The following is a 71,689-nucleotide window of genomic DNA, read 5'->3' on the forward strand; positions in this document are numbered from 1 at the left end:
GGGAATTGGGACACTTGTCCTGCCAACTTGGTTCCTCCCTCTCCATCTCTTTTTCTCATAAGTCCTTGGTTCAGAAACAAGGAGTATTTTCCTATATGAATATGTCTTCTCCAGGTATCAGCCTCGCAGTAAGCCTTAGGCTAGCTGGGGCATTTTCTCTTCACATAGAGGAAATTCCGGGATAGGAATCCTTCAGGGCTTGATATGCTAAACATGAGCTAAAACAATTGAAGAAAGCCAGGCGCGGTGGCTCACGCCTGTAATCCCAGCACTTTGGGAGGCCGAGGTGGGTGGATCATGAGGTCAGGAGATCGAGACCATCCTGGCTAACATGGTGAAACCCTGTCTCTACTAAAAATACAAAAATTAGCTGGGCGTGGTAGCGGATGCCTATAGTCCCAGCTGCTATAGAGGCTGAAACAGGAGAATGGTGTGAACCCGGGAGGCAGAGCTGGCAGTGAGCCGGATCGCACCACTGTACTCTAGCCTGCTCGACAGAGAGAGACTTTATCTCAAACAAACAAAAAAAAAAGAATTGATTTTGTTTATCAGAAGCTGATTATAACCTCTATTCTACTTATGCAATCTTTATAAAATAAATTCTAGCTGTAAGTAGATGAATGTCTTGGGAACAAATTAGGCAAAAGAGGAAAAATAGAAGATAGATACGCACACACACACACACACATATATATATATTTTTTTCTCATTGTATTTTTGTTTGTTTGTTTGTTTGTTTTTGTTTTTGGAGATGGAGTCTTGCTCTCTTGCCCAAGACTTGAGTGCAATAGCGCAACCTCGGCTCACTGCAACCTCTGCCTCCTGGGTTCAAGCAATTCTCCTGCTTCAGCCTCCAGAGTAGCTAGAATTATAGGCGCCCGCCACCATGTCCAACTAATTTTTGCATTTTTAGTAGAGACGGGGTTTCACCATGTTGGTCAGGCTGATCTTGAACTCTTAACCTCAGGTGATCCACCTGCCTCAGCCTCCCAAAGTGCTGGGATTACAGGTGTGAGCCACTGCACCCAGCTCACTGTATGATTTTTATAGTACTGTGTTGTTTAACAGTGAAGTTGGTGACTTACTGTTGTGAATAATGAAATGCATTGTTAATCTTTGCTGCTGAGACACTGTTAAAATCCCCGTTTACCATCAGAACAGAACTGGCTTTGGAATATTTGAATGACAATAACATGTAGGAAATATGGTACACAATTAAAAGAAAGGGCATCCTCATTCATCATTTGTTTGTTTTCACTAGAACAAGTGCTTCCCCTGTCCAAGTGGAGGCTGCCCACAGATGGGTCACTATGCTGATAGATATTCTGGGAAAACAAATGATGTGGGCCAGAAATTTTATCTAGACACTGGTGATGCCAGTAATTTTGCACGTAAGTTTCTATTTTCTGTATCTTATATTTGTATTGCTATATATTTTATTATTATGTCCACTGAAAATGTGCATACTTGCTTTTCTATACAAAAGCTTTAAACACCCCCTCTGCAATGTGGAAAAATGCTCAATGCTATGTTCAAGGTAATTATAGCTAATTAGGGTGGCAGAACAGAGTTTGGGTCCTGGACTCTTAGAGCTGCAAAAATAAGTTTCTTCACATTTGGTTCTGGTGCTATATTCAGAAGGCTTTCTCTGCTCCAGCCTCTTTTTATTCACTCAAAAGTTTCACTGAACAAAATTCTGAGATTTTCGTAAAAGCACAAAGGTAATCTAGGAGAGAGAGATGGCAGAGGTTGTGAGAATGGAAAGACATTATCAGATTTAAGAGATGTTTAGGATTGTAGGTTCCATGCGTGATGGGAATTAGAGGATGGAGGAGTAGTAGGAATGGGAACAGGTTCTGGGTTTCTTTTCTTAATAATAGAGGAAGGAAACTATTTGGATGAGAGTCAATTGGGTTACCGTTTTTTGTTTTAATACTGATGACAAATTTTATCTCCTCCGCAATTTGCTCAGGCTATCTCTAAATGGCAAACTATTGGCTAGTACCAAGAAAACGTTCTTTTGGTTTTCATAAATTAATATATTCCCAAAGGCAATGAAAAGTTGAATTATGGAATTTTGAAAATAAATGTAGATATTTAGACAAAAAGATGGCAGTACTCTAAAATTTGGTGATCTATGAAAATAAATTAAACTGAAAAAATGTCACAGTTCACAATTTTACAACTACCTTTTAACATAACGTTCTTATAACTTTCAAGGATAAATTGTCAGGTTGGAAACTGAAAACTAAATGTATTCTTTAGTCCCTTGGCTTGAAAAAAAATCTGTCTTAACTTTGAAAAAATTCTGCAAAGCCCCTGCTACCTAATGCCTATCCCCTAAACACATATAAAGGAATATCTATGACTATTTGATTAGAAAATTACACACACACACACACACACACACATACACAAAAATTATAAATAAATTATTCAAAACTCAGCAGTAGTGGGATCCGAATTAACTTGTTTTTAATGTCTTTTATCTCTAAACTGACATTTTGCAATTTTTCTCCCTTGCAAGGTTGGAGATATAAGGTATCTGTCACACTGTCTGGAAAAAAGGTCACAGGACATGTACTAGTTTCTTTGTTTGGAAATAAAGGAAACTCTAAGCAGTATGAAATTTTCAAGTGAGTAAAATAATATTGCTCTATGGTTTGTTTGTTTGTTTGTTTGTTTTTTTGAGTTGAAGTCTTGCTCTGTTGCCCAGGCTGGAGTCTCGCTCTGTCACCCAGGCTGGAGTGTAGTGGTGCAGTCTTGGCTCACTACAACCTCTGCCTCTAGGGTTCAAGCAATTCTCCTACCTTAGCCTCCCGAGTAGCTGGGATTACAGGCACCCACCACCACGCCTGGCTAATTTTTGTATTTTTAATAGAGACGGGGTTTCACTATGTTGGCCAGGCTGGTCTCAAACTGCTGACCTCAGGTGACCTGCCCACCTAGGCCTCCCAAAGTGCTGGGATTATGGGCATGAGCCATGGTGGCCAGCCAATACTTCTTAATGTTGGAATACTGCACATGTATAATGTATGGCATCAACCTAAGAGTTTGTCTATTCATTACTATATGGAAGTAGAGTACTGACATGTACAAGGAAAAAGGAAGAAATTGTGTCATCCTTATGCCTTAATACTATTCAGAATTCGGTTTCTAAATATTTTCATGCTATTTCCTGATAAAACCATTCATGTTTGCTTTGATGACTGGCATCTGATTTATAATCAGTAATTAATTAGTCTGTCTACAAAACACATGCAAAAAGATGATGGAATACTCTCATCATTTATTAAATTGTGGAGGAATTGTGACTAATACATGTTTGAAGTTTTATTAAAGCAAAGGTGACTAATATGAGATATTCACGGCAAATGGACTACCAGTGAGTTAGCATGCATGTCTGAATTTGTTTAATACATTAGAATGAAAAATGTACTACCAATGACCTTAGTCAGAAATGCACTGTAAGCTGGTCTTAGAAACATAAATGTGTATGTATATGTATATATACACACACACACACACACACAAATATATATGTATATATTTATATGTATGTTCATGTATGTTTTTATTCACTTCTTAAATCCTCAGGGGCACTCTCAGACCAGATAATACTCATTCCAATGAATTTGACTCAGATGTGGATGTTGGGGACTTGCAGAAGGTTAAATTTATTTGGTATAACAACGTGATCGACCTAAGTTTACCCAGAGTGGGAGCATCCAAGATTATAGTGGAGAGAAATGATGGAAAACAGTAAGTAATGAAAATCCCAGGAGATGTGAAATATCAAATCTGTGTTTATAGTTCTATTCCTTCTAAAATTCTAATTTAAGTGAAACCTCCTACAGGGGATCACCTACATCCTAGTTACAGTTGCTTCCTAATGCCTTCTGTTTCTTTAGGAAAAAGGGTAGAACTTTAGGAAACAGCTTTGATCAATTCATAGACAAATATGTGATAGCTGATACAAATTAAATGTTAGAATGAGAATCTGGCTTCATGATTCTTAGGTGAGAGGAATGCTTCCTTTGGCAGCTGTGTTTTGTGCTATGTGAGTGCTTCTTGTGTGCATCTTCCAAACTTCCCGGGCTCACCTAATTGCTGTTTAAGTTGCTAGGAACACAGTGAATGTATCAAGGAATAGAAATAGGCTTTTCCGAATCACTGGTCTTCTTAGTGAAGATGAAGGTCCAGGAGATAATCCTTGGTTTCAACCAGGACTGGAGGGTGTGGGAGCCAAAGGAAGGTGAACTACCAGGAAAGGTGATCTGATGATAATCATGACAATACCAACACTAGATCAAGTATTTCTGAGTATTAGGCCGAATGCTGAGGCAAGCCCTGTGCTTCTGTCATTCTATCCTTCCATCCTCATAAAAACCAAATGAGGGGACTTTGCTTCTGGCAAAGATGGAGTAACAGAACCCAGATTTACTGTCCTGACTGAAATAACCAAAAATTCAAACTAAGTATGTGAAAAAAACAGTTTTCCAGACACTGAACATTAAGGAATAAGGGATAGTGATCCCTGAGAGACAAAAACGGACAAGATGGAGCCTTGCAGTTGCCCCAGCTTACTGCTCCGAGAGATTTCCAGGATGTGTCACAGGGAGGAGAAACCCAGGCAGAGTTCAGTGGACTCCTTAAGTTAAAGAATCAGAGTTAAGAATCAGAAGACCCAGGGAAGTAGATTTCACAGGACAGCATACCAGACAGGAGTGAGTTGCCGAGGGAGAATCCCAGAGGTTATGAAAAGTCCCCCTGAATATTCATCAAGGTACTGATTGGCCCATGTATGAGAACAAACCAGCTGGAGGTCATGGAAATATCCATTTGATGGATTAGAGAAAATGGTTCCCATACTCTTGCAGGACTGGGAATGGTGCTTACTTCCACCAAGCAGTCTAGAAAAGTTTATAATTCAAAGGACACAGGGTAGAGTATTTTAGAAAGTCTTGCTTTATAGTGGAAAATAATTTACCTATATTGACCAAGATCTGTAAAGAAACTGTTTCCAAATAACTTAACTGCGTTGCAGAACAAAAAGGTCAAGAATATTTATAAAGATCCAGAATTATCAAGCACCTAAAAATCTAAAATCCACAGTATCTGACTTTGACTCAAGGATTCCCAGGTATATAAAGACGCAGAAAAATCCAACCTATAATGAGGAGAATAATCAATCGACACCAAACCAAAACTGACACAGATGTTACATTAGCAGAGGAGAAAATTAAAACAATTCTTAAACCTATATTCCATTTGCTTAAAAGGTCAGTAAAGGCGTGGCATATACAGGTTGAGTGTTTCTCATCCAAAATGCTTGAGATCAGAAGTGATTCAATTTTGAATTTCTTGGGACTTTAGGAATAGTTCCATTATATGTACCAGTTGAGCATCAAAAATTAAAAAGCAAAATCCAAAATCTGAAATGTTCCAATAAGCATTTCCTTCAAGCATCATGTTGGCAATCAAACATTTCAAATTTCAGAGCATTTTGGATTTTTAATTCATTTTTATTTTATTTTTCCATAAGTTATTGCGGTACAGGTGGTATTTGGTTACATGAGTAAGTTCTTTAGTGGTGATTTCTGAGATCCTGGTGCACCCATCACCTGAGCAGTATAGCCTGCACCATATATGTTGTCTTTTATCCCTCGCCCCCCTCCCACTCTTCTCCCCAAGTCCCCAAAGTCCATTGTATCATTCTTATGCCTTTGCGTCCTCATAGCTTAGCTCCCACATATCAGTGAGAACATACAATGTTTGGTTTTCCATTCCTGAGCTACTTCCCTCAGGAATGGATTTTTTATTTTTAGATTTAGATGCTCAACCTATATAGAAGAAGACCCACACAGAGTTTCTAGAGATGAAAAATACAATGTCACAAACAAAACATGCACAGAATGTAACTAACAGTAGATTAGACATTATAGAAGACAAGGTTAATGACGTTGAATACATAATAGAAACTTTCTGAAATGAAATACACAGAGAAAAAATCTTTAAAATAATTTTAAAAGAATATCAGTGATCTGTAGGACAATAACAATAAGGCTTATTTATTGGAAATAAGACCCTAACAAAGAAGGGACAGAAAAATATATGTGAAGAAATAATACCTTGAAAATTTTCAAACATGGTGAAAACTATAAACCAACAGATCAAAGAAAATCACAAGAAACATGAAGAAAGCAGCACAGCACCAACACACATAAAAATCAAAACGCTCAAAACCAGGTAGAATGTACATTATTCAGGTGATTACACTAAAAACCTAGATTTTACCACTATACGATATATCCGTCTAACAAAACTTAACTTGTTCCCTTACATTTCCACAAATAAAAAAATGTTGAAACCCAATTATAAAGACAAAATATTGAAAGCAGTCAGAGAAAAATGACACATTAGAACAGTGAAGAAACAAAATTACAGCAAATTTCCAATCAAGAACAATGCAAGCTAGAAGACAATGAAACAACATCTTTGAATACGGAAAGGAAAAACTGTTAACCTGGAATTTATACCCATAAATATCTTTCAAAGACAAAGATGAAATAAAGACTTTTAAAACTGAAATAATTCCTCACCGGCAGGTTAACACTAAAAGAAATGTCAAAGGAAGGACTTCAGGCACAGGAAAATGATACCAGGTAGAAAAGAATTCACTAGAAGAAATTAAGAACACAGGAAATAGGAAATACATGATAAATACATAATATGTTTAATTCTTATTACTAAATTCTCTTTGAAAAAATTGACTACTTAAAAAATAATGACAGTATTTTGGGGAGTATTTAATAGATGTATAAGTAAAATTTAACAATGACATAAAGAGCGGGGGGGAGAACTGAAAATATACTATTGGAAGGTTCTTATACCATTTATGAATTGGTATACTCTCTTTTGAAAGTAAGATGTGATGAATTAAAAATGTGTGCTATAAATTCTAAAATAATGAAACAAAGCATGAGAGCAAATAACCCAAACAAGGAGATAAAATGGAATAAAATATAATCCAAAATAGAGTATAAAAATAACTAAAAGGGGCCGGGCGCGGTGGCTCACGCCTGTAATCCCTGCACTTTGGGAGGCCGAGGCAGGCGGATCATGAGGTCGGGAGATTGAGACCATCCTGGCTAACACGGTGAAACCTATCTCTACTAAAAACACAAAAAATTAGCCAGGCGTCGTGAAGGGTGCCTGTAGTCCCAGCTACTCGGGAGGCTGGAGGCAGGAGAATGGCATGAACCCGGGAGGTGGAGATCGCACCACTGCACTCCAGCCTGGGCGACAGAGCAAGACTCCTCTGTCTCAAAAAAAAAAAAAAAGACAATAGCCTCATACCTAGCCATATAAATAATCATATAAAGTAAAAATGGTCTAAATACCACAATTAGAAGACAAAACTTACTCCACTGTATTTTTAAAAACTCAATATCCAATTGTATTCTGGCTATATAAAATGTACTTTTTTATGTTTATTTTTTTGAAATGGAGTCTTACTCTGTTACCCAGGCTGGAGTGCAGTGGCACGATCTCAGTTCACTGCAACCTTTGCCTCCTAGGTTCAAGTGATTCTCCTGCCTCAGCCTCCTGTGTAACTGGGATTACAGGCAGCAGCACCACTCCCAGCTAATTTTTGTATTTTTAGTATAGGGAGGATTTCACGTTGTTGGTCAGGCTAGTCTCAAACTGACCTCAAGTGATTCACCCACCTCGACCTTCCAAAGTGCTGAGATTACAGGCGTGAGCCACTGTGCCCAGCCTGAAATGCACTTTAAACATAAAAACACAAATAGATTTCTCAATGTGAAAGAACCTAAAATGATACACTGTTAATCATTAGAAAAATGCAAATTAAGAACAGAATGAGATACCACCTATTTAAATGGCCAAAATTAAGATTGATAATACCAACTCTTGTGAAGGACCATCATACAGTGCTGATGGGAATATAAAAAGGATACAACTACTTTGGAAAGCACCTTAACAGTTTCTTAAAAAGCCAAACATGCATCTAGCTGAGTCAGCAATTTCGGTCTTCGCTCTTTACCCATGAGGCAAGAACACATATGATTATACAAAAGATTTGTGCATGAATATTTACAGCATTTTTTTTTTTAAGACAGAGTCTTGCTCTGTCACCCGGGCTGGAGTGCCATGGCACAATCTTGGCTCACCGCAACCTCCATCTCCTGGGTTCAAGCGATTCTCCTGCATCGGCCTCCCCAGTAGCTGGGATTACAGGCATGTGCCACCATGCCCAGCTAATTTTTGTATTTTTAGTTGAGACGGGTTTTCGTCATGTTGGCCAGGCTGGTCTTGAACCCCTGACCACAGGTGATCCACCTGCTTTGGCCTCCCAAAGGGCTGGGATTACATGGGTGAGCCACTGCGCCTGGGTCTATAGCAGCTTTTATTGTAACAGCCGAGAAGTAGAAACAATCCAAACGTCTACCAAAAAAGGAATGGATAAACAAACTATGGTCTGTCCATACAATGGAATATTACTCAGCAGTGACAAGGAATCAACTAATGGTACACTCAACAATATGGATGAATCTTGAGATAATTATACTGAATGAAAAGCTAGACAAGAGTGCATACACCTTAGATTCCATTTATATAAAATTCCAGACAATTCAAACTACTCTATAGTGACAGCAGGGCAGTGGTTGCCTGGGAGGAGTGAATATTGGAGGGAATGGGAAGAAGCAATTACAAAGGGGAAGAAAGACAATTGGGGAGATGATAGATATGTTTATAACTTTGATTTTGGTGATGGTTTCAGAGGTGTATGTTGTGTGTGTGAAAATGTATCAATTTAAATATGTACAGTTTATTCCAGGTAAATTAAAGCTCAATAAAGCTGTTAAAACAAAAATGTATATCCTATGAGGTAGTTTCATTATCCTTATTTTATGGATAATTAAATGAAGATACTGTTTCTGAATTTCTGTGCAGGAAGTTTGACTCTACAAAATTCTTAACTACTACAAAACAAATTCAGTTCACCTTTAATCATATATAAATATTGGTGCCTTTCATTTCTTGTGTCCCCAATTGATAACTGTTTTAACCTTTAACTTCCTATTTGTGAGGCTGCCAGTCATTGAGGAAGTAAGCGTGAAGGGAAAAAAACCATTTTCTGAGCACCTTTTTCCGTGCCTGATAGTTTACATATGCTAAGGTATTTTATTAAAGAAAAATATTCCAAAGCATCCTAAGTATTGTTCAGCCTTTTCTTTCTTCCCTTCCTCCCTTCCTCCCTCCTTCCCTCCCTTCCTCCTTCCCTTCCCTCTTTCCTTCCCTCCTTCCCTTCCCTCCTTCCTTCCCTCCCTCCCTCCTTCCTTCCTTCCTTCCCTCCCTTCCTTCCTTCCTTCCTTCCCTCCCTTCTTTCTTTTCCTTCCTTCCTTCCCTCCCTCCCTTCCTTCCTTCTTCTCTTCTCCTTCCTTCCTTCCTTCCTTCCTTCCTTCCTTCCTTCCTTTCTTCCTTCCTTCCTTCCTTCCTTTCTTTCTCTTTCTTTCTTTCTTTCTTTCTTTCTTTCTTTCTTTCTTTCTTTCTTTCTTTCTTTCTTTCTTTCTTTCCTTCCTTCCTTCCTTCCTTCCTTCCTTCCTTCCTTCCTTCCTTCTTTTCTTTCTTTCTCTTTCTTTCTTTCTTTCTTTCTTTCTTTCTTTCTTTCTTTCTTTCTTTCTTTCTTTCTTTCTTTCTTTCTTTCTTTCTCCTTCCTTCCTTCTTTTCTTTTCTTTATTTGATGCACACATGAAAAGAAGGCATATTATTCAATCTTACTGAGAAAAGTTTGTCATTTCAGTTCCAATATTGAATTAAAATAATGGTTAGCCAACATAATACCAGAAATTAGATTTTATACACTGAGCTGATTTCTTATGATGGTGACTCTGCTGTTCCTCAGTTGCATTTTTTGACATGGGCTACGTGTTCAGTGACTGCTCATGACAAATGAGTCTTTCTTTTTCTTTGGGGTGTCTATTGACAGCTTCTCTCTCTGCTGTTGCACAACCAGAAAATAACACTGGAAAGGAGAATTCATTCCTTTATGTAGAAGATGTCCTCCCTCAGCCATTGTCTGATCTCCAGCATAGGGTGTGCCCTTCCCTCAGACTGGGAGGTTGGGGGCAGAGGTTGTCCTCATTGTCACACTCCAGACGTGTGCCAGGAAGAGGAGGTGACTTCGTGTTGTTTTCTCTCCACAGGTTCAACTTCTGTAGTGCAGAAACCGTCAGGGAGGAGGTTCTCCTCACCCTCACACCATGTTAGGAGACTACTGTTACCAATGAATGGACTTCTAATAAAATCTGGTGGTGATGCATTACACGCCTGTTTCTTTTGTCCAAAATCTCCATTGTTTCAAGTGAATCTGTTGGATAAAGTGACTAAACTCCAAAATTTGGAGTTGGTCAAAAGAACCACTAATGACTGTTGAATTTTGCTGCATATTTGACCTTAAGAATGCTGTTTACAGGGTACTGTCATCATGTTCATTATTAATATTACTTATGCCATTCTTGTCACTTAAGGCAGTCTTCCATGTCCAAAATGACCCCCTCTTGGTGGGCTCACATGGAAAGACTCACAATTGCCACGTTTTTTATAATCTTTAAGTTCTGTGTCTGCTCCTAATCAGACATCTCAGGGGAAATGACACACAAGGAGATGAGGACTAGACAGATCCAATGCTCCCTAACAGGTCTACCTGGTTTATGTGGGGCTCCCCAAAACCTCTCACTTCTCCTGCAGCCTCTTTGATTTTTCTGAAGCACAAATAAATTGAGATGGAGTCTCACTCTGCTGCCCAGGCTGGAGTGCAGCAGCGCGATCTCCACTTACTGCAAGCTCCATCCCCCGGGTTCATGCCATTCTCCTGCCTCAGCCTCCCAAGTAGCTGGGACTACAGGCGCCTGCCACCACACCTGGCTAACTTTTTTGTATTTTTAGTAGAGACAGGGTTTCACCGTGTTCGTCAGGATGGTCTCGATCTCCTGACCTCATGATCTGCCCGCCTCGGCCTCCCAAAGTGCTGGGATTACAGGCGTGAGCCACCGCGCTTGGACCCATATTCTTTAGTAAGCCTTGTGAGGTCCTTGGTCTGGTTGTCTCCTTGGACTCCAGCTTCATCTTTCACTATGTTCCTTCTGGAACTCTACATTCTGACCCTGTCCCCCAAGAGGGTCTTGATCTCTGATGCTGCTGGATGTTGTCAGGAACTCTTCTCCCTGGGATGTTCTTTTCTCTGTCTTCCTGTCTGTTAAACTCCTATTGGTTCTTAAATCTCTTTGTTGACATCATTTCCTCCAGGACTCACCTCCATTATCCACACCCACTAAGACTTGATTAGAGGCTTACCACTATGCTCCTACCACACCCAGACATTTTGCCATCTCAACACTGAACTTCCCATATTGTAATTGCTTGCTGGCTCACTTCTCTGTATAGCCTATTTCTAAACTCCTTAAGGAGTTTGCCCATTGTATGTGCCTGGCACATGCCTGGCATGTAGTAGAAGAGAGAATACAAATACATATTTTTTAAATGACTTTCCCACTAATGAAAGCAACGAATGAATCCACTAGGGTCAGGTACTTAAAATTAGGCCATGTCTAAACAATAACATCCTAAGAAAGAAGGGGATATTTGTGCTAGGTCTTAAAAGTTGAGTTTGCTAAGAGGATATGGTGGGAAGGGCACTCCAGAGAGAAGGAGTAACATAGCCAAAGGCACAGGGCTATGAAAAATTGAAAATGCCATTTATTCTGTATTTCGTCAAAATATATAAAGTTAACACACAAAGACTTGTTAAAGGGCCATCCATTTATATTAATTAAGATGCTTTCACTTGCATGAACCAAAAGCTCCAACTCAAAGTTGCTTAAACAAAAAGGCAATATTTGACTCACGTGATTGGAAAGTTCAGAGGTGGAGGAAGCTTCAGGTTTTGATGACCCAGTCACTCAATGACCTCTTCAAGAGCCACTTTCTTTTTCTGTCTTCCGATATCTATGGTGCTAGTTTTATACTAACTCTGGCTTCCTTCTCCGTTGAAGAAAGGCCATCTCCCACAATCGAGGCTATAAACATTTCTTTCACATATAACAAGGAGAGAAAGTGCATCTCCTTTCCTATTTTTTTCTCACAAAACTTGTGAGATTTACTCTTACTGGCCTCTGACCAGGGAAGTAGAATGTGTTGATTGTCTTAAGTCAATCAGTGAACACTCCTGGACAAAGAACAAGGCCAGCATCCTCAATGTACATGAACTATATAGAGAAGGAATTGATATCTAAATGAAAAAGGGAATTAAGAATGACTCATGGGTCATCATTGCAACTGGAAGGATGGAGTTGCCATTGCCTGAAATGGACATGTTTTGAGAGGCACTATTTTGAAGAGGCAAGTCAGAAGATCAGTTTTAGTCATGTCAAATTTGAGAGGCTCATCAGGCATGCAACTGGCCATGGAATGCAGGCATTTGGATATATAAGCACAGAGGTGAGGACAGAAATCTGGATTAGACACACAAACTTTGGCATCTTTAGTCTATAGATGTCATTTTTAAGCATGCACTTCTCTGCAAAGAGAATAATGCAATGTTTATCACATGTGAGTGCTTAATAAATGTTTACACTTGTAATTACTACAAGGACCTCATGAAATTTTCCTAAACATTAATGATAATGAATAATAAAAATCCATGAAACAATAGGATTATGTGCAAATTTACTCATTTAATAAGATGAAACAAAGGAGTTTAATTTTTCAAAATCAGTTAAAAACCTTTTGTTAAGAAAGATATCCATTTTCATCATAATGAAGCTGTTTCCAAGTTAGTTTAATCATTTCAAATGAATGGTTTACTCAAATTATTTACATATTTCTAAACTTAGTGAATTTTTTGAAAATACTACTTTTAGAACCGTAAATCAAATTTTTCTTCCCCTTAGAGATGAACACTTGTGAAAGGATGCTGATAATGTTCAGAATGCGTGATGTAAGATAGTGGTGGAGACAATGGCAGAGAATTGATGAATTTGTTAATTCAATAAGTGCTTAGAGAGTGTTGACAATGTGCCAACCCCTAGTCTAATATCAGAGAACTAAAGTTGAAAATAAAGGTATCATCCCTACCCTCATGGAGTTTTCTGTCTTATTTGATGTTTCTCAAATTGTGATCCACCTAATAGAAGACAGGTGATGAATTAGTTGACTAGCACTGCATAGCAAATCACCCCAAAACTCAGTAACTTAAAAACAATAATCATGTATTATGGTCCTGTGGGCCAACAGACAGAGCTGCTGATCTCAACGGGAGTTGGCTGATCTTGCTTGGTCTCACTCATGTATTGGTGGTCAGCTTGTAGGTTGGCGGAGGGCTGGATGGTTTAGTAGGGCCTGTGTGCATTGACTTTCCTCCACATGATCTCTCATTCTTCAGCATGCTAGCCTATGCTATTGAACTTGAACTCCCAAGGGACCAAGGAAATGAGCATAAGCAAGGAAGACTGCTTGAGGACTAGGTTCAGAAGTAGCAAAATATCATTTTCCCCGCATTCTATTGAACAAAGCAAGTCACAAGGTAAGCACAACTTCAAAGATGAATACATAGACTATACTTCTTGATGGGAAGAGCTAAAAGTCATATTGCAAAAGGCATTGCTAGGGAGAGTGGTAGGGAACTGGGACCACTTTTGTAATCAATCTAGGGAGTTTCTCAGTTTTAGTAAGGAATGTGATGGAAACATTTCTTTCTCTCACTTTTGACAAATTTGAGTTATAAAATCTATTAATACTTCCACAGAAATTCATTTCCTTTCTTGAATTGTGGTCATATGTGGTGCAGAGGCCCTTGACATTTTGCCTCAGCATCATTTCCTTGACCGAGAAAACATTTCTTGTGGGTGAATGTATTTTCACATCATTTACAAGTAGTTGCTTACTCTAATGTGTTCAATGTGCATTTTTTATTATTCCCATTCTGTTAAGTTATATTCTCATTTTGGGATGTGAAAAAAAAAATCAATGGCTTCAAGTGGTTCATTGAAGTGAAAAAGCAGCAATGAAAATACTAACACAAATACAATATCTCAGAGTAAGATCGTAACTGAAATAGTGGATAAGACTCATATGAAACTCCTCCCTATCAATCCTTGTATCTTGAAACAAGTGGAAAATGTGTTGTTGCTAATGGGATACACAGCAATGATCAGCTAAACTTGGCTGATGCTAGATCCGAGATCATTTGTCCTATACAGTATCCTGTACCCAACTCCCTGTCTGCATTGCTTTTAGTCATGAATATTTGCCCTAAGTAGAGTTGATGATGTTGCTGTTTTTGTAATATTTTCAAATAATATCTTTGTATGCTCAGATAAATAATTGATCTTTTCCTAAAACAAGCAACAAATAATGCTTTCCAGGATGAAATCAATTAATTTTGCAATTAAAGGTAGAAATAAAGCCACAGCGATAGCCATTATTCAAAATTACATTTCTTGTAGTAAAAACTGTTGCAAATCACACCATCACACAGAAGCCAAAAAGCAAGCCAAAATGATAATGATACCTGTTATATTGGGGGAGAAAATGAAGAATATGCTATCAGCCAAATTCCCTTATCAGATGACCACCATAGATGTTACATAGTATCACTGGCATATTGTTTACTATCCGGAGTGTGCTACAGAGATGTCTCACATTACAGCTGGATGGCCCCATTCATGTGCGGACTTGGAATTGGTTCCCGGCACACAAGGCACAAGGAAGAGTGCTTTACACATTTCATTTTTTTGTCTACTTGATCACTTAATTTTCATTGAAGTTGTTTTGTGAGCCATAACACAGACCGAAAACAAGGCACTGGGATCTACAGGGATAGAACCCCAACTGTGTTTACATCAGGGAAGAGTGTGGCTCTTAAGATATAAAAGATGGCAAAGAATTCTAAATTTCAGAGAATAACTGCTGGGTGGTCAGTTAAATGCTGCATGTTCCTAATAAAATGTTGAAAGAGGCCGGGCACGGTGGCTCACACCTGTAATCCCAGCACTTTGGGAGGCCAAGGCAGGTGGATCACGAGGTCAGGAGATTGAGACCATCCTGGCGAACACGGTGAAACCCCATCTCCACTAAAACTACAAAAAAAATTAGCCAGGTGTGGTGGCGGGCGCCTGTAGTCCCAGCTACTCTGGAGGCTGAGGCAGGAGAATGACGTGAACCCAGGAGGTGGAGCTTGCAGTGAGCCAAGATCGTGCCACTGCACTCCAGCCTGGGCAACAGAGCAAGACTCCATCTAAAAAAAAAAAAAAAAAAGTTGAAAGAGTGAAAATGATAACTTCAATAGAAATCTCTCTTAGCCTCTACCTAGCCAAATCATTGTTTTCACTCATTTTCTCCATTCTTATGGTCAACTCCAGTCTTACCTCTGAGACTACGGATCATCTCATCTCCTTGAAACATTTTCTTCTCTTTGTCTCCAGGACACCACTTTCCCTTGGTTCTCCTCCATCTTCACTGGCTGTTCCTCTTCAAGTCTTCCTCATTTCCCTGTACTTGTAACATTTTAGGGCCTTAGGGTTTAGTACTTGAACCTCATCTAGACTAATGGCTTTATATGAAATGGATGAACCCCAAGTTGATATTTCTTGCCTGGACCTCTCTTCTGAACTATAGAATAACTGCCTACTCTCCATCTCCACTTAGACTATAAGAAGACATTTCATTTTAACCATGCCCAAAACTGAACTCTGGATCTCCACCCCAAACCTGCTCCACTGACATGCAGCCTTCCCCATCTTAGTTAATGCAATTTCAGCTTTCTGGTTGCTCAAACCAAAATTTGGGGGTCATCCTTAACTCATCTCCATTTCCCCAACTCCCATCCAAATCCTATCAGTCCTATCTTCAAAATATATCTGGAATTTGGGCAATTCTCATTATTTCTGCTGCTAGCATGAAAGAGTTCCGGGTCTTAATTATTCACAGGACCTATGACAGCAACTAGGAGTCATGCAGAAAATATACAACTGACAATGAAACAAAGCATGAGTGAATGAATGAATTACCAGGATCAAAATATCAAGAGAAGGTGAATTGATAGAAACATCCAGTTGTCAGCCACCCTTAACAGAATTCAATTCAACGAATAGTTTCTGAGCACTTAGCATGGGCCAGGCGTGTAAAATTTTTTCAGTTTTATTGAAGTGTATTTTACATACAAGAAAATGCACCCAATTTAAGAGTAAGGTTCAATGAGTTTTGAAAAATGTATATATCCATGTGTACAAACTCTTGAAAAATGTATATGTCCACGTGTACAATTAAACATTTCCATTATTTCCTGAAAACATTCCTCTAATTCACCCCCAACCCAAGCAGACGCTGACCTGCTCCCTGTCATTATAGATTAGTTTTGCCTGTTCTAGAATGTCATGTAAGGATAATAATGTGGTATGCATACTTTGTTATTGTGTTTCTTTTATTTAGTTTAAGATCCCTGAGATACATCCATGTTGCTGCATTTATTCATAGTTCTTTTCTTTATATGTGAGTCATATTCTATTGTATTAATATAGCATAGCTTTTTTCCCTTCACCAGTCAGTGGACATTTGCATTTTTTCCATCTTGGGGCTACTATGAATAAAGCTGCTGTCTTAGTCCATTTTGTGTTGCTATAACAGAATACTGCAAACTGGGTAATATAGAAACAATAGAAATGTATCTGGCCCATGGTTCTGTAGGCTGGGAAGTTCAAGATCAAGTGGCTGCATCTGATGAGGGCATTCTTGCTGTATCCTAACACAGTGGAGTGTGTCACATGGCAAGAGAGCATGCAAGACAAAAGAGATGGGTGAACTTGCTTTCATAACAAACCTAATCTCAAAAAGACAATCCTACTCCCACAATAAAGACATTAATCTATCTGTATTAGACCTAATCACCTATCTAAGATTCCATCTGTTGCCTTGGGGATTTATATTTCCATCACATAAACTTTCAGGGACACATACAAACCATAGCAACTGCTACAAATATTCACATAAAAGTCTCTGTGTTGACACATGCTTATATCTCTCGGGCAAATACCTAAGTATAAAATTGCTGGTTGATATGTAAGTGATTCTTTAATTTTATAGGAAACTGCCAACTTGTTTTCCAAAGTGATTGTTAATTTGATACTCCCACTAGCAGTTTATAAAAGTTCCAATTGTTCCACATCTTTAGTATTGTCAATTTTTGCCATTTTTACTTGCCTGTAATGGTATTTCCTTGTGATTTGATTGTACATTTCTCTGATGACTAAAGATGTTGAGCATCTGTTTGCATGCTTATTGGTCATTCATAAATTTTTTGGGTGAAGTGATTGATTAAAATTTTTGCCTTACTTTTATTAGGCTGTTTGTTTTATTAAGTTCTGAGAGTTCTTTTCTAAGTCTGAATATAAGTCCTTTGTTAATGTGCTTATTGCAGACACTTGTTCCCAGTCTGTATCTTGCCTTTTATTTCCTTAACAATGTGTTTTGAAGACTAGAGTTTTAATGTTCATGAAACCCAGTTTATCATACTTTTATAGAGTAAATGTTATGTCCTGCTTTGAAATCTTTGTCTACTCTAAGGTAACAAAGATTTTCTCTTATGTTTTCTATTAGAAGGTTTTGGGTTGCTTTTTACATTTAGACCTATGACTTTCAGCACTTTAAATAAGCTATTCCATTGTCTTCTGTCTCCATTGAGAAGTCTGAGGTTATTCTTATCTTCTTTTTCCTGTAGGTAATGTATCTTTTGGTCTCTCTGTCAAACTTTGATATTTTTTTTTCTTTATCATTGGACTTATTTTTTGGCTTTGTGTGATTTTCACTGGATTTATCCTGATTTAGATTGTCCAACTTCTTGGTTATGCTTTTCATATTCATTCCTTCAGTTGTTTGTTTATCCATTCAACACGAATGTGATGAGAGCCAACGTACCAACCACTGGGAAAGATGCTAACATGTCACAATGAGGCCCAGAAAATTCCAGATTTCTCTGAGTTTACAACCCACAAATGATGGTGATGGTCTCGAGCGAGGGAAGCTCAAAGAGAAGGCTTTCTTCAAGGGAACAGGGTTACCAGTCTAATCAGGGCTGAGACATGAAGGGTTGTGTGGGAATTTGCCATGGTTCCTATCCACTGGAATTCCTCCCTTGTCTCTTATGCATTCTTTCTTTATTTTAACAATTCCCTTGTACACCAATAATTTTGTTGATTTTCTCTGTACCTGTAAACTTGAGCAGGGGACTAAATTATTTTTGACCACTTTTGACCTACAAACATGGCAGTTTCAATGATTCGACCTGTATCTATGACACTGTCAGGCTAAATGACTCTGGTCTTGTAAAGTATAGTATCATTTTGTTGTCTTTTAAAAATTCATTGGAAGCAATATATCACAAAATCATCCTAGTTCCTCCTATCAAACATTTCCCTTTCAGACTATTTTTTCTACACCATTTTTTCGAAGTTTTATCATATTTTCCTTTCTTATTGATAACTCCATCAGATGGTGGGGTCGCTGGTTCCTCCTCTGTGCTTTTGCCTGGACCCCTCCCCAGTTCCTTTTGTTATCTTGTTTATTCTTTCCTCCATGATACTGCTGAGAAATAAATTAGTTCTACAGACTATCAAAGTAACATATCAACTGCTTTTCTAGAAGGAATAAACTCTTGAAGGATTGCTTTTATTTCACTGTTTTTGAGGAAAAAAGCAAGGTTATACAAAAACTGTATGACCTGGTAGGCTCTTGGTATTTGTTCATAAGGCTGTTGTCATCAAATCTGTAAAAACAATGCCCACAGACCTGCACAGAGAATTGTAAACTAAAAATGGGCAGCGAGACTAGAACCTTCACTACAATGAAATTATAGTGATTCTTAGCATTACATAATCACATATCCACTGCCTTTCTCATCTTCCCACAACTACTGTGAAAACACTGCCTACTCTGTCAACCTTGGTTTACCCACAATTAAAATTAGAAACACATTCTTAGAACTTTCTCTCTTTGCATGCCACTTTTCCATGGTACTCCTCAAAAAGATAAGCTTTACCTATAAAAGGACCTTTCGTTGATTTGGTTGTGTGTGGAATCTGACAGAACTGCCACGGTGAGTCAGGAACATGTTTTCCGGGCCTAACTTATCAGGATGCACCCATTTTCCCAGAGAGGGCTAAATGAACATGAATTATGCCAATCTTGTTAAAAAAAAAAAAATTAGCCAGATTCAATCATGTTTTTAATTTTGTGTAGATGCTGCTACTCTGGACTCTTTCACTGCTGCTGGGAGCAGTAGCAGGTAAGAAAAATATGAATATGGAGCTGGGAAAGATTCACTGTTCAACAGTCAAGAGGGCTATGGCAGCTGAGTTCAAGCCATGATGTGGATGACGAGTAAAGAGAGGGAGATGCATGGCTAACAGCACGGGTGCTTGCAGTAGGGTTGTCAGATAAAATCTAAGACGCCTAGTTAAATTTGCATTTCAGATAAATGGCAACTGTTTCCCACAAACGTGATATATTTATATTGAACATGTTATTGCTTATTTGAAATTCAAATATATATATGCAAGTTAAATTTGAATATATTTATTGTTGTTGTTAAATCTAGCCACTTTAGTTTAGGGTCAAGTGAGGGGTTTGAACCCTGGTTCTGCCACCTACCACTTGATTATCCTGAGCAAAATCATTAACCCCTCTGTGCTTCAGACTCTTTGTCTGTAAAATGTAAAGAATAGGATTCCCCCTCTCCCATGATGTGAGAATTAGGTCAGATTAGTAAACCATCTTGCCTAGCACCTGGCACATGGTAAGATTTTGAGAAAAGCAGCCCCCACAACAGCTACTACTCTTACTCCTACCATTAATCTAGATTTATCCTACTCAGGAAAGAGAACCCTTCTTTGGATTGTTCCTTTACGGAGTGACATTCAAGCCTAGAGTTGTGTTAAACTATGGATTTTTTGTTTGATTGTTTGTGAACAGCTTCTTCATCACAGGAATGGAGATGACCTTCAGTACAGCAAGGATGGAGACACACGGGTTTTGCGACCTTTCCATGAAACTTAAGCTCTCCATTCAAAGCTCAAAGTTCTATAGGCCCAAAGTCCGAAGTACCAAGGGCCAAAGAAAACATTTGAGTTTAGAGGCTAAAAGGAGCCTCAGATTGGGACTGGACAGAGACACAAGGGAAGTGAGGTGATCTTATGTGGTAGATTTTAGGAACAGTAGCCTGTCTGTAACACTGGCATTTTCTGTGAGTGTTCGGCTAAGAGGGTGTTTGGGGAAACAGAGGAGGAAAATCTGCCACAAAATGTAAATTAACTCACATTTTGGCAGAGAGGCTATTAGAAAGAGTGTTCTGGTTAAACTAATACCCTTGAAACACATCTAGGAGACTGCAGGAATAGAAATCTGTTACCCAAGACTCGGCTGCTTCAGCAATGATGCCCCGTGGTCAGGAATTATGGAAAGACCTCTCAAAATACTGCCCTGGGCTCCAGAAGGTGTCAATACCTGTTTCCCTCTGTACACCAGCGAGAACCCAAACGACTTCCACGTATGAACGCTTACTGTTTTCAGGACAAAGTTCCATCTGTTTACGTAATAAGGATACTGAATATACACATCTTCTAAAGAGAACAAATCAGATAATGGAATTGCATCTATAGACACTTTTAGGGCAGTGATCTGAACTGTTATTTTATGTAACTTTTTATAAAAAGTTCTTTAACTTCATATTATTTTTGTTCCACCTTCATGGTACCATTTAACAAATGGTACCATGAGGTACCTAAATATGAGGAGATTTATATATATTTTTATATACATAGTATGAGGAGATTTATACATATTTTACTCTATACATAGTAAAAAAGCCCAATATTATATGTTTATATAATCTCCCAATTTTATATATATATGATGAGTGGAGTACCGATATATAGAGATACACGCACACATACGCACAAACGCACAAAGCCTTCCATTGTGTGAAGAGAAGATCCTTACCACCAAGATTATAACAGATAAGTTATCCCAAGTTGAACAATTGCAAACATGTTGTGATGACCAGGAAATAGCAACATAGTGATGATTGAGAATAGCGTGGTTGTAATGGGAGAATCATTATTCAGAAGGATCCCTGAATGATAGCACTCTTCTACTTACCGGCTCTCTCCACCTACAAATGGCTTTGTTGGCTACTATAAGAAACTGACAAGAAACACTTTTCTGCCTAAACAGGAACTCGTTGCAGATATCCATCAACTATCAGGCATTTCCTGGGTCCAGACAGTGGTTATTTAATAACTAATACTGAGATGTTTCAAAATTTCAGCAAAAATTCCTACCATACTGATGCATTACAGCATGTCCGAGGCCCCTGTTTTTCACTATATATGTATATATATGTGTGTGTGTGTGTGTGTGTATATGTATATTTGACACAGGCTCGGCGGAGCACGGTGGTTCATGCCTGTAATCCCAGCACTTTGGGAGGCTGAGGCGGGTGGACCACGACGGTCAGGAGATCGAGACCATATTTGCTAACATGGTGAAACCCCGTCTCTACTAAAAATACAAAAAAAATTAGCCGAGCGTGGTGGCGGGCGCCTGTAGTCCCAGCTACTCGGGAGGCTGAGGCAGGAGAATGGCGTGAACCCGGGAGGTGGAGCTTGCAGTGAGCTGAGATCACGCCCAGCCTGGGCGACAGAGTGAGACTCCGTCTCTAAAAACAAAAATTAGCCGAGCGTGGTGGCACACGCCTGTAATCCCAACTACTGCGGAGGGGGAGGAGGAGGCAGGAGAATCGTTTGAACCCAGGAGGCAGAGTTGAAATGAGCCGAGATGGTGCCATTGCACTCCAGCCTGGGCAACGAGAGCGAACCAACGTCTCAAAAAAAAAAAAAGAAAGAAAGAAAAGAAACAAAGAAAAATTGGCCGGGTGCGGTGACTCAATCCAGTAATCCCAGCGCTTTGGGAGGCCAAGGCGGGCGGATCACAAGGTCAGGAGTTGGAGACCAGCCTGACCAACATGGTGAAACCCCGTCTGCACTAAAAATATAAAAATTAGCTGGGCGTCGTGGGAGCCTGTGATCCCAGCTACTCGGGAGGCTGAAGCAGGAGAATCGCTTGAACCCGGAAGGAAGAGGTTGCAGTGAACTGAGATTGTGCCACTGCCCTCCAGCCTGGGCAACAGAGTGGGACTCCGTCTCAATAAATAAATAAATAATGAAAATAAAATAAAGACGGAGTCTCACTCTTATGCACAGGCTGGAGTGCAGTGCCACAAAGCTCACTGCAGCCTCGAACTCCTGGGCTCAAGAGATGCTCCAACCTCAGCCTCCCAAGTAGTTGGGACTACTGGTGCACACCACCATGCCTGCTTAATTAAAAAAAAAAAAATTCTTTTTTTAAGACAGGCTTTCCTTATGTTGTCCCCAGCTTGTCTTGAACTCCTGGTCTTAAGGGATATTCTCCCATAGCAGGGATTACAGGCCGGAGCCATTGCACCTGCCTCTCTTTCATTACTTTTCAATTTTCATGTGATGCACTAAGAGATCTCATCTTGCCTGAGCGAATTCTTTTCCTAGATTTTCACTTGCTACTCTTTGATCTCCTCTGATAGCAATATCTTGGGAAACTGTGTAGGTTTTCAGTTTTGGCTTCTGTTGTTCCAACAGCAGTGATCCTATTTTCTTTAATTTGCCTTTGGCTATGTGCCTGTTATAAAGAATGAAAAGAAAGAAAATCAAATAGAGTAAATTTTCCTAGTAACTGCTAGTGCTTGAGGAACATTATTATTGATTCATTTATTCAAGTGTTTATTCATATATTCATCAAATTTCTTTGACCTACTGTGGCACAAAGGGGGTAGCCCTTTCTTCAGGTGTCAAGAAGAAAGACACAAAGGTCCTTCTAAATCCATACAATTTCAGGTCTGCCTGTGGCTCAAACCAAGGGCAGAATGAGTTAACTCCAGAGCATATCCATTGATCCTGAAGACAGATGAGCACCCTAGAGTTCATACATTTTGCAAGTTTAAACACAAGCAGTAAAACCACAATTTGTCTTCCAGAATAATTTAAAGCTGATGATTACTGGAGATAGTAATAGATTTTTATAGAACAGTGAAAAATGAAATGTGATTCTTAGCTCAAAAGGAATATAGTTTTGTTAGACAGTGAATACAATTTATTTCTGAGATCCCAAAAGCAGTTATATTTTTCTTGTATTTGGTTTGGCTTTGACAACACTGTTGTATTTAGATAAAGAAACAAGGAGATTAAACTAGAAGCATAAAGGTCCTAGATCCCCATCCTGATTCTCTCCTTAGCCAACCATGATATTAGTAAAATCAAACTCAGTCCAGGATATCAGAAGTGCTGTGCCCAATGCACACTTTTATGTTGTCATTCAAGAGTAGCCAAACTGGATTCAAGAGAATCATTTCCTTGCTTTGGATATTTCCTGCTGTAAAATGAAAAAGTTGGAGATCATTTCCAAGATTGCTTTATCATTTCCAAATTATTTTTGGAAAAAAATGAGGATATATATAAACACATAGTCAGATGAACAAAACTCCTGCCCAAAGAAACATTCATGAAACTATAACTGACCCTCATCAAACAAGTCTTCCAGTACATATCTAGTAGGTTATATTTTCTATTGAAATAACTCTTTAGTGATGTACAATAAAATACATTCATCCAAAAGCTTTGCTTAGTCTCAATCATCGAAAAGCTTATTTCATTACCTTAAATATGTTTATATAAGAGAACCTAAAATAATATTTTTTTCATTCAGTAAATATTTACTGAGCACCTACTGTATGCAAGAATCTGTTATAAGAATTGGATATAGCAGTGAACAAGGCAAACAATGTCCTTAGTTGCATCCTAGTAAGGGACAATGTCTTACGACATTTAAGATGACCTAAGGAACAACCCATTATAGCACATTTTGTACATTTTGTGAAGTAAATGTCTATGTATCTGTCACAATAGAAATCTCAAGATTCCAGTTCCCATTGTGGTCAAACCTCTAGCTTAGAGCCAATGTTAAACTTTAAGAGGGATTCCATATCCATAAAAGACTAGAAGTTTTGTCAATTGCATTGGGGTTAAAATGATATTGTGTAGGCCGAGAAGAGAATTTATCCTAGTCTGCAAATGTGTTAACTAGTCATTAATAAAGATCCCAAATTATATATCCATTTATTATCTTTTTAACCAGAATCTGTTCCAGGTGGAAAGTGTGAACTGTATCTGTGTGGACTGGAAAAGTGGCTCCCAAACTGGATACACACAAGCCTCACAAAACATCCGAAGCAGAAGTGGCATATTTTGTTGATGTTCTTCCAGTAATTATCCTCAAGTTGTACAAAAACCCATACGCATTGCTCTTTGAATTCTCTTTAAAAAAAAAAAAAAAAAAAAAATCCGGCTGGGCGTGGTGGCTCACGCCTGTAATCCCAGCACTTTGGGAGGCCGAGACGGGCGGATCACGAGGTCAGGAGATCGAGACCATCCTGGCTGACATGGTGAAACCCCGTCTCTACTAAAAATACAGAAAATTAGCCAGGCGTGGTGATGGGCGCCTGTAGTCCCAGGTACTCAGGAGGCTGAGGCAGGAGAATGGCGTGAACCCAGGAGGCAGAGCTTGCAGTGAGCTGAGATTGCGCTACTGCACTCCAGCCTGGGTGACAGAGCGAGACTCCATCTCAAAAAAAAAAAAAAAAAGAAAAAGAAAAAAGAAAAAAAAATCCATAGGTATGATCAATGACAAAGCCATTTTCAGCCATTTCTCTTTCCCCTTAGTTGAAAGAAAACTGCAAAAAAATCTAGCTTTGGCCATCATCAATAGCCTTAGTTGGGTAAATAAACTAGTATTGTTTATTTGTTTGTTTGAATTGATTCAAGCAACTAGGTAGGTTATTTCTAATAAATTCCATGAGTGTTTGTTTTATTTTTACCAGTTATATCCAAGTTGACATGACAATGTCAACCTCAAAATTAAACTAGCTTTTTGCTTTTGTTTCTTGAAGAGAAGCACAATGATAATAAGCTGATCTCATTTGGTAACCAAAAATACAGAAAATGTTGTATTTGAATATGCTTAAGTAACTGCCTTCATTATTACTTTCTAATCCAAATACTTGCTTCATCATCTCTGGGTAACAACTCCTCATGTCCATTAAGGGTTCAGTCTACATAGCAAAATCTCAAAGTAGAGCTCCTTCCACCTCTTCTGAAGTTCAATTCATTCCCTTCCTCATTATAACCGTGAAAGAGAAACATGAAAATCATTTACCTTCCGTGGAAATTACCGAAGGGGGCCACGACACATGGCCGATAAGGGTTAGCCTCATTAGTAATGCTATTGATGCAGAATATAATTAATTAGACAAATTTTGACCCTTTGGGTTTAATTCTATTTATTCCATTAGGTTGGTGCAAAAGTAATTGCAGTTTTCATCATCACTTTTTTTTTTTTTTTTTTTTTTGAGACGGAGTCTCCCTCTGTCACCCATGCTGGAGTGCAGTGGTGCAATTTTGGCTCACTGCAAGCTCCGCCTCCCTGGTTCACGCCATTCTCCTGCCTCAGCCTCCTGAGTACCTGGGACTACAGGTTCCCACCACCACGCCCGGCTAATTTTCTGTATTTTTAGTAGAGACAGGGTATCACCGTGTTAACCAGGATGGTCTTGATCTCCTGACCTCGTGATCCACACGCCTCAGCCCCCCAAAGTGCTGGGATTACAGGCGTGAGCCACCGCACCTGGCCTTATCAATTACTTTTAAGATCAAAACTGCAATTACTTTTGCACCAACCTAATATTATTTATGGTATGTATTCTATAAATGAAACTTGTTCTTTATAAATGCCTGTTAATGGGAAAGTAGACATGAATGAATAAAAACTCTGGATGTCCTTAATGCACATTTTAGTCACATGTAATATTAAACAAGGTGCTATAGACAAAAGATGAACATCATTAAAAAAAATACAAGAACTCCAAAGGTTCTGATTTCTGATCATGTGGCCCAACTCAGAAAATGTAAAAAGGGGCCGGGCGCGGTGGCCCACACCTATAATCCCAGAGCTTTGGGAGGCCAAGGCGGGCAGATCACAAGGTCTGGAGTTTGAGACCAGCCTGACCAACATGGTGAAACTCTGTGTCTACTAAAAAAAAAATTAAAAAATTAGCCGGGCATGGTTGTGTGCCTGTAATCCCAGGTACTTAGGAGGCTGAGTCAGGAGAATTGCTTGCACCCGGGAGGCAGAGGTTGCAGTGAGCCGAGATTGCACCATTGCACTCCAGCCTGGGCAACACAGCGAGACTCTGTCTCAAAAAAAAGAAAAGAAAAGAAAAGAAAAAAAAGAAAAGGTAAAATACTTATTGAATGAATATTTACACTTGCATATGTATACTTTTGATCATAGATAAGTATTTTAATAGAGATAAAGTATTTGAGGACTTAAGAAAAATGGATTTGTAAATGAAAACGTCTAAAGTCTACCTTAGCCACTATTACCTATGTATGCATCAGGTAAATGTTCAAACTTGCTCTGGAAATAATTCTGAACAAAAGAAAAAATGAGTCTGTGTAAATCTAAACTATGTCTATAGGATGCTAATGAACATGGGAAATTTTTCTTGAATGGTGACCTTTAAGCTATATAATTATGGACAAGTGGATATTTCTGTGCAATCTTATAGTTACCAAGAATTTTTTTTTTTTATCTTGTTTGGTATTTTCTAGATATGTAGGTTGGATTCTTATATCTAATCTTGAAAATTATATACCTATTGCTTGGATTTTTATAAAAGACTATTCTTTTCAGTATAATTTTATGGAAATAAAAAATTTTAATGTATGCCACTTAGAAGTAACATTTCAGGTAATAAAATGCCTAGTGCAGTCAAAATTACCAAGGATATATGTTTTAGTGACTAAGAGAGAGGATTTGAATCTTGGTTTTGCCATTAAATAGCTGAATGACTTTGGGTAAAATATTTCAATTCTCTAAGGCAGGTTTTTCATTTGTAAATGTAAATATTAATGGTACACTCAACATTCTTTGTGGGAGGCCTTAAAGAGATGATATATGTTGAATGCTTAGGTTAAAGCCAAAAATATAATAATTAGCATTCAACAAATAAGAGTGCACATTTTATTTCCACTATAGCTTGCAAATACAGTGAGTATGGAAACTACCTCTCCCCTTTCTTTGGTTTAACTTTATTTTTATATTTTTCAACTTCTGTAGTCTAGAAACAGTGTGAGAGGAAGTTCTGTTCACCCTCACACTGTGTTAGAAGGCTGCTGACATGTGATCACTAAATCTTACTGCTAATAAAATTTAATGGTGGAGCAATACATTCTTGTCTTCTATCATCAATTTCCATTATTCTCAATGAAATTTTTCAATATGGTCTCAAGAACCATAAATGACTGTTAAATTGTGCTGCCTTTTGAACTTGGGAATACTGTTTACATGAGACTGTCATCATTTTCATTATTAATATTACTGATGTCATTCTGATCACTTTAAGCAGACTTCCAGGTCCAAAATGACCCCTTCTGGGTAGGTCCATGAGGAAAGTACCGATCATTGCCACTTTTCCCACCATCTTTAGTTCTGTGTCTGTTCCACAACAGACATCTCAGGAGAGATGCCACATAAGGAGATGAGGACTGGACAGAATCGATAATTCCTAACTCATCCCTCTATCCCTGTGAAAGTAACTAGGTAGGTTATTTCTTTTTTTTTTTTTTTTTTCTGAGACGGAGTCTCGCTCTGTCACCCAGGCTGGAGTGCAGTGGCGTGATCTCGGCTCACTGCAAACTCTGCCTCCCGGGTTCATGCCATTCTCCTGCATCAGCCTCCCGAGTAGCTGGTACTACAGGCGCCTGCCACCACGCCTGGCTAATTTTTTGTATTTTTAGTAGAAACGGGGTTTCACTGGGTTAGCCAGGGTGGTCTTGATCTCCTGACCTCGTGATCCGCCTGCCTCAGGCTCCCAAAGGAGTGTTTGTTTTAATTTTACCAGTTATAACTAAGTTGACATGACAATGTCAACCTCAAAATTAAACCAGACCTCTCATCTCTCTGCAGCCTCTTTGATCTTTTTAAAGCGCAAATTCTTCATCCTCCCAATGGTCCCCAGGACAAAATCCACATTCCTTAATGAGCTTTGTGAGGTTCTTTATGTTCTAGGTGTCACCTTGGACTCCAGCCGTCGTCTCTCACCATGCTGCTTCTGGAACTCCACATTTTGGCCTTGTCCCCCAAGAGGGCCTTGATCTCTGATGCGGCTGGATGTTGCCATGAATGGTTCCTCTTCCCGGGATGATCTTTTCCTTATCTTCCTGTCTGTTCAACTCCTACTGATTCTTAAGTATCTGAGTAGACGTCACTTCTTCCAGGAAATCTTTCCTCACCTCCATCACCCATACCCACTAAGACTTGATAACGGGCTTCCCGGCAATAATCCTACTGCACCCAGAAATGTTCCCACCTCAACCCTTGACTCTCCATATCATAATTGCTGGTTCATTTCTCTGTATATCCTATTTCTAAATTCCTTAAGGGGTTTGCCTATTGCCTACATGCTGGCATATAGTAGGAGAGCACATAAATATTTTTTGAATGATTTTCCCACTAATGGAAACAATGAATGGATCCACTAGGGTCAAGTATTTAAAATTAGGCCATGTCCAAACAATAACACCCTAAGAAAGAAAAGGATATTTGCGTTAGTTCTTAAAAAGTGGATAGAGAGGGCCAGGCATGGTGGCTCATGCCTATATCAAGACACCAGTTTGTTAGAGCTCTGCGAATTCTTACCCAATCCATTGGGATAATCTTAGAGTTATCAGCCTATACTTGTCAGAGTACTTGCCATGAATCTCCATAAAGCTGAAGCTCTATAAGGTTATAGTTGCTTGCAAAAAGCTTTCAGAAAACAATTAACTGACTAGGCACAGTGGCTCACTTTGGGAGGCTGAGGCGGGCAGATCACTTGAGGCCAGGAGTTCGAGACCAGCCTGGCTAACATGGTGAAACCCTGTCTCTACTAAAAATACAAAAACTAGCCAGGCATGGTGGTGTGCACTTGTAGTCTCAGCTACTCAGGAGGCTGAGGCAGGGGAACTGATTGAACCCGAGAGGTGAAGGCTGCAGTGAACTGAGATCGCACCACTGCCCTCCAGCCTGGGCAACAGAGCAAGACGCTGTCTGAAAGAAAGAAAGAAAGAAAGAAAGAAAGAAAGAAAGAAAGAAAGAAAGAAAGAAAGAAAGAAAGAAGAAAACAATTAACTATTTAACGATCTGTGTGTAACAGAACTTAAAATGGCCACCGTTAAAAGTTGAGAATTAATTATAATAGTGACACAATTCACAAGGAAATGTGGTTGTTTTGCAGCATATAACATTTTAACATAATAACCAAAATTACAGCTGCTAACACATTAGATTTCTAAGAATTTATTAGTTTGTGGAACACATATTAACAACACATTTATACAAATATAACTCAAAGAAGGTTAAATATAATTTCTTATTTACAATGCTTCCCATATAATTTAACATATTTAATAAACCTAACTTATTTAATATCTCTCTTCCTTTGAGAAGCTCCAGGGACCCTCTGGTATGTCCCAAAGTTATTCTGAGATCAAAAGACTTAACTTAGAATTTCAGAAGTTTGTAAGAAATGTCAAAAGACCTAAAACATTTTCTTAAATAGAATCTTGGTCATTATGAAACAACTAAAGGTAAGTACAGAAAAGTTACATAGCTTTTAAAAGCTTAGCTCTTTTAATATTAAGAAGACAGTTTGTTATGGCTTCTGGGCAGTATTCAGAGAGGAGAACTGTAGCAGACAAGACTAGGATGGTCCTTGAGTAAGCATTCATGCCTTCCACAAACATGTATTGAGCAACCACCATACGTGAGGCACTCTTCTAGACTCTGGAGACATACAAGTGAACAAAAAAAAGACCCAGTTCCTGGTCTCCAAGGTCCATGGCAGCTGGATGATGAGGACTTCCTCATGGACGAGCAGAGGCCCCCAAAAGTGGCTTCAGCCAAGTTTTGGGTGTAAATCAACCATGTTGATACTTGCATGGAGAGCAAGTTCTGATCATTTCCTTATCTAATCATCATTTAAGTTTGCAGAACTTCACAGCACCCAGATTCTGAAGGCTGGGGGTTGTTCTGGAAATGCCAAGGACCCCCACAGAGGAGTGCAGACTTTTGGACCTAATGCACTCCAATTGGCACCAGGGTTTGTCTGGCCTCGGTGAGATCTACCAACGGTCATCAAGGACTTTGAGAAGTCTAGGCGAAACTCAGAAGCTGAGTTCACTTCCCACAGACAGGTACCTCTAATGCAAGAAAAAGAAAGAAATCAGTAGCTGACTAATGATGAGGCAAGGTCTTTTACCCTACTTCCATTACAACACACAGAGGGACAGTCTGCCAGGTCATGGGATATTTAGAAACATAGTTCAATGTAATGCAGCCTGAGTCTAGGCTCTGGAAGAGATTTAAAAACCAGCTTTCTCAAAACAAACATTTCTCTAAAATTAAGGGACTCTTAGAATCCACCTTGAGCCCAACTGTATCATTCTCCCAGAATTAAAATTGAAGGAGCAAACAAGGACAGAACTGATTGCCTGAAGGAAAGCAGATATTTGGGCTCCATCTACACATGCATATATAACAGATAATAGCTGATGATTTCACTCTTTACGTTCCTGACCTTCAATGAGTCATACATCTTGAAGACCTGAGAGCTGTCTGGTGGAAATGAAGTCATGGTTTCAAAAAGAGATGCACAGATTTCTAGTCTATGAATCCTTACTTGTGATCCTGAAACTGACTGGGATGTAAAAGTTCATTCAAAATACTCCAGTTGTTGGCCAGGTGCAGTGGCTCATGCCTGTAATCCCAGCACTTTGGGAGGCCAAGGCGGGCGGATCACGAGGTCAGAAGATGGAGACCATCCTGGCTAACATGGTGAAACCCCGTCTCTACTAAAAATACAAAAAATTACCCGGGCGTTGTGGCGGGCGCCTGTAGTCCCAGCTACTCGGGAGGCTGAGGCAGGAGAATGGCCTGAACTCAGGAGGTGGAGCTTGCAGTGAGCCGAGTTCACGCCACTGCACTCCAGCCTGGGCAACAGAGCAGCAAGACTCTGTCTCATAAAAAAGGGATGGGCGCGGTGGCTCACGCCTGTAATCCCAACACTTTGGGAGGCTGAGGTGGGCAGATCACGAGGTCAGGAGATCGAGACCATCCTGGCTAACACGGTGAAACCCCATCTCTACTAAAAATACAAATAATTAGCTGGGTGTGGTGGCGGGCACCTGTAGTCCCAGCTACTAGGGAGGCTGAGGCAGGGGAATGGAGTGAACCCAGGAGGCGGAGCTTGCAGTGAGCTGAGATCACGCCACTGTACTCCAGCCTGGGTGACAGAGGGAGACTCCCTCTCAAAATAAATAAATAAATAAATAATTCCAGTTGTTACCGTTGTTTCAAAGCCTCACCCAGAAATGTTTCCAACTGGTGTGGAATGAATAAATTGTTCTGACAGCCTCTGAAGGAGAAGCAGCTTGAACCTCAGCCTTGCTAGAGGCTTAGTCTATTTAAATTCCCCAGAGCATTTAAACAGGAGCCAGTGCATTGGAGCAGTGTATATTGACTGATGCAGGGAGTTTCCTCATTGTCTTAGGAAAGGGTACGCTCAGACCTGATGCTGTGTGCCGAAGAATAGTAACAGTAAGTGCAACAGGTGCTGCTGTCTGAATACCAGGCATGGCTTGGGTTCCTGTATTGGTTAGCTACTGCTGCATAACAAACTATCCCCAATTCAGTGGCTTAAAGCAGTAAGCATTTATCCATGCTCAGAAATCTGAGTTTGCTGGGAGGTTCTTCTGGTCTTGGCTGGATTTACTCATGCATCTGTGGTTACTGTGGGTTGAGTAGGCAGTGCCACTAATCTTGGCTGGGTCCTTTACATACTTGGGGGCCAGCTGGCTTTGAGTTGTTCAAAGATGTTGCTGTTACCCCACTTAACGACCAAATCAAGTCCTACCACGTCTAGCTCAGATTCAAGAGGTGGAGAAATAAACTCCAGTTCTTGATGGAAGTAGCTGCAAGATCATATTGCAAAGGGTGTGTGTACAGGAGGAAGGGATGAAGAACTGTGATCACCTTCCCAATCCATCACCAAGTCTAGCCTGTTTTTCCATCCTGGGGAAGCCTGGAAGTGGGGAGGAAACAGGTCAGGGGCCAAAAGGGTTTTCACATTTTCTCTTTTGGCTCATTCTTTGTATCCCTCTTGTTCTACATGGTTGACATCCACTGAAGCTTGCTGATTACTAGCACAGCACAACTGAATATTCAACACTCCTTATTTCACTCTGTACAGCCTGAATTCAAATCTTACCTCATCACTCATCAGTTGTGTGACTTTTTAGGCAATTTACTTATCTCTCTGTGCCTCAGTTCCCACATTTATAAAGAGAGGCTTGTGGGGTTGTTTTAAGACTAATTAGGTAATACACATAAGGTGCGTGGAATTCTGACTGTACTTGGCAAGACTTCGTAATAGTTGGCAGCTATTCTTTACGATTCCAGGATTCCTTTCCATTTTATTAAGAGGAAGGCCCTTAGGCCTGCACCCTTGCGTTTTAGTTATTCAAGATTGAGAACTTTTATACTGAGGCATATTTAACTTGGCAAGGAGAGGCACTCATGGTGTTTGCCTTGTGAGGGCTTATCTGCCTTGCTGTGTGAACTGGCTGGGCTGCTCACAGATGCACAGATCTCTGGGTATATCATGACGGCCTTACAGGGGCCAAGAATAATCTGCAGGTGTGCAACCTCCAGAGGACCTGGGGAAATTCAACAGACATGACATGGGCCTCTGGGGGCTCCTGAACCCAACTATTGAGATGATAGTGGCATAATGCAATCATTGCTATCGTTTTTAAAGTGTTGTCTTTTGGATTGGTTCATTGCATAGCAATAGATAACTGGAATAGGCAGTTAATGGGAGGACTGTGGTCAGAGGCTACTGTGGGGGCTGTTGAATTTTTCTCCAAAGCTCAGATGCCCAGTATTCCTAGTCTTTGAAAGAGAGAGAGGAAAATTGAGAGAGAGAGAGAGAGAGAGAGAGAGACAGAAAGAGAGAGAGAAGAGGTTTTCTTAATCAGAGATTTCTCTTTACTTTCAACTATTTGCGGGTATTTTCATCTATTCTAAGTGAGAAATACTACCCTCTATTTTTAGGGTTTGCTGCTGTGTCCCTATTGAGACTTGTAAACTATTTGGTGATGAAATAGAAAATTGAAAAGTGGGGGCCCATTCAGCTCACAAGTACATGCATAGTTATATAGGTGAAAGGTTGGTGACCTCACTCCCTGTTTTAACCAAGCATTCTGTCATCTTTCCAGACTTGTGGGAAGACTTGACAGCTATTATTAATCTTGTTTTGTGTATTCGGGCAGATTAAAGTATTAAGCGCACACAGCGTGGGTTATCATCACCTGCTGTTTTCTTGAAGTAGTGTCCAAATGATAAGGCTGGAATATATATTTTTAGAAAGGCCTGGATACTCGATCTGGTGGGAGAGAACATCTGGAACATTAGACAGGGTAAGCCACCTTTGCCACTCCTTTCCCCCTGCTGTGACGTACAGGTGAGGCAAACAGTACTGAAGTCAAGGGCGTCGGTGCTCACTGCTCTGGCAATGCCTGGTGAAACTGAGTTATGTTTGAATTTATTGTAGATGCTGATCTTCTGGACAATCACACTTTTCCTGCTGGGAGCAGCCAAAGGTAAGAAACACCACTCCTGCCCCGTAGGAAGGGCTTAAACTTAAGCTCTCAGCCCTGGCCAGAGAAAGCTTTAACTGTGGCAGGGCTCCCAGCAGCTCCAGGGTACCGGAGAGAAGAGGTGGGCTGGCACTCTGCCTGGGAGAGTAGGCTGGGCAGTTTAAGTGAGACCTGTTTCTGGGGATCCCCCCAGTGGCCTACCTTCATGCTCGGGGAGCCCAAGGCCAGACATTTCTTTTTCTTTTTTTTTTTTTTGAGACGGAGTCTCGCTCTATCGCCCAGGCTAGAGTGCTGTGGCCGGATCTCAGCTCACTGCAAGCTCCGCCTCCCGGGTTTACGCCATTCTCCTGCCTCAGCCTCCGAGTAGCTGGGATTACAGGCGCCCGCCACCTCGCCCGGCTAGTTTTTTGTATTTTTTAGTAGAGACGGGGTTTCACCGGGTTAGCCAGGATGGTCTCGATCTCCTGACATTGTGATCCACCCGTCTCGGCCTCCCAAAGTGCTGGGATTACAGGCTTGAGCCACCGCGCCCGGCCAAGGCCAGACATTTCTAAGTAAAGCATGAAACATCTGCCTGAGTTAACATATTGACTTATCAATGCCCATTATCACATTAGTCAAATAAATGTATCAGAAGAGCTAGGAATGGGGCTTAGAACTTTCCAGTTTTGATGGTAGTTCTAAACAAAGGTGCCAGTGGTGTCCCTGTGGGATTCAATGGGACGGCTACCAGGCCAGTAGGTGGGCACTGGGGTCAAGAAGAGAGTGGCAGGGGTTGCAGTAGTTTCATCCATTGTCTTCAGACTGTCCCTGAACAGAAGAGTGACCAGGCCCGAACAGCAGTGACACCCCAGAGCACGCCCCGAGAGCAGATCCTTAAGCAGATTCAACCTTTCTCTGCAGGAAAAGAAGTTTGCTATGAGGACCTCGGGTGCTTTTCTGACACTGAGCCCTGGGGCGGGACAGCAATCAGGCCCCTAAAAATTCTCCCCTGGACCCCTGAGAAGATCGGCACCCGCTTCCTGCTGTACACCAACGAAAACCCAAACAACTTTCAAGTGAGACCTCTGTCATGTTAATGTCACTGTAACTGGGCACGGGGCTATGCCCACCCTGCACCTTATCTCTGTGCCCCCTTCCTCCACCATGCCCCACCCCATCCCTCAAGCTGCCCCCCAGACCTGGCTAGACCTAGACAGAGCAGGTCATTAGTAATGTTGGTTTGAATGAACGAATGGTTCGCATTTGCCAGAACCTCTAGCTGCTGTGTGATTCTGGTCTGGAGCAAACAGCTTACTGTCTAACAAGAACCACAGGGAAGGTAAGAACTCAAACCACAATCCAGGCCTAGTAGAAGCAGTGATTACTCACCTGGAGAGATGGGGCAGGGAAAGGGAGATCGGGGTGGGCTTCATGGAAGAGGTGGCTTTTTGCTAAGCTTTGAAAAGTAGAGGCAGTGGGACAGGCGGAGATGAGGAAGGAGAAAAACAGGCCTGTGAGGCTGGGCTGCGAGAACATGCAGCACTTCTGCATTTGTCACAGATTCTCCTCCCCTCTGATCCATCAACAATTGAGGCATCAAATTTTCAAACAGACAGAAAGACCCGATTCATCATCCACGGCTTCATAGACAAAGGAGATGAGCGCTGGGTGATAGACATGTGCAAGGTAGGAGCCGGCTCTGATCCCTGTGGCCAGCTGAGGCCAACACTTCCTGCTGACATCTCTGCCTCGCTTTATGCACTCAAGAAAACTTTACATATTAGATAACTTTATGCAATTAAAATGTTTCTCTTCACAAAAATTAAAATGCCTTTCCATGTTTCTGCACTACGTCTACACCCTGAAGCAACCACATTCGCTATTAGAAAAATACTCCTACTATCCAATTTCCGGTTAAACCAAGGCCCGATGTTTTCTGCTTCCATTTTTAGTGAGAGTACTTTGTATCCCATAAACAAGGGACTATAGGACTTTTTTTGTTCAAATCTTTCCCATATCCCTGAGAGGCTGACATGTGTTTCTGTGACCATTTAATTGATCCCAGCACCTTGGGAGGCCGAGGTGGGTGGATCACCTGAGGTCAGGAGTTCGAGACCAGCCTGGTGAACATGGTGAAACCCTATCTGTACTAATAACACAAAAATCAGCCTGGTGTGGTGGCAGGCGCCTGTAGTCCCAGCTACTTGGGAGGCTGAGGCAGGAAAATCGCTTGAACCCAGGAGGCAAAGGTTGTAGTGAGCCAATATTGTGCCACTACACTCCAGCCTGGGCAACAGAGCAAGACTCCATCTCAAAAAAAAAAAAAAAAAAGAAAAGAAAAACAGAAAACTAAAATTGAGTTACTACAATGACAGAGTAGAAAGTGCCACCTACATGTAATATAGGTCAGAAGGAGAGCAACAGAAGAATACACACATGTGTATACACACACACGGACATGTGTGCAACTTGTGCATATGTGCACAAACACACACGTGCGTGCGATATACCACAATATACCGTCATCCTTTCTCTTTATGTGGAGACGGGTTCAATCGATTTTTCTGTCATCTAAGAATTTACCCCAGGAGCCTGCCTTCCACACATACATTAATAACACCAACCGGTAATGTCAAAAGGAAAAATTACAAACCCAGAAAATTAAAGTCATTCTGCACTTGGCCTTGGTTTAGCAGGCATTTCACTCTTGGCACCTTTCCTGTCCTATCATTAATAAGCATCTTATTGATGCAGTTTATGCTCCAAATTATCCAGGCTTGTGAAAGATTCCTCAGGATAGCTTGAAAATGAATGTCCTGGCCAGGCGCCAGGGCTCATGCCTGTAATCCCAGCACTTTGAGAGGCCGAGGTGGGTGGATCACCTGAGGTCAGGAGTTGGAGACCAACCTGACCAACATGGTGAAACGCTGTCTCTACTAAAAATACAAAAATTAGCCAGGTGTGGTCGCAGGCGCCTGTAGTCCTAGTTACTCAGGAGGCTGAAGCAAGAGAATTGCTTAAACTAGGAGGCAGAGGTTGCAGTGAGCTGAGATCGGGCCACTGCACTCCAGCCTGGGTGACAAAGCGAGACTGTCTCAAAAAAGAAAAGAAAAGTCCTGAGGAGAAAACTCCCACTATCTCTGTGCAAGTGATCACACATATTAGTATACTATATGTGGAATGATTCCAAGTGGATTTTAAATTCATAGTACCCTTTTAAATTCAAGCTGGTAATATGTACTGCCTGGCAGAACTCCTAAAGATATATCAGCTCCTTCGACATCCAGGAAGACATTTTCCTTCCAGAATTCTTCAATCTCTTTTAAATCAGTACAGTTCTATTTTTCAAATATCTACATGTGTCTTCTCCATGAAGTACTGTGTCATCGTGACTATAAAAATAGTGAAGCTTCTCTCTCACTTTCCAGCTCTGTAAACGCCCAGCAGGCTGCGGCATCGCCAAGAGCCTGAACGGATGCCTCATAGTCAAATCCGCAAGGTCATTTTGACACTGGCCACCGGAGATTGCACCTACGCCTTTTCTTTTTCGAAACAGGACTCTTTTCATGATGCAATTGTTTTTCCCTTCCTAATCAACCTTACTGAGTTTGGTTGAAGGAAACCAGAGAGTGGCCAGCTTCCAATTAATCTGCAAGCTGGAGGGGAAATCAGTTTGCCTTTCTCATAGCATTCTCCCTGAAGGATAACTCTTAATTACCAACAGGATTCCCTAATAGAGTCTAGTTTATCTCATGCCCTAGCTAGGAGAAGAGAGAAGTGACCATTTCTGAGCCCTGGCTGGATAAGGTTTCCCCTGCTCCCATGATCTCCCCAACCCCGCTATCTCCCCATTACCAGAACCTGTTCAAGGTGGAGGAGGTGAATTGCATCTGTGTGGACTGGAAGAAGGGCTCCCAAACCACCTACACACAGGCCGCCAACAATGCGCGAGTGGTGGGCGCCCAGGTGGCCCAGATGCTCGACATCCTCTCGGTGAGTCAGCTGGCTGGGCTATGTGAGGAGGGAAGTAGTGCCTGCTGGTCTCTGGTAGAGATGCAGCTGAGAGTTATGGATTAAAGGAGAAAAAATTGATATCCAGATCTTACTTCTAAAACTCTGAAATTTGCCTTCATAATGACACGCCAGTGGAAGCAAACATGAGAATTGCTAACACTTAGAAAGTGTTTTTTGTTTTTAAATCATCTTCAATTTACAGATAAAGAAAGTGAGGCCCAGAAAGTTTAACTAGTTTGCTCCCAAAGTCATAAAGCAAATGAATAGGAGAGGTGCCTTTTGATCCAGACCATCTAGCTTCAGAATTCACCCACAACACCAGGTGGGCTCTGTTTGGGGTGAAACACAGCATGGCCAGAGAGAGCCACAGAGAGCCAACGGGCAGTACGTGCAATTGGCATGTGTCAACTCTGCTGGCCTGGTGGTGTGGTTGCTGTTGATGTTGGGGAATTCCTTCTGCCGCAATCATTTCACTTCTTTCTTCCTACACTGTTTCATTTTAGCTAACTCTTTCAGTCTTTAATTCTTTAAGTTTCTAATCCTTTGTGACTATTTTCTGTACTAGGTAATGACCAGAGCCATTTCTCTTAGAGCTAAAGGGTCTACAAAATAACCAACTTCTGCACTCCTGCAGAAATCAAAACCCATGGTATTTGTACAAGAAGTATGGGAGACCAATAAACGAAGTGCCTTTGGGTGAATGTCTCCGAGATCAACACGTGCAAATACCTCATAGCTCTATTTGATTTGCTCGTTCACCAGTTTTTTTGGAGCACAATGTCAGGAGTGTGTGAGGAAGTAAAAAAGACACATGAGGTCCCAGACCGTCAAGGAGCTTGCAGTGAAGACTTGCAATGCCAGTAGAGTGTGATCTATTAGTGGGTTCTGATGGGGAGGGTAGGAGCTTTGCAGGAACACATAGAAGGCAGCTAATCCACACTGATAGGGCAGGGAAAGGGATTAAGGAGGTCTCCCCTCCCAAGGAAGAGATGTCTAAATTGAGAGCTGAAGGCTAGTCTGTTGATGTTAGCTGGCAAGTGCTTGGAGGATAGGCAACAACAGGAAGAGAAAAACGAAACAGGCCCAGAGGTGAGAAGCTGTGATGTATTCGAGGGTCTGAAAGTTCAACAAAGGGTTTGGCTGAAGAGTCTAGAAAAATAGATGGTGAGTTAGGAAACCTCTGAGGCCTTCAAAATGAGTTTGGGCTTGATCCTGAAGGCAATGAGAGGCATGGAAGTTTTTCAGCAGAGGAGTAATATCCATCAGGCTGGCATTTTAGAAAAACTACAGCAAAAAAAATGTCCTGAAAATACAATCCCCGCTCTCCAGACAGAGTACAGCTATCCACCTTCCAAAGTTCACCTCATCGGCCACAGCCTGGGAGCCCACGTGGCTGGAGAGGCAGGAAGCAAGACTCCGGGCCTGAGCAGGATTACAGGTAAGGCCCCAGGGGCAGGGCCCAGTTTTGTCCCCAGAAACCCCAGAATGAGGTCTCAAGAATGCAGCCCAGTTCAGAGCTCCCCTGAAGGAGACTGCCCCCTCGGCTGTGAGAGAGCTGCTTGGAGCCTACACAGAACATTTTAGGGAGCCCCCCAAGAAGCTCATGTGCCACCTTCATGGCAAGGGAAGGGTGATTTTGTTCCTCTTTGCTTCTTCCACCTCTGTCCTAGTGCCTCCTTTCTAAGTCCCAGTTTTCTGGTGGTGTTGGTTTCTCAGCAGGACTGGGCACCCAGGAAAACGCACAGTGAGACTAGTATCAACATAAGCGAAACATAATCAAGGAGGGTCTATATTGCCAAGTCTTTCTCCCTTCTCTTTGAAATCAAGGGCAGAATAGAATCTAAAAATTGTTTCCCACTGCTTCTACTGGTAGAAGAAACCCAGTCGCCGTTATGGCCAAAAGCATTCTTTTAACCCAATCAAAGCATTTGAATTATAACAGCAACAAGATATATCTATATAATATGATGGTGATCATAATAATAATGTTATTATAATTATTATAGTAAGCATAGATTAAGTGCCTGCTTATCCCAAATATTGCACAAAAATTTATATTTTCTCATGTAATTCTCAGAACTGAAGAAAAAGGCTCAGGGATGCAAATAACTTGCCCAAAGCCACACAACCCGTCAGTGGGAGAACCGAGATCCAGACCTAGTTTTGCTGATGTTTGGTTCAAGCAACTCTTTATAAGAAATCTCTCTGTTATTTTCAGCTGGCAACTACATTCATGTTCCTATTTTATCAGCTGCTCTAACCAAGCCTTCAAAAACTATTAACAAATCCAAGATCCCTGCTAAGAAGGAAAATTGTCAAAAATAATAATTATTAATATCTTACGTATACACCCATGAGTATACATGAGGCATTGTGCTAAGTGCTACATAGCAACTCATTTAATCCATAACAACCATATCAAACAGATGCCATTATCACCCCATTTTGTAAAATGAAGAACCTGAAGTACAAAATGGTAGAGTGACATGCTCAAGGTCATGCGTCTTGCCCCAGAAGCAGCTGAGTAGGAATTTGGAGCCAGGCAACCTAGACCCAGAACCTGTGTTCTTAACTATGATACCACATTGCTTCACCCCTTTCTTTCTACAAACTTGAGGAGAGAAAGGATGTTGAAGAAGAAAGATACACAAGGAAATGGGAGACTCTGGTGTGGAAAAAATCCTTGCTTAAACAAAATCTAAATTTCTTTGCTCATCTGCCCTCCTCTATCCATGCCACTGGGAACCCCTTTGTAATGAACCACATTCAGACTCTATGTCCTCATATTTAGCACCCACAGTCATGGCACTGCACAACTCCGGGGCATGGTACCCCTTGATTTGGGTAGTGCATAGCCTGGGCAGCTGTACACCTTGGTGCTGCTGACATCTACAGTCAGGTCTATTGTTCTGCAGTGCTGATCATCTCTTTTAGGGTTGGATCCTGTAGAAGCAAGTTTTGAAGGTACTCCTGAAGAGGTGCGACTAGATCCCTCTGATGCTGACTTTGTTGATGTGATTCACACAGATGCAGCTCCCCTGATCCCATTCTTGGGTGAGGCCCACGATGCTCCAGCTGTGAGCATGCATGACTGTGTTTTAAGCATGAAAGTCCTGCATGACAGAAAGCTCATTGCTGTTCTAAACATTTCAGGTTTTGGAACAAATCAACAGATGGGCCATCTTGACTTCTTCCCTAACGGAGGAGAGAACATGCCGGGATGCAAGAAGAATGCCCTGTCTCAGATTGTGGATCTAGATGGCATCTGGGCAGGTAAAGTCGTGGTGGGGTGAGGGGAACAGGACGGGTGCTTTCCTGGAGCGACCAATACCTTTGTATAGCAAATCTTAAGAATAAAAATGAAACTGTCTTTACAAATATACAATTCCCTCTTCTGAGGATTATTTCGGAAAAAAATGTAGCTACATAGTATTTGTTATATCTCAGCTTTACTGCTTTTGTGCTTCCTTAAAACATTGCTGTGGATGTCCTGGCACATACAAGCAACAAAGAATTATAAAACTGTCACTTAAAGCTATGACTCCAACAATCAATTGGTAGTTACCTGATAGAGCCAGGAAATAGCATAAGAGCAAACATCCTGACTGTAACTAAGAGACTTTTGCTACAAATTCTCCCTCGGGAATCAGTGATAAGGTTCAAAATGATGTAATCACCTCCCCTTCAGTAGCTAGAATGAGAATATTCCCAGTAGTTCCCACAGCAAGCCTATTTACACAATGAGAGCCATTGCTCACCTATGTTGAGTAGGAATGAGGAGCAGTCACAGTTAAGGAAGGTGAGATGGGAGACTGTTATTGGACATGGTTATTCTTTGTTGTTGATCTAGCGCACTTGGAAAGAAAGGGCATCCTGCAGACACAGCTCTGACTCTGTATCTAATGAGGCCAAAAGGACAATGGACAGGTGAAGTTTTCATCCAGACTTATCATGTGGCACCACACAGGAAAAAACCCTTAGTAGTCTGACCAAATGTAATGAGTAAAGATTTTTATTGAATTTCATCAAAATGGCTTGGCATATATGGATGCCATCAAAGCAAATATTAAGAATGAAGACAGGCCGGGCATGATGGCTCATGCCTATAATCCCAGCACTTTGGGAGGCCAAGGCAGGCAGATCATTTGAGGTCAGGAGTTTGAGACCAGCTTGGCCAACATGGTAAAACCCCATCTCCACTAAAAATACAAAACTTAGCCAGGTGTGGTGGTGTGTGCCTGCAATCCCAGCTACTGGAGAGGCTGAGGTATTAGAATCATTTGAACCCAGGAGGCAAAGGTTGCAGTGAGCCAAGACCATGCCATTGCACCATAACCTGGGCAACAAGAGTGAAACTCCATCTCAAAAAATAGTAATAATAATAATTTTTAAAAATGAGGACATAAGCAGTTTGTCTGTCACAGCCTTGTGAGGGTTTGCATGCATAGGGCAGCTGAAACTCTTCATCAGTAATGGCCCAGCAAGCTCAGGCCAGGTCTAGAAGGTGCAAGGTAACATTTGTCACTTGGCAGGAGTTGCAGGGAGCCAAGAAAGGTTGCAAGGAAAATCAAGACACTATGAGAGTGAAGCTCATACAAAGCCACCTAAAGTTCTACAGTCCTTGTTTTTATTTGTATAACTGCTGCATGGAAATGTCCTCACATTGGCTTGGTCATGTCACATCTAGTCATGTCTTTGAGGACCTCCAGCATGGTGCCTGGGACATGAGATGGCACAAAAGTTGGAGGGATGGGCTCAAGACCAGATGGGCATGGGTTTAATTACCAGCTTTCCCACCTATTAGCTAAACTGTAAATCTGAGCCTATACTCTGTAGTTCTTTCTGTAAAATAGGGATGAGATGATAATGTATAAATAGGAATGATATAGTACCCACCTCCTAGGAAGACTGAGGATTACATGGACAAGGCATGTAAAGTGATCAGAACGTTGCCTGGTACACAGAAAGCACCCTCTATATGTTAATTGTCATTATTGTGGATGAATTTTGTATTTATCTTAAGTTTCTGAAAGTATGGTCCTACTTTGGAACCATCTCATCAGGAGAGAGAGGCAGAGAAGCTGTTTCAGTCCCCCAACCACCTGTTCAGGCTTCCTTATTTGTTTTCCCAGGAACCCGGGATTTTGTGGCTTGCGATCACCTAAGAAGCTACAAGTATTACTTGGAAAGCATCCTCGACCCCGATGGGTTTGCTGCATACCCCTGCACTTCCTACAAGTCCTTTGAGTCTGTAAGCTATTGTCCTGCCTCCAGCAATGGGCATCACCCCACTGTGGGACTGTTGTCCTGCTGTGTTTGGGATTTGCAATGCCTTCTCACTACATGTTTTGCATTATCCCTCAGAGTTCATGGTCCTGTGGAGTGGAAGAGGAAAAAACGTAAACAACTTTAGGCAGGAGGTGGCTAAAATTTTCGATGAGATGAGTCATGTGGCAGAGGAAAACTGGGAAATCAGAGAGAAAGAGCAGTCAAGTCAATGATACAGAGAGGCTTCCTGCAGGAGGCGACCTCTGAATCTGGCTTAAAAATGAGAGCGTTTAGAAAACACAGGAATGCACATTTCTGGCACGGGCGGAGCAAGAGTAGAAGAATGTACAGAGAATAATTCACACCAGAGAGAAAGCAAGGTGGATGCTGGAGTCCTATATGCCAGACTGGCAACAAGGGAAGAGATGGAAGAATGACAGGCTAGAGACTGCCTATTCTGGCTCACGAGAGCCAGTGTGAGTATCCCTTCCCAACTCCACATTCAGAGACATCATGTTGGTAGCCTGAAATTGGCCACAGTCAGAGTATTTACACCACTGAAATTGGTAGGCACTGCAATCCAGGGTTTTTGTCCCAGAGAGTTGGCTGCTTATCATTCACCACCTCACCATTTAACGGAAGGTATAATCGATCTAACCTAGGTCCTGGGCATCAGTACTTTTTAAAGCTCCTCAAATAATTCTAATGTGTTGTGCCTAAAAGTTGGGAACCCTGATCCAGATGAAGGTAACTTAGAGATCATCTGCCCCAACCCCCTTGCTGTCACAAAGGAGAACGCTTAGGCTGTAGGAAAATCGAGTGTCTGCTCCCTCAGATGTATCAATCATACAAATATAAATTCTCCTTATAGTCCCATCTATCTCTTCTCATTAGGACAAGTGCTTCCCCTGTCCAGATCAAGGATGCCCACAGATGGGTCACTATGCTGATAAATTTGCTGGCAGGACAAGTGAAGAGCAGCAGAAATTCTTCTTGAACACAGGAGAGGCTAGCAATTTCGCTCGTAAGTTGCACTTTGACTACCTGCCCATGTAAAGGAAGTATATAGTTTCTGTTACAAATGAGGGGCTTGCTTTCAACCTGAAATATTTGTGCCTACATTTTGATTATCTTAGAAATGGACACATTCACCCAAACTATCCCAGTTACAAGTCAACTGAGGATTTAGAAAGAGTGTGCATTTCTTCCATTCTATTTCTGTGGCATGAAATGAGAGCAAGCCCTTGTATTTCTCTGGCATGAAATGAGAGCAAGCAAACAGTATAATTAATAGGATGAGGCCAGTTTGCACATCCTTGTGACCAGCTACCCTGAATTTTTACCACTCCACAGTTCATTGTTTCTTTCCTTTTTAAGGCCGCATCAGACATACCTGTTCTTCTCTTCATTCAGCAAAGATGTAATTGGTACCAGCTCTTTGCTGGGCTGTGTCCCTTAAGAAGCTCAGCTCCATACTGTGATTTCCCCTCTGTCTATGCATCCCTGATGCCCAGGGGCTGCCTTGCTGGTGGAGTGCAGGTGGGAATCAGGGGGAAGGATGGTTTCTCTCTAAAACCAGCTGAATGGACTAAGACAATGGACTAAGACACAGGGTAGAGACTGGGCATATTCGGACCACTTAGTACCAACTTGCCCTATGACCGTTCCATAGGAGGTGGCCCAGTAAAGACAGAGGTTATATATTCATATAAATATATAACACATCTTACATAGTTTTTAAAGTCAGAGTTATTGAGGTATAATTTATATTCGGCAAAATGCACGCTTTTTAACATACACTTCTATGAGTTTGGACAAATGAATAGTTGTGTAACCACCTCCAAATCAAAATACAGAACATTTCTATCACCATATATATCACTCTGTATTTTTTTGTAAGAAGACATTGGTTAATCAATCCTTCCACTGATGTTGTGATGCATGAAATACTTGCCAATATTTCAACAACAAATTAAACTTTCAAAAATCATGTATTCATTCCTCAATCAACACTTATTCATGGGCCACAGACTATGCTAGACACTGAGGATGCAGGGATGAACAAGACACTCCTCTCAGGAAATTAATAATCCAGCCGAAGAGAGAAACTGAGCAAGCAATTACAAGCGTGTTGGGATTGGTGGCTGTTGCCATGACATTATGGGACAGGGAACCTGGCCCTGACCAGAAGGAGGGTCAGGGACAAGGTCTCTGAATATATGAAAGATGAATAGCAGTTAGGCAAGAATCATGTGTGTGTATATTAATGTACATCCGTGCACATGTGTGGGTGTATGCATGCATATGTGAGTGTGTTTGTGTGTGCATGTACCTTTGTGTGTATGCATGTGTTTATATATGTATGTATGTGTGTCTGTATGTTTATGTACATGTGGATGCATGTGTGTGTATTCATATGTGGGTGTCTATGTGTATGTGTGTGGTTATATGTGTGTAGGTTTGTGTGTGTGCACATACACATGCATGTTTGTGTATATGTATTTGTGTGTGTGCACGCACATGCATATGTTTGTGTAGATGTATCTGTGTGTGTGCACGCACATGCGTATGTTTGTGTAGATGTATCTGTGTGTGTGCACGCACATGCATATGTTTGTGTAGATGTATCTGTGTGTGTGCACGCACACGCGTATGTTTGTGTAGATGTATCTATGTGTGTGCACGCACACGCATATGTTTGTGTAGACGTATTTGTGTGTGCACGCACACGCGTATGTTTGTGTAGACGTATTTGTGTGTGTGCACGCACACGCGTATGTTTGTGTAGACGTATTTCTGTGTGTGCACGCACACGCGTATGTTTGTGTAGACGTATTTGTGTGTGTGCAGGCACACGCGTATGTTTGTGTAGATGTATTTGTGTGTGTGCACGCACACGCGTATGTTTGTGTAGATGTATTTGTGTGTGTGCACGCACACGCGTATGTTTCTGTATATGTATTTGTGTGTGTGCACGCACATGCGTATGTATAGATGTATTTGTGTGTGTGCAGGCACACGCGTATGTTTGTGTAGATGTATTTGTGTGTGTGCACGCACACGCGTATGTTTGTGTAGATGTATTTGTGTGTGTGCACGCACATGCATATGTTTGTGTAGACGTATTTGTGTGTGTGCACGCACACGCGTATGTTTGTGTAGATGTATTTGTGTGTGTGCAGGCACACGCGTATGTTTGTGTAGATGTATTTGTGTGTGTGCACGCACACGCGTATGTTTCTGTATATGTATTTGTGTGTGTGCACGCACATGCGTATGTATAGATGTATTTGTGTGTGTGCACGCACATGCGTATGTATAGATGTATTTGTGTGTGTGCACGCACATGCGTATGTTTGTGTAGATGTATTTGTGTGTGTGCACGCACATGCATATGTTTGTGCATATGCATTTGTATTTGTGTGTGTGTGTGCATGCAGGCCCTGGGACAGCACTTCAGGTAGAAGCCTAAGTGACAACTGCTCATGCACCTAGTCTGTGCTAGAGACTGCCCAGGGCCCTGGGGAGCAAAGATGAAACACAGTCCCCACCCTCGGGGTGGTTGCCAGGCTGCACTCCTGAGCTACCTTCCCAAATGTGGAGACAAGCCCCTATTCCCTCTCTCTTCACCTTAACTCACTGTACTGTCATTCTGGGGCAGAGCTGGCCAATAGAACTTTCTGCAATGAGGGGCATATTCTGTGTAGCCATTAGCCTCATGTGGCAATTTAACATTTGCAACACAGCTAATGAGTTTGAGAAACTAAATTTGTAATTGTATTTAATTTGGATTTAAATGTAAGCAGCCACATGTGGCTAGTGACCTCCTCACTGGGCGATGCAGTTCTGGAGGGGGATACTGCTGAATACATACTTCTCCTTAAGGCCTTATTTGATTTATAGATTAACAAGTAGAATTTCTTATACTTTGGCTGGGCGTGCTGGCTCACGCCTGTATTCTCAGCATTTTGGGAGGCTGACATGGGTGGATCACTTGAGGTCAGGAGTTGGAGACCAGCCTGACCAACATGGTGAAACTCTGTCTCTGCTAAACATACAAAAATTAGCCAGGTGTGGTGTTGCGTGCCTGTAGTCCCAGCTACTAGGGAGGCTGAGGCATGAGAATCACTTGAATCTGAGAGGCGGAGATTGCAGTGAGCCAAGATTGCACCACTGCACTACAGCCTGGGTTACAGAGTGAGACTCCATCTCTAAAAAATTATAATAATTTTTTTAAAAAGAATTTCTTATGCTTTGATGCCTCAGAGTAAGAGAAGGAGACAAGTCTGGGATGTAAGCTACCTAATTTGTATGTGAATAAATTGAACTCTTCCATCTCCTGTGCAGGCTGGAGATATGGGGTTTCCATCACACTGTCTGGAAGAACAGCCACTGGTGAGATCAAAGTTGCTTTGTTTGGAAATAAGGGAAACACTCAGCAGTACAGTATCTTCAGGTAATTTGCCATTTTAATACTACGTCTCATTTGATGATATACACAGTCTTCAAACCACACACTTAATTTGAACACTTATCATCTCTTCATATGTCAATGGTTTTTAATTATAGTCATGTAACATATAACAACATTTTAGTTGATGGACAACATACACAAGAGTTGCTCTATAAGTTTGTAATACCATATTTTTAGTGTACTTTTTCTGTGTTTGGGTGTTTAGATACACAAACACTTACTACTGTATTCCAATCATCTACAGAACTCAATACAGTAACGTGTAGTACAGGTTTGTAACCCAGGAGCAATAGGCTGTACCATACAGCCTAGGTATGTAGTAGGCTGTGCCATCAACGTTTGTGTGAGTACATGCTATGATGTCCACACAATGATTAAATCACGTAAGGCCACATTTCTCAGAACATATCTCCATTGTTAAGCAACGCAGGACTCTATTACTTTATGACTGAAGTTAATTGCAGACTTCTGCTAATAATTTTTCTTTCCTGCTATAAACCTAGGCATTTCGTTCTTTCTCTCTCTCTCTCTTTTTTTTTTTTTTTTTTTTTTAAGAAAGAGTCTTGCTCTGTCACCCAGGCTGGAGTGCAGTGGCACAATCTTGGTTCACTGCAACTTCCGCCTCCCGGGTTCAAGAAATTCTCGTGCCTCAGTCTCCCAAGTAGCTGAGATTACGGGCATGGGCCACCACACCTGGCTGATTTTTGTATTTTTAGTAGAGAGGGAGTTTCGCCATGTTGGCCAGGCTGGTCTCGAACTTCTGACCTCAAGTGATCTGCCCACCTTGGCCTCCCAAAATGCTGGGATTATGGGTGTGAGCCACCACGCCTGGCCTCTTTCTCTCGTAATAGATGTTTTTTCTTAAACGTAAATCTAATATTACTTCAGATATCCGGTTTTCTGATTAGTACAATAACACATGCTTATTGTGCCATACCATGTGGCTAATTTGTTACTGTACAAATAATTCTTCCAAAAAATATAAAATGATATGCAGGAATTCTGTTTTATTTTCTCTAAGAAAGCATTCAATTTTAAAACTTGAGTTTTGAAAACCATAGTTTGAACAGTGCTTGCATATTGCTGGCTTTTCCATGTCTCCATCCTTTATTTGGAAATTAATTCAGAAAAATAATCTTGTTAATCTAGAATAGAAAACAGCAGCCTGGCATTGTATGGTCATTAGAACTCATTTCTATGAACAGGGATGTTTATGTTTCTCTATTTCAAGGGGGATTCTCACACCAGGCTCAACCCACTCCTATGAGTTTGATGCAAAGCTGGATGTTGGAACAATTGAGAAAGTCAAGTTTCTTTGGAATAACAATGTGATAAATCCAACCCTCCCCAAAGTGGGTGCTGCCAAGATCACTGTGCAAAAGGGAGAAGAGAAGACCGTGTATGTATCTTTGTTGGCTGGTGCTGAAAAATGTTTGCAGAGATTCATGTTATAATGAAAACCCACCCCAGAAAGTTACGCATAGTTAAGCAAGAAAAGTCAAGAAAATTTACTCATCTGTGGCCCCTTCTCCCTAAACAAGCAACTGACAAAGAGCATAAAACGTTTCTGTTGGGTGCACCTTATTGGGTGTTCTCAGCACTGCCTGTGGGAATACAGAAGACAAGACTGTACTTTCAAGGTAAAATGAGAAAATATAAGAAAGAGAACAAGAAATCCTTTTGAAGGGTACAAGTTTATAAGTATGGGCTAGTGAATAGCTATACTTGAAAGACGAGAAGACCAATCACATTTCAGGATAAGACGGAAAATAAATCGGTTTTAGGAAAAGATGGAGAATTTTATATAGGACAAGAAAGCACTAGGGTTGCAATACTTGTGAGATCCTGACCTGTGGTCTCCCTGGCTTTGGGCCTGAATAAGCACAGGGCCGTGGGTAGGAAAAAGGGACAGCTGGAGGAAAAGTTGGAGTGGTGACCTGAGAGGGCAGAGCGACTATCTCAAACCTCAGATCCCAGGTCTGGTCAGTAGAACATGTGGCTTTGTGGGAAGGAGATCCTGGTCTCTCAGCCACCAATGGTCTTGAAGTTTGGGGTTAGGTGGAGTCACCGAGGTCAGGTCCCAGAGACTGTCACTCCCCCAGGTGGGGAGGGTGGGGTGGCAGAGTAGAATGGGGGCTGACTCCACATCTGGATCTCCTCGGACTGGGTGACCCAGTGAGGTTCTCCCTATCCCCACAAGGCAAGGAGAACAAAGAGGCTGGCCCTGCCAGGTGGTCGGTGGAACCAGGAGGCTTTATACGCTAGAGCATAGTATAGAGGAGACTGGGCCGGGCTGGCGGGGAGCCCTGTGCAGGCTGGAGGTGCAGCCAAATCCTTTCCTCCCTGACCCCATCGGAGGATTCTCAGCCTCTAAAATTCAGCTCCCCAAGGCCTCATTAGCAAGCATCCCATGGCCTGAATCCTGGGACTGTGTGGTTAAAAACACGTCAGGTGGTGGCATCACTGGAATCTTAAAAATGAGAGGTGTTCCCAGTCGGGCGTGGTGGCTCACGCCTGTAATCCCAGCACTTTGGGAGGCCGAGGCGGGTGGATCTCCTGAGGTCGGGAGTTCGAGACCAGCCTGACCAACATGAAGAAACCCTGTCTCTACTAAAAATACAAAAATTAGCCGGGCGTGGTGGCACATGCCTGTAATCCCAGCTGTTCGGGAGGGTGAGGCAGGAGAATCGCTTGAACCTGAGAGGCGGAGGTTGCAGTGAGCCAAGATTGCGCCATTGCACTCCAGCCTGGGTGACAAGAGGGAAACTCCATCTCACAAATAAATAAATAAATAAAAATGAGAGGTGTTCCCAGGAGATGACTTGCTCACAGGTAAGACCTACGAGGCCAAATCAGCCAGGGCATTGCATCTTCTAGGTTTTCTGAGGAAAGGCTGAGGCTTTCTGAACTTTCCGCAAATCGAACAGAAGGTACTTAAGGCTACACCTGAGGCCCTGTGCCCATCAGCTGTCATCTGCATTCCAGTGGCTGAGTGCAGCTCCCCTCGCTGTCTGCTCCAGAGACTCTTTCTTAAGAGCAGCTGGATATAAGACATCAGGTTTTTAAACAGAGGAAAGTCAAAACCAGCTTTAAATCTCTCAAACTAGCTTGGTGAATAAAAACATTGAATTAGTTGAATTACTCAAAAGTTTTCCTGTTATGAAAATGGCCAGTAACATTTAATAATAATAATAATAAAGAAGCTAAAGAAAATCAAGATTTTGGTCCAAGCTCTTCTCAGAATCCTCTCATATTTTTTAGTAACCTCATTGGGGTTTCAATTCCTACTAAGGAACCTGCCAGACTAGGATTCCCTCCAATGACACAGTATCCAAAAAGAAAGGCAGCCCTCCCCCTCTTTATTTCTCCCTGTCCCCCTCTCTTTCTTTATTAAGTACCTATTGTAAATGTACCCTTGCAAATGACTTTATTAAGTACCTATTGTATGGCCTGGCAAATAGTAAGGGATGCAAAGACAGAGCCTACACTCAAGGAGCTTACAGTTTAGCTGTTGAGAAAAATCAGACTTATGGTTCACAGGAAAGGTCAAAAGACCAAATAAAGAACTCCCAAGAGAGGCTCAGAAAGACAGTGGCCAAGGAGGAAAGCAGAGGGCCCCGGGGAGGCTGTGATGGAAGGAAGGGCAGCTCTCAGGATGAGGGAGGGAGGACGAGGGAGGAAAGGCACCGGGGCAGGGCAACAGGTCCAGGTGCATGAGGGGTGACAGGGCCTAAGTGCAGGGAATATGATCGGAGGCCTCTGATGCCAGGTTAGGGCTTCTTGGAAGAAAAAATGAAACACAGAAGAGAAGGTGGGAAGGGGCCAAGGAACACAAGTGAGGAAATGGGGCAAAGCTTCCGAACTCACAGGTGGCTAGGCCTGAGAGAACCACAATAATAACTGCTTACATCTGCATTGTTTTGTGTTAATTATAAGACTTTTTACATTTACCATCATGGGATGTTGCGTTCTTATCATGGAACTCTCAACAGTCATGAGAAGGAGCCCTCTTCTACAAATGAAGGGGGCTGCCTTTCTCTCTCTCTCTCTTTTTTTTTTTTTTTTTGCCTGAAATGGAGTCTCGTTCTGTTGTCCAGACTAGAGTACAAGTGGCGTGATCTCAGCTCACTGTAATCTCCACCTCCCAGGTTCAAGAGATTCTTGTGCCTCAGACTCCTGAGTAGCTGGGATTACAGGCATGCACCACCACGCCTGGCTAATTTTTTGTATTTTTAGTAGAGACGGGGTCTCACCATGTTGGCCAGGCTGGTCTCAAACTCCTGGCCTCAAGTGATCAACCGCCTCGCCCTCCCAAAGTGCAGGGATTACAGGCACGAGCCACCACACCAGGCCTTGCCTTTCTCTTTTGATACTGTGTCATTGGAGGGAATCCTAGTGGGCACGTTCTTTAGTAGGAATTAATACCCCAATAAAGTTATTAAAAATATGAGGGGATTCTGAGAAGAGCTTGGACCAAAATCTTGATTTTCTTTAGCTTCCCAGTTATTACATCCTTCCTCAGAATCCTCAGATAACTAGCCCCAAAGCATTCAAACATGGGAGGGCAAGGTCATGAGGAACTCCAGGGAGGAACGCCAGGTCCCCCAACTCCAGAGCTGGAAGACAAGCTCAAGGAAGGCTTGAAGTGTGATCCTGAAAATACAGCCTCTGGCATCAGATGGACCTGTTTTTGCATCTTTGTTATTCTGCTGATTAATGGAGAGCCCTCTGTGCCTCAGTTTCCTCTCCTGTAATGTAGAACTAATAATCAGACCCCCTCACACACGTGTGGTGAGGATCAAGTTTGCGCAAGTGAATTATGCCCCATAATTGGCCGCAGATGAGAAGGGCTCAGGGCGTGTTGGCCGCTGTCCCCTTCCGAGAGTGACTGGAGGACAGCATCCCTCTGTAAGCCAGGCTGCTGAGCCTATGGTGGCCGCCAGGCACCTGTGGGGACAAGGGAGTGAGAGTCCCTTCCTTCGGAGGCCACCGTCCTGTGTGACACTCCAGAACCATAGCAGACCTTGTCCTAGAGCCTCCAGGCAGCAAGCACTGCAGACGCTGGTTGCAGCTCCAGTCCTAGGGCCCCCTCGGGCCTCCTGAATCATTCATCAGCTGTGACTTGGGCTTAACCCCTTAAGAAAAAAAAAACAAAAACAAAAACAGCAACACCTGGCTTTTGCTAAGGTGACCCCCAAACGCTTACAAAGCTTCCCTTTCTCCCCAGGTACAACTTCTGTAGTGAAGACACAGTGCGGGAAGATACGCTGCTCACCCTCACGCCCTGCTACGTGGCGTAAGCTCCGTAGCTTACGTGGCTGCTGCGTTCATGCCAATAAAATCCACTGGTGCATCTGTATGCTCTGAGTCTGTCTCCTGCTGCGGCCGCCTCCCGGGGATACATTAGGGAATGGAACGTTTGCAAATGTCCCGAGCACGTCCCCATACCTGGGTTTCTCCCCATTGACTTTGGGTCACACAGTCTCCCTGGCTCCTGTGCCTGGGTGGACTGTCTTCTCCGTGCCTGAGCTCGTGGCGATGGACTGAACTCCGGAGCCTCAGTTCCAGGGGGACCAGCCTTTAGCCCCGCCCCTCATTTCACAGGGAGGAAACTGAGGCCCAGAGGGGCAGGTAGCTGTTCAGACTCACAGAGTGACCCGCTGTCCCCGTCAGGCCGGAGGGCCGGGCCCCGGACCCCTCTTTCACGGACCCTCCCTGACTCACCGAGACCACCCCGAGGGATCGCGGCAGGCCCGGGAGGACGAGCCTCTCTGAGGAGGTAGATTTGAGGGTGAGGGGACCCCTCGTTGGCCCTGGCTGCTGGGGAGGTGCCCAGAGGCGGGCACAGGTGCAGGGTGCTCCCGGGCTTCCGTCCCGCTCCCCTGGGTCGGGGCTGCCTAGCGGCCGCCTAAGCACGGAGCGGCGCGGAGGCAGGGCCCAGGGCGGGCCCTGCTGAAACGGGCTTTTCCACCAGCCAATCGGCTGGGACCCCGAGGAGCCCCCAGCCAATCTGGCAAACCCATGGGCCCAACCCACACAGACCTGGGAGGAGCGGGCGTTCTTCCAGGCGGCATTTCTGGCCTGCGGTGTCCCAGGTCACTACTGCCCCCAGGGAGTCTCCCCGTAGTTCACCAAGCCCCGCATCCCACCCCTGCAGTCCTGGTGCCGACTTCTGTTTCTAACCTGCGTGGCCACGTCAAGCTATCATTGAACTTAAGACTTGAATGCGAGTGGGCTTCGATTGTCCCTCCAAAGCAGGGTCGTGGCGAGGATCAAAGGAGCGACCTTAGGAAGGGGCCTCACAGGACAGGGTGCAAGGCGAGTGCTCGAAAAACCGCGGTGATGACGAGGGTGATAAAGACGGCAGCGGCCAGGGACACGCAGCCCTTGGGTAGTGGCACCAAGTTCGGAGACAACCGAACCCTCTGGTTCTCTGTCAGTTTCAGCAGCATCCGCAGTGAACCCACATCCCAGACAAGGCTGCACTGTGTTGGCGAAGAGCTCAATTAATGGAACGTCGATTCGCCAAACACTTATCAAACACCAGCTCTGTGCCCACCTCTGTGCCAGGCATTGGCAGGAGAGGAAAGAAGACATGCTGCCCTCAAGCAGTGCTGGGTGTTAGGGAGGCTGCCCCTGAAAAAAGCACTGTGATGCTGCCTGCTAGGCACAAAAAGCAAGGTAGGTCCCAGGCCAGGGAATTTCAGAAGTGGGAAGGAGCAAGATGAGAGGGCTCCACAGAGAGGGTGGTTACAAGCCCAGGCTTGAAGTAAGGAAGGAGACCACTACTACTCCTGCTGCCCTCCTCCCCCCACCTTGCCTAGTTCACAAGACAGGAGGAAAGAGAGAAACAAAAGTAAGATAAATAGCCAGACAACCTTGGCACCACCACCCGGCCCTAGGAGTTTAAAAAAAGTAGTAATAATAACAACCCCTGACCTAAACTACTTGTGTTATCTGTAAATTCCAGACACTGTATGAAAAAAAGCATTGTAAAACTTTTTATTCTGTTAGCTGATGCATGTAGGCCCCAGTCACGTTTCCCACGCTAGCTCAATTTATCACGACCCTTTCACATGGACCCCTTAAGGCTGTAAGCCTTTAAAAAGGCCAAGTATTTCTTTTTGGGGGAGCTCGGTTCTTAAGACGTGAGTCTGCCGACGCTCCTGGCCAAATAAAAAACCTCTTTCTTCTTTAATCTGGTGTCTGAGGAGTTCTGTCTGTGGCTCGTCCTGCTACAGAAGGAAGATGTCCTACCAAGACTGCAGGCTGGGAGGCCAGCTAGGAGGAGGCAGCATCTGCCAATACCCAGAAGTGATAGGGATCATCTGAGGGTAGTGATTGGAACCAAGGTATAAGGGAGGGGGTGTGGTTGGTTGGCCGTGGGTGAGACCCCTGCTCCCTGGTCAAGGAGAGTCTGTCTGACCGTGCTTCCCAGACTAACAGCTATGGGTGATGACTTGGGAAAAACAGTTTTCAAATAGGAAGGAAACTGAGAAGGGGGTATAGCCCTGGAGAGAGGAAGCCAGTTGGGGAGGCTCCCCAAGGCTGTTGGCCACATCCATAAACACTCAGCCAAGGCACTGCCCTGAAACTTGGAGTGACCGGTGGTGACCTGGGTCCCAGTTGCGGGGGCAGAGATGGTTGCATCTCCACGGACAGGGAAGGCAGCAGATGGAGACCCAAGCTGGAGCAGGGCCAGGCCCCTACTCACTCCTCCCACATTCCCTTCCTGAAACCTTTGTCCTTTTATCAGTTATGCAGCTGGAGAAAATCCCCAGGAAGGCAAAGAACAGCAGGTTCCAAGATCACCAATGTGAACTTTGACTACTGATCAGTGTGGGTGTCTACAGTCCACTTTCTGATGCCACTGGGGAGTCCAAGTTGAGCCCCACAGATCCACAGCCCTAAAACCCTGACTTGAGGAGATGCGGAGTCCAGGCCTCTCTGGGGTAGGCCTGCCCTGTCTTTATGGCCCTGACCAAATCTGATCAGGTTTCTAGATTTAAGGGGTTGCATGAGGCCAACTTGATTGGACTTTACTATTTTTTTTTTAAGTAACAAAAGTGGCACATTGTTCAGAATGCACATGGATAGAGTCTTTGGGGCCATGAAAATATGCCGTATTAACATTGACTTTATTAACATAAAGTCTTGTTGGAAGTAATGAAAAGGGCACTGAGCTAGCGTTCAGGATTCTAGTCAAGCCAGGTGGCCCTGGACAAGGGGTTTCCACCTCTCTGGACCACAGCTTCCTCATGGGTAAAATGAATGCAGCATTTGAGGCCTGCCTTTCTCATGTTGTCTTCAGGGTCTAACTTACATGGATGTCCAACCATTTGGCTTCCCTGGGCCACACTGGAAGGAGGATTATCTTGGGCCACACATAAAATACACTAACGATAGCTGATGAGCTAAAAATAAATAAATAAATATAAAATAAAATTTTAAAAACTTGCACAAAATCTCATAATGTTTTAAGAAAGTTTATGAATTTGTGTTGGGCTGCATTCAAAGCCCATAGGCCATGGGTTGTACAAGCTTGGATTCTAACAGAACCAGCAGCACCATGGGAATGTAAGGCCCCAGCCTTCAGTCAGTGTGCTATAAGGCGAGCAAGGTCATCCAAGGAGTGTGGTCACAGTCTGGCCGCACACCCCAAAGTTACCAGAAGGCCGTAGCCATGCAGAGCTTTGGGGTCCCTGCTAGGTAGCAATGCTTGTTAAGGTTGGCTCCATGCCACCCAATCCATACCCTGCATAAAATTCCAAGGTGCACGAAGCCCAAACACAATCAAGACATGCCACGTGTTCTCCATCCTGGCTGCAAACCAGTCACCTGGGAGCTAAAAAAAAAAAAAAAAAAAAGAAAAAAGGAAACAGAGAAATCCCAGGTTCCACCCCAACCAATTAAAGGGTAATCATAAGCCACAGGCCACTTTAAAAAGCCCACAGGTGATTCCCATGTGCAGATAGGTGAGTCTGCCCTGATACAGGAGTATTTAACTCCCAGGGCTCCTGGGCAGACTCTCTCTGAGAAATTACTATGTGTTTCCATTTTGATGATAATCTATCTTTACCAGTTATAGAAATAAATCTTCCTTTTTGTTGTGATAATTTGTAGCAGAACTTTTGTTTCCTGAACGGAGGCTTAATAGAATGAAGTCAATAGGAATATTCCAGGGGGTCATGAGAAGTTTTTTTGTTTTTTTTTTTGTTTGTTTGTTTTTGTTTGTTTTGTTTTTTTTTTTTTTTTTGAGACAGAGTCTCGCTTAGTCGCCCAGGCTGGAGTGCAGTGGCGCGATCTCGGCTCACTGCAAGCTCCGCCTCCCGGGTTCACGCCATTCTCCTGCCTCAGCCTCCCGAGTAGCTGGGACTACAGGCGCCCGCCGCCTCGCCCGGCTAATTTATTTTTGCATTTTTAGTAGAGACGGGGTTTCACCATGTTAGCCAGGATGGTCTCGATCTCCTGACCTCGTGATCCGCCCGCCTCGGCCTCCCAAAGTGCTGGGATTACAGGCGTGAGCCACCGCGCCCGGCCTGTTTGTTTTTTGAGATGGAGTTTCGCTCTTGTTGCCCAGGCTACGGTGCCGTGGTACGATCTCAGCGGACTGCAACCTCTGCCTCCCAGGTTCAAGCAATTCTCACGTCTCAGCCTCCTGAGGAGCTGGGATTACAGGCTCGCACTACCATGCGCGGCTAATTTTTGTATTTTTAGTAGAGATGGGGGTTCACCATGTTGATCAGGCTGGTCACGAACTCCTGACGTCAGGGGATCCACCCACCTCAGCCTCCCAAAGTGTTGGGATTACAGGTGTGAGCCGCCACCTCTAACCCAGCCCATGAGAGTTTTTTAAAGAAAGAATAGAGTTCACATATTTACTGGCATCTGAAAAATCTTGGAGAGTATAATCTGGAACTGAAAATGTGGAAGAAACGTCCAGTGTCACAGACTGTGCGAACAGAGAGAGTTTCACCTGGGACCTGAAATGAAGGCGGAAACGTGCTGGCAAGGAGCCCCGGGCACTGGAGGAGAAATGAAGCTGGGAGACCTGGGAGTGGGGGTGGAGATGTGGAAACATTCCTGGAATGGGGAACCCCAGGTGCAAAAGCTCAGAAGAGGGGAAAAGCAGGTTCAGAACCGTAAGTGTTGACTGTTTGTGTCATTCTATGTAGGCAATTATCAGCTGGGAAGGCATCAAAGGTGTTGGCAGAAATTAGGCTGGGCGGAGGTCATATGGAAGCTGTTAGTTTGCTGGGGCTGCCATAACAAAGAACCACAAGCCGAGGGGCTTAAGTAATAGAAATGTATTGTCTCCCCCAACTTCTGGAGGCTGGAAGTCGAAGATGAAGGTGTCGGCAGAGTTGGTTCCTTCTGAGGGCTACCAGGGAGAATCTGTTCCAGGCGTCTTCCACAGCTTCTGATGGTTTGCTAGCCATTCATTGGCAATCTCTGCCTTCATGTTCACAGGATGTGTGTGTCTCTGTGTTCAAATTTCCCCTTTATAGAAGAATGTCAATCATATTAGGGCTTACCCTAATGACCCCATTTTAACTGTATTAGCTCTGTAAAGATCCTATCTCCAAATAAGGTCATGTTCTGAAGTACTGGGGGTTAGGATTCTAACATATCTTTTTATGGGGCCTGTATTCAACCCATATCAATGTCCATCTGCTATGGTTTAAATGTTCGTGTCCCTCCAAAATTCATGTCAAAACTTAATCCCCATTGTGACAGTATTAAGAAGTAGGGCCTTTTGGGAAATGATTAAATCATGAAGGCTCCACCTTTGTGAATGTCCTTATAAAAGAGGCTCCAGAGAGCTACCTGGCCCTTCCATCTCATCTGCCATGCGTTCATCCTTCATTGTCCCCTTTTACCATATGAGGATACAGCAAGAAGGCAGCATTTTGGAAGCTGGGAGCATCCCACACCTGACACTGAATCTGCTGGTGCCTTGATCTTGGACTTCCCAGCCTCCAGAACTGTGAGAAATAAATTTCTGTTCTTTATAAATGACTTAGTCTCGGGTATTTTATTATAGCAGCACAAATGGACTAAAATATCACCCTTGCATACCTAGCTTTGGTGCTTAGACTCCACCTAAATTCTTACCCCTCTCCACAGAGTTATTCTCTTTAAATAAAGCCCAAATTACATGATAGCTCTCCTCACCTGCCTTCTCTTCTTAGTGCTTTTGATCATTTGTAATTCTGTATGTATTTATAGGTAACCATTGCCTGTGCCCCATGGGACCATCAGTCCATGAAGGCAGGGAAGGGGGATGCTTTGCTCACTGTTGTGCCTTCAAGGCTGGAAGAGCTCTAGCACATTGTACCCACGTGAAAATGATTGTGAACGAGTGAACCGACACGTGACTAATGCATCTGAAGGCAGTGAGGAATCACCCACAGGATTCAAGCTGAGAAGGACTTTAGGAAATGACCTGGAGGGAGATGCAGAGACCTAGAGAGAGGTGATGCTAGCCCCAGGAGGGGAAGGGCAGGGGAAATGAAGGGAGGGGACCAGTCATGGTGGCTCATGCCTATAATACCAGCAGTTTAGGAGGCTGAGGCAGAAGGATTGCTTGAACTCAGGAGTTCAAGACCAGCCTGGGCAACATGGTGAAACTCCATCTCTACAAAAACTACAAAAATTAGTTGGGAGTGGTGGTGCATGACTGTAGTCTCAGCTACTTGGGAGGCTGAGCTGGGGGAATCTCTTGATCCTGGGAGGTGGAGGATGCAGAGAGCCAAGATTGCACCACAGCACTCCAGCCTGGGTATTGGAGTGAGACCCTGTCTTGAAAAAAGAGAAAGTGTTAAGGGGAGGGACAAATAGGTTTCAACAGGCCTCAAGGACAAGTAAAGGAGGACCGAAACCACTCCCATCTCCTGGGTAGCTGCTGTGCCAGCTGGCAGGGCTCACTCAGGCCCTGACTCTCCCACCTGCCAACCATGTGGTCAGCAAATGAGTTTTCCCACAGGTGCTGACCTTCGCTTCCTTCCCACAGTAGACAGCTGGCACTTTGGGCCTTGATGCCATGGGCAGGCAAGTGGGAGTAAATGACTGCTGCTGGGTGGCAGCCTGGGGGTCCCAGCTGCCTGCCTTGGGCCACCCTGTGGAAGAGACCAGGCAGGCTCAGGACTGCTTAGGAGCACCCAGTGTGTCTCTTCTCAACTACTGGTGACTATGGCGGGGGTACCCAGCCCTCTTTGGAGAGTAGCTTGGTGCAAGGACAATGTTCCTTGATGAGCCTAGATTCCATCTATTTCACAGATCAACAAACTGATCTGCAGGAGGAAAGACAATAGCACCATAGTAGGAGAGGAAGCCCACAGGTCAAGTCCCTCCTCTTCCATTCGCCCTCACACTAACCCCTTTAATGGCAGATTTGATCACTGCCATTTCATTGAGGGCAGCTTCTAAACCACCACCACCTGATTCCTTTCCCATTGTCAGCTCTTAACATCTGCCCTTGGGACTGTATCCCCCAGATGTGTTTGCTCAGTTTATTCCTCATTACCTTGGACATTGTTACCTCTTGGGTGATTTCTTATCCCCTTTAGAAAGGGGGTTTAAGTGATGTGCTCCTTCAGGGTGACTGTTGCTTGAATAGAAAGGCAACATCCTTTCTCTAGGTTGCAGTTTCCAAAATTTCTGGTGGGGTCCCAGATTTGAAAACAACCTTGGAAGAAGATCACCTAAGTCAACCCTTACCTGCTGCTTGACTTCTGCCAACCTCTGCTCATGTTGTAATGTCATTCAATGGGGCAGAGAGATCATTCCCCACCAACAAAACTCCATTCTATTTTCCAATGAGTCTAAGCTCTGGAAAGAGTTTCCTTACACTGAGCAAATCTGCCTCAGTGAGTCCTTCCAGAGCAGGGGTGACTGTGATCTGACTTGGCACTCAGAACAGTTTGAATAAAGCAGAACAGGAAATAACAATAATTGCTTCTTGCCTAAAGGAACTGTAACCTCCCCTTTTTTCTCTAGCTCTGCTCTCTGGGGTGGATGCTGACCAGATGATATGCCACTGACCACTCAATGAGAAGTTTTCTCTGACTATTCATGGCTCAAGCTAGGTGAGGATGATGATGGGATGCACAGGTTATCTGCAAGTGCCTTAGCTAAACCTCACCAAAGGCTATGAGCAAGCCACAGAATGGCTTAGCTACTGCATGGGTGACTAACCCAAAAATCAAAGAACTACACAATCCAAAACCCTCTGTCTTTCCTAAAAAAGAAATCCTTGTTAGGAATATAGAGTCAGGAAAGGAAGGTGCCTAGCTAATCCCCTAAAATGGACCACAGGCCTCTGAACAACTGCAATCATTCTCTCTCAGGGGGAGTCCAGTGCCCAGCAGCACCTGTCAGAGCCTGGGAAAGAAATACTCCAACCTCTTCCTTCCACCATCCCACCTGCTGATACCTCCCATTGGCTGAACCCAATCACAAGGCCAAGGGCCAAGTAGCCCAGGGTGGAAGCCCATAGAGGCAGCCTCAGGGCACAGAGCAGAGAGGAAGAAGGGAGACTGCATCTGGGGACACAAAAAGGATCAGCTCATCACCAATCTAATGAATCATGAATCAATAACCTTTTTTTTTTTTTTTTTTTTTTTTAGAGACAGGGTCTCCCTATGTTGCCGAGCCTGGACTTAACACTTGGGTTCAAGTAATCCTCCTGACTCCTTAGCCTCCCGAGTAGCTGGGACTACAGGCACCACATCTAGCTAAAACGAGTCATTAACGTTTAATTCTCCATGTTCACATCTGGCAAGTATTTACTCATTACCGACTACCTGGCAGGTGTGTGCTAGGCTGTCCCAACATAGCGATGACTACACAGAACTTGACCCTTTTGTCAAGACAAGACCTAAACAAATTGTCATGGAAATGTCATTATCAATTGGGATACTTCTATGAAAGCAAAGATAAGGAACATGACATGAGATCTTAAGGAAGGTCTGGTTTGAATTTGAGGATTGAAAAAGGCTTCTTTGTAGGCTGAACCCTGAGGGATGACTTCGATTTAGGCAGGGAAACAGGAGAGTGTCAGGAAGAGGAAATAGAATGTAGAAAGACCCTGAGATGAGCACTTTCAAGAGACCACCTGGAGTTTAGTGAGCAAGGGAGAGACACAGGTGAGGCCAGGGAGGAAGAGAAGGTCCAGAGAACACCACACTCTAAAGACCATGGTAAGGAGTTTGGATGTTTTCCCAAAAGCTACCGGCACCCACTGGTCCCATGTCATGGGCCTAGGGCTTCATTCAGCCTCATGTTGTCATTCCAGGCTCCTCAGTGGGGTCACTTATGCACATCAGTGCCGGGCCTTAGATCTGACCTCCTCTCTCAGCTGCCGAACACCTCCAGGGGCAGCGGGTGGTGACATCAGGCTTTGGATTTGCTGAGACATAGGTGACCCCATTCAGGCTTCATCACTACAGATTCCAGAAACCTTGACTTCGTTTTTTCCTCTTTAAAAATTTATTTCATTTATTTTTTGTTTTGTTTTGTTTTATTGGAGACAGAGTCTCACTCTGTTGCCCCAGCTGGAGTGCAGTGGTGCAATCTCAGCTTATTGCAACGTCTGCCTCCCGGGTTCAAGAGACTCTCATGCCTCAGCCTCCCTAGTAACTGGGACTACAGGCATTGCACCACCATGCCCAGCTGATTTTTGTATTTTTGGTAGAGATGGGGTTTCACCATGTTAGCCAGGCAGGTCTTGAACTCCTGGCCTCATGTGATCTGCCCACTTTGCTAGGATTACAGGCGTGAGCCACCACACCCAGCCAGAAACCTTGACTTTTCTTAAGCCCGTTTGAGATAAGAAAGTTCATTCTTGGCTTCCCTCAGCTCCACACTCCTCTAGCCTCAGAATTCTCAGAAGAGAGTTTCAAAAAAAAGCTATTTTTTCTACACGTGAAATGCTCAGGAAATTGCTGGCAACCTCGTGCTTCTGGGATTGATCAAAGGCCGGGGTGGAATGGGGAGCAGCTAGAGCTCCCGTCCAGCTGCCGGTGGGACTTACGCTGGTGCGACCACTTTGGGAAACTGTCTGGTAGCATCTCCTGAAGCTGAACACACTCCAGGACCCTCACAATACTCCTGGGTATAAACCCGAGAGAAATGAGTGCATATGTCTACCAAAAGACCTGTGCTAGACTAGAATGTCCTTGGCAGTAGCGTTCATAATAGCCCCAAACTGGAGAATTCAGATGTCCACCAACAGCAGAATGGATAAACAAATTGTGCTGTATTCTTACAGAAATATATCAATACCACATAGCAATAAAAAATAATTAACCACTGATAATTACTAATAATTACTGATAATTAACTAATAATTAACTACTGATAATTAACAATAATTAACTACTGATAATTAACTAATAATTACTAATAATTAACTACTGATAATTACTAATGTAACAACGTGAATGAATCTCAAAAATGTCTTGGGGAGGGGAGAAAAGCAAGATGCTAAAGAGTACATACTGTATCACTCCATTTATATGACATTCTAGAGCAGACAAAACGAACCCATGAGGATGGAAATCAGAGTATTGTTACAAGGGTGGTGATGGTGATAGAAAGATCTGGCTGCTGAAAATTTTTTTTTTTTTGAGATGGAGTCTCTCTGTTGCCCAGGCTGGAGTGCAGTGGCACGATCACAGCTCACTGCAAGCTCTGCCTCCTGGGTTCACGCCACTCTCCTGCCTCAGCCTCCCGAGCAGTGGGGACTACAGGCGCCCGCCACCATGCCCAGCTAATTTTTTTTATTTTTAGTAGAGACAGGGTTTCACTGTGTTAGCCAGGCTGGTCTCGATCTCCTGACCTCGTGATACACCTGCCTCAGCCTCCCAAAAGTGTTGGTATTACAGGTGTGAGCCACCGCATCCGGCCTAGAAATGTTTTATATCTTGATCTGGGGAATATACATAGGAGTATATATTTGTCAAAACTCACTAAACTGTACTTACATTTTCAACTTAAGATGTATGCACTTTGGTGTGTCTAAATTACATGCCCATTTAAAACATGGCAAGGTGGCACCTGGTTATTCACCCAGATTCTTCTGTAGCAGTGAAGAAAAGAAAATACCTTCCCTTATCTCCAGGTCGAGGTACAGTCTGTGCAGATCAGAAATACTTATAAAACAAGCTACATTATTTATAAACAAAGTTGTATTTGAACAGTATTCATGTTCATTTTATTCTTTTTTTTTTTTTTTTTTCTTTGAGATGGAATCTCACTCTGTCCCCCAGGCTGGAGCATAGTGGCATGATCTCGGCTCACTCAGTGCAAGCTCTACCTCCCGGGTTCACGCCATTCTCCTGCCTTGGTCTCCTGAGTACTTGGGACTATAGGCGCCCGCCACCACCCCCGGTTAATGTTTTGTATTTTTAGTAGAGATGGGGTTTCACCGCATTAGCCAGGACGGTCTCGATCTCCTGACCTCGTGATCTGCCCACCTCGGCCTTCCAAAGTGCTGGGATTACAGGCGTGAGCCACCGCACCTGGCCTCATTTTATTCTTTGGAGCTTCGTCTGTGAGGTTGCCTTCATTTTTGTTCTTTGTCTAGATTCTCTAATAGGTAAGGTAGTTCTCCACCTACCCCATCCCCAAAGTAAGCAAGGTGTGTGTCTTCAAAAACAGTCAGTTCCACTGAGCAGCAAGTCTCCTGACTTCCTAGCCCTGCACAGTCTGTCAAGAGCAACAGGACGACACAATGGGTTTGGGGGTTCATGTGTCAAAAGGGATTTTGTTCCAGAGGTGCGATGTACGGCATGATGTTTCCCTGTTACCACTTTGGGAACATAATCTCTTGGCAACTAAACCTGTAAACTCAGATTAACTGAGCTCTTTCCCTTCTCCAAAGTTGGTTTTCCTGTCCTTGAATCTCGCTTTATAAACATTGCTGCTCCTGGAGTTGAGCTGGTTTTATGTGTTCATGATAAGTTAGGTTCAAAGCACCCACGTGCGGTGCCTTATCTATCCTGCCCGGCCTTTTCTCTAAGGAGTCCAAAGGATAAAGCCTGGCTATAAAAGGCCGCAGCCAACCTGCTGGGCTGAGTCGAAGCTCTGGTGCAGGATGGTAAGTCAGGGCCCCATGTGGGCAGGGGATTGGGCAGGGGATTGGGCAGGGCTGGGGCAGCCCAGGCTACAAGAGGGGCATGGCCCAGAGGCAGGGAAGCCGCTACAGTGGAGCCCCTGAGTCCAGGATCCTAGCGTGCTGCTGTCTCCCTGTGCACTGGGAGGACTCAGCCTCAGGGTCCCCACCTCAAGGGAGAGGCCTGTGGGGCCCGGGGTTGCTGGGTGTCTGTTCCACTCACTGTCCGTGTGACCGAGGCTCCTGACTCGGCTGGGTCCTGCCCCTGCCAGCCTCACTGTGCGCTTGGGTCTGTGTGTGTCTGTGTTTCCTTCCATGTAGGTGCTGCCCCCTTGGACCCTCGGCCTTCTCCTGCTGGCCACAGTCAGAGGTGAGGATGCTGTCACCATTCCTTTAGGGAGAAAGTGACATGCCTGGGCTGCCCCTGGTGAGGCAGCTAGAGGTATATTAATAATTGTTATCATGATTATGAAGAGCATTATCGTTACTTAGAGAAAACAATTGTGCCACTCAGAGAATGTTGACTCTCAGGCAGACACAGGACAATGTGCTGGACACGGGAGTATCTCTGGTAACCCTCCTCCTTGGCCCCCTTCTTCCTGCAAAGGCTTTTATGACTGGGATAAGTGGAGGGTGTGGTGTTCCCACTGGGTCCCAATGCCCTTGTCCCTGCCTGCAGACCAAAGCCATGTGGATGTGCCCCCTCCCAAGAAAGCCCAGTCTTGCCAGGCAAGCCTGCCTTTCTGCCATCATGCCCACATGTCCTCTTCTCAGAGTCACCATTTCTGTCTCTCCAATTTGTTCCCCTCACCTGGTTCTGTCCAGAGGAGATACAGATATTCAAGTTCTACTTATCCTAAAACACCAGTCACCTCCCTTTCTTTTGGAGTCCCCTGAGCCCCAGCCTGCTGACTTCCCATCTGCCTACACCTTCACAGGCGTGCTTCCTCCGGGAGCCATTCCCTCTCTGTGGGGGCTGCCTCACCTCCTCTCCTGCCGGAATATCTCACTGCCCAATTTGGCCCCCCAAGCCCTGCTGTAGCAGACATGGTATCCTTGGGTCCCTGTGGGGGCTTTCTTCTGCCTTGTGACCCTTCCCCCTTGTCTTCTCAACCCCGCCAGCCCACTCTTGGCCTCTCCTTCCAACCTGGCCATGATTTAAGACCGGGCTGCCGACAGCGGAGCTGGGGGTGGGTGCAACTGCTCCTCCAGCCATACAACCCCTCTTCATATCCTTTGCTGACCTGCAGCCTCCTCCTGCCCCAAATGTGGACATTCCCCAAGGCTCACGCCAGGCTCTCTCCTCATCTCTTTCCTCCTGGGGCCTTCCCTCTTGCCCAGCTTCTGGTCCTCCCCAGTTGCGGGAAACCCTATCAGGGCCAAGCCTCAAGCCTCACTCTCACTGCCCCCAGCCTCCTCAGGCTCTTCCGCTTCTCAGCCCCCTGTACTCGAGTCCCAAAAACACAGGACTGCCTGTGGAAGCACAGCACTGCCCCTGCCACCACCACCTCCCCTCACCCTTACCAACTCACACCTTCCAACGCTTTCCTGCTCTCCACTTAAGAGAGCCCAAATGTCTTGCATTCGAGCCCGTTCATTTAACCAGCTACCTTTTCCCTGGGGCAAACATTGCTTGAGCCTCCTAGAGTCCACCTCCAAGCGTGCACCCTCTTTCTGGAATGAATTCAACGCCATCGGTATTGCTTCCGTTAGAGCTCCTCTCTTTCTGGACAGGGTTCATATCTCGTTTATCTTTGTGTCCCCTCAAGTTCGAGCTTCATTCCCGTTTAAACTTCTTGGGTTCAAATCCTGCCTCCACCACTAGCCGTGACCTCGGGTAGCTTACCTTGTCTCTCTGTGCCTTGGTTTCCTCAGCAGTAAAATGGAGATAATAGTAAGTCCATATTTGTGTTTTCAGGCTTAAATGATATTATACCAGTAAAGTACTAACATGGTATCTGGCACATAGTAAACAAGTATTAACTATTATGAGTTTTTTTAATGATTCACCAATATTTGGTATCATCAGTACAGGAGTTGAGGAAGCATAAGAGAAAGGACCCATTATAATCCTTTGGGTTGAAATTATGTCACCTTTAGTGACCATATCCTGTGATCATGTTTATGTCATGGACACAGAAAGTACTCTCGGACTTAGATGTGGTTATTTGGATCATGGATTACATGTATTGAGTTTCTACCACACGTAGTGTGATACACAAATCATTCCTGTTCTTAAGAAACTTATCTTTTCAAAGCAAAAGGGAAAATATGAAACGGCAGAGAATCATTTGAAAAAATATGCATAAAAGAATGACTTGAAGACACGTGAATTGGTGTGGGCACGGCCTATGCTGTATGCAGTAGAGATGGGAAAACAAAGTAGAAACTCTGTGCTACAGAGTTTGTAGGCACTTGATACTCACTACTGGATGCTTACATGTAAAGGGCCAGCTGCAAGTTTCCTGAAAGAGGTAGTTTTAAGGCAGCAGTTTGTATTAGGTTGGTGCAAAAATAACTGCAAAAAACATTGCTTTCAATGGCAAAAACCGCAGTTACTTTTGCACCAACCTATACATCAGCAATGCCCGAATTTGCCTAATGGTAAGGGACACTTACTGAATATGTGTTTCTAGGACCCCACCCCAGACCCTCTGAATCAGAATCTCTGAGGGAGGGACTTATGAATGTGTAGATGCAATACACCTATTCCCCACACTGTCCCCTGTCCCCACCCGCCCTTCCCACCCCGCCATGCTGCAGCCCCCAGGTGATTCTTATCGTCCCAGAAGTTTGGGAAATGTTGATGGCAAAGATAAAGACCAGCACTGGCCTTAGCCAAACCGAGGCTCTGTCCTGCAGAGTTTTCCTGTATGGATATGACATTGCTTCTTTCCAGAAGTTCATACATGTCCTGTTTGTGGCTCACCCTAGGAAAAGAGATCTGCTATGGACAACTTGGCTGCTTTTCTGATGAAAAACCATGGGCAGGAATCTTTCAGCGACCTACAAAATTACTTCCCTGGTCCCCCGAGGACATCGACACCCGCTTTCTTCTGTACACAAATGAAAATCCAAACGACTTCCAAGTAAGAGTGGGCATGTAAACGCTGCATGGTGGGTATATTTGGGCTGCCACAGTGGAGTCTTTGCATGGCTGTCTAGGGCATAAGTCACTGCCTTGGAATTTTCTAGAAATTGGATTCTAGACATAGAATCCAATGCGTAGCTCTCAGGATCATAAATGCCTGAGTATCTGATGAAATCTACTGATGCCTAACCAAGAAACTTACACATTCACACACACTGGTGCAGAGAATTTCAGTGGCTACCCCAGCATAAATGCCGTTTCCTGGGAGGAAGGGACTATGAGTAGCATCTATGGAGAAGCCCAGGCCTGGTGTAGCCACTGGAAAGTTATCTCGTTTCTACACAGGAGAGTGGAGGGAGAGAAGCCTTTTGGGCATTGGGGGTGGGGGCAGGTGTAAATCCTTCCTGAAGAGCTAGAAGACAGGTAGGGGAGAGGGGACATGTAACCACAATAGAGAAAAGATGGGGTCCTCTGGAGCAACCTCCAGTTTGCAGCAGGTCTGCCCAGCAGAAGCAGATCAGACTTGCTCCAGGGTGTCAGAAGTGACCAGGAGACAGTTTCAAGGAAGACATTGCTGAGAATCCAGCAGCTCACAGCTCTGGTCCCTGACAGAGTTTAGGGAGCCAGGTGTCTGTCTCTAGGTTTCTGAGGTCGCCTACTGTGGGACTCTATGTGACAGCCCAGCTTTCTTACTGCTGCCAGCCCAGAGTCAGCCTGGACATGGTTACTGTGCTATTTTTATTTTGTGATCCTTCTTCTGGTGTCTTGTCTGTGAGGGTTGGTGGAAGGGTGTCCGAGCAGCCCATGGTAATTTAGAAGTGCGTTCCAAAGTCTCACAGCTCCACTGAACTGAATTTGCCTCCAGGCTTAAGCTTCTGGTCCAGGGGTTCCTCACCTTTCCTGTGCCAGGAACCTCTTTCACCACCTGGGAGAAGCCTAAAGACCCGTTCTTAGGTCATTGGGTTTTTTTGTTTTGTTGTTGCTGTTTTTTTTTGTTTTTTTGTTTTTTGTTTTTTTTTTAGAGACAGAGTCTTGCTCTGTCGCCCAGGCTGGAGTGCAGTAGCGTGATCTCGGCTCACTGCAAGCTCTGCCTTCTGGGTTCACGCCATTCTCCCGCCTCAGCCTCCTGAGTAGCTGAGACTACAGGCGCCCGCCACTGTGCCTGGCTAATTTTACTTTTGCATTTTCAGTAGAGGCGGGATTTCACTGTGTTAACCAGGATGATCTCGATCTCCTGATCTTGTGATCTGCCCGCCTCAGCCTCTGAAAGTGCTGGGATTACAGGCGTGAGCGACCACGCCTGGCCAGGTCAATGTTTTTAAATGCAAAAATAAAACATACTGGATTACAAAAAAAATGAATTATACTGAAAAATAATTGGCCGGGCGCGGTGGCTCAAGCCTGTAATCCCAGCACTTTGGGAGGCCGAGACGGGCAGATCACGAGGTCAGGAGATCAAGACCATCCTGGCTAACACGATGAAACCCCGTCTCTACTAAAAAATAATACAAAAATCTAGCCAGGCGAGGTGGCGGATGCCTGTAGTCCCAGCTACTCAGGAGGCTGAGGCAGGAGAATGGCGTAAACCCGGGAGGCGGAGCTTGCAGTGAGCTGAGATCCGGCCACTGCGCTCCAGCCTGGGCAACAGAGCTAGACTCCGTCTCAAAAAAAAAAAAAAAAATTACCAAAACATTTAAACATATAAATACGTGATATATTCATACATGTGCTTTTTATATCTCACTAAATAACAAGATCTAGCGGTTGGCCTAATAACTACTATAATTTAAAATATTTATGAGTACAAATGATATTTTTAGATACCTGCAATAATTATATTATGACCTGAAAATACCTGTGACTGCTACATGGGACAGAGTCACAGGTGTTGCTAATACCACTGTGGTTTATTGTCTAGTTTTGTGATTAACTGAAATACTAGATATGGATTAAGGATTAATTAAATCAGAGGGTCCGTGAACTTGGACTTTCTGATTTCTATCCACAACCCCAGGTCAGGAGCTCCTTCTAGTCCGACCCAACTTCGTGGGCGTTGAAGCTATGATACCAGTTCTGAAACTGGCTCTAATAGGCTTGTGGCTTGGAAAGGCCAACACTCAAATTAATCTTTTTAAATTAAACCAGCTAATCACTGGCACAGAACCAGACACCATTGAGGCTTCAAACTTCCAACTGGACCGCAAGACACGCTTCATCATCCATGGCTTCTTAGACCAGGGGGAGGACAGCTGGCCGTCGGACATGTGCAAGGTGGGGCCCCACCACTTGGCCACTCCCTGGTGAGACCAGCACCCAACACACAGATTCAAACACTGCACCCCCAGTTTCCCTTAGACCAGGAAAGGAAATACTTCAGAGAGAGATGGGTCCTTTTTAACACCACCGAGTAAAGCCCAGTTCCCAAGGGCATCCATTGCTAAAATCTCCCTACCTACCAATTTCTAGCCAACAATCTCCTATGAGGCTGAAGACACCCAGAGTTCAGTCAAAAAGTCTCGAGGTAGAGACTGCAGCAAACTACTGGGCATTTATCCTTGATGACGTATGCAAAACCCCTTTGTGATGTTAAAAAACACTTAAATTTTACCCTCTAAAGCACCGCTATCCAATAGAATGTTCTGCAGTGATGATGGTGTTCTATATATGCACTGTCCAAATCAGAAGCCACTGGCCATGTGTGTTATTCAGCACTTGAAATGTGCCTGGTGCAACCGAGGAGATGAATTTGACATGTAATTGAGTAGTAGTCTGTTCACATCTGACTTAGTAAGTGGTCTTTTTAACCTGGTTGTGTTCCTAATGATGTGTGAGACCTTAGACACATCACTTACCCATTCTGGGGTTCAGTTTCCATATCTGTTAAGTGGGTATTAGCATGTCAGTCCATAGCACTGCAGTGAGGGTGCCGTCATGGCAGGTATAGGAATATTGAAACTCTGGCATGGGCTAGGCGTTTGACAGATGTGAATGCCTGTCTGTGGGGTATGCAACTGGGGGCTGTTTATAGATTGATTTCTCTCCCTTGTTTGTCTTCCCCAGAAAATGTTTGAAGTGGAGAAGGTGAACTGCATCTGTGTGGACTGGAGGCACGGGTCCCACACAATGTACACCCAAGCCGTGCAAAACATTCGGGTCGTGGGGGCGGAGACAGCTGTCTTAATACAAACACTGTCGGTAAAACCCTGCCTGGGCCCTGTCCTGTGGGTAGGGGTCAGAGAGAGGGGAAGGGAGGCACCACGTGGCGCGGAGAGGCAGCCTGGGGACCCGTGGGCATGGGTAGGAGCCAGTAGCCAGTAGCCCAGGTTGTAATCAAGAAGGACCATTCCCAAGATGAAGACCCTTCCTCTTTGCCTGCTGTCCTGAAGACACTTTGCCCTATCACTGTCTAGCTATGGGACCTGAGGCAAACTGAGCCTCGGTTTCCACTTTTGAAATAGAGCTTCCTTGCAGGCTGTTCTGCAGGGGTCAGAGAGCAGTCTGGGCTGCCCAGCAGCTCCCAGTGCAGAAGATGAGTTTTCATCCTCGGCCAACCCACGAGGGAAGGCCCCGGGCCTTTCTGCAGGATCTATGGGGCGGGGCGGGGCGGGGCGGGGCAGAGATAGGGCCCACTCTACCCGCGCTCTCCCAGACAGGCCATACCCCATGCAGGGACGAGGGAAGAGAGCTGGGGGTGGGGCGGTCCGGGGCGGCAGGCCGTGTGCCTCGCCCGCCCAGGTGGCCTGCAGTTGGCGTGGTGGCCGCTGGTCAGCACTGTTGCCCTGCGCATGAGCCGGCCCGCGGGACTCTCAGGCTGCAGATGGCGAGGG

The 71,689-nt window shown here is 43.6% G+C and overlaps 3 protein-coding genes across 4 annotated transcripts in view; all 3 read left to right on the top strand.

The window, feature by feature from the left end:
* Positions 1 to 10,351, top strand: part of PNLIP (pancreatic lipase) — a 22,977-nt gene extending 12,626 nt beyond the window's left edge. Inside the window, exons 10-13 of the mRNA XM_025395666.1 lie at positions 1,262 to 1,391; positions 2,528 to 2,636; positions 3,598 to 3,762; positions 10,233 to 10,351. Coding sequence (XP_025251451.1) covers positions 1,262 to 1,391; positions 2,528 to 2,636; positions 3,598 to 3,762; positions 10,233 to 10,296 — 468 coding nt within the window. The 3' untranslated portion in view covers positions 10,297 to 10,351. The remainder of the gene's footprint in view (positions 1 to 1,261; positions 1,392 to 2,527; positions 2,637 to 3,597; positions 3,763 to 10,232) is intronic.
* Positions 10,352 to 33,706: 23,355 nt separating this feature from the next.
* Positions 33,707 to 53,014, top strand: PNLIPRP1 (pancreatic lipase related protein 1). Of its 2 annotated transcripts, none has more exons than XM_025396617.1 (13): positions 33,707 to 33,737; positions 33,872 to 33,920; positions 34,821 to 34,975; positions 35,460 to 35,585; positions 37,758 to 37,892; positions 39,243 to 39,351; positions 40,848 to 40,967; positions 41,067 to 41,186; positions 43,046 to 43,164; positions 44,076 to 44,205; positions 47,529 to 47,637; positions 48,887 to 49,054; positions 52,883 to 53,014. In XM_025396617.1, exons 2-13 carry the CDS (start codon positions 33,872 to 33,874, stop codon positions 52,953 to 52,955), a joined length of 1,413 nt encoding a protein of 470 aa, XP_025252402.1. In that variant the 5' UTR covers positions 33,707 to 33,737; the 3' UTR covers positions 52,956 to 53,014. The 2 variants fall into 2 exon arrangements, with proteins under 2 accessions (XP_025252402.1, XP_025252403.1); XM_025396618.1 differs by having other exon boundaries at positions 33,708 to 33,781.
* An 11,723-nt stretch (positions 53,015 to 64,737) lies between these two features.
* The window catches only part of PNLIPRP2 (pancreatic lipase related protein 2), a 24,464-nt gene continuing 17,512 nt past the window's right edge, over positions 64,738 to 71,689 (top strand). Inside the window, exons 1-5 of the mRNA XM_025396380.1 lie at positions 64,738 to 64,756; positions 65,093 to 65,141; positions 67,706 to 67,860; positions 70,008 to 70,133; positions 70,923 to 71,057. Coding sequence (XP_025252165.1) covers positions 64,754 to 64,756; positions 65,093 to 65,141; positions 67,706 to 67,860; positions 70,008 to 70,133; positions 70,923 to 71,057 — 468 coding nt within the window. The 5' untranslated portion in view covers positions 64,738 to 64,753. The remainder of the gene's footprint in view (positions 64,757 to 65,092; positions 65,142 to 67,705; positions 67,861 to 70,007; positions 70,134 to 70,922; positions 71,058 to 71,689) is intronic.

The sequence above is a fragment of the Theropithecus gelada genome, chromosome 9, assembly GCF_003255815.1.
Source record: "Theropithecus gelada isolate Dixy chromosome 9, Tgel_1.0, whole genome shotgun sequence".
In the NCBI taxonomy this organism is placed as follows: Eukaryota; Metazoa; Chordata; class Mammalia; order Primates; family Cercopithecidae; genus Theropithecus; species Theropithecus gelada.

Coding starts and splice junctions, on each gene's coding strand:
- PNLIPRP1 (XM_025396617.1), top strand. CDS start 33,872: ATGCTGATCTTCTGGACAATCACACTTTTCCTGCTGGGAGCAGCCAAA. Junction 44,206..47,528: donor AGAGGCTAGCAATTTCGCTC/GTAAGTTGCACT, acceptor TCTCCTGTGCAG/GCTGGAGATATGGGGTTTCC. Junction 47,638..48,886: donor CAGCAGTACAGTATCTTCAG/GTAATTTGCCAT, acceptor CTCTATTTCAAG/GGGGATTCTCACACCAGGCT.